This window comes from Stegostoma tigrinum, chromosome 13, assembly GCF_030684315.1.
Source record: "Stegostoma tigrinum isolate sSteTig4 chromosome 13, sSteTig4.hap1, whole genome shotgun sequence".
Taxonomy (NCBI): Eukaryota; Metazoa; Chordata; class Chondrichthyes; order Orectolobiformes; family Stegostomatidae; genus Stegostoma; species Stegostoma tigrinum.
In genome coordinates, this window is record NC_081366.1 from 46,627,447 (window position 1) to 46,699,535 (window position 72,089).

The window sequence follows — 72,089 nt, forward strand, 5'->3', positions numbered from 1 at the left end:
AAATACTGGCCAGCCAGTGAGACCCACATTCCATAAACAAATAAAGAAAATGGAGGCCTGCCCTCTTCTGCCCCCACTGCTAAGGAGACAAGACTGTAGGCTCTTAATAAATAAAAGTGGCTTAATCAGGGATGAAGATGAGGAAAACAGATTCCTACCCCTAAAGAATAAGAATATGGTTTTTTAAACTTGCTTGGGATTGCTCTCCCTGACCCAGAGACCAGAAGGCACTCTGTACCCCATTATTTTGTGGCTGATTGTTGCAGCAGGCACAAATGACATGGCCATGGACATGTGACAGCAGCACCTATTCAAATTAAACATCGTCCTATTGACTTCACAAACTCTGCAAAGGACTCATGCTGATGGGCATGTAACAAGTAAAATTATAAAGTATCAGATGAAACCACACACCACTAATTCCTGAGTTTGAAAGATTGATTAGCAGAATTGTGTTCACAGGACATTTAGTTGAAAATCCTTTTCGCATTTAATATTTTTAAAAAATATTATAGTGGGAAACAACCAATTCGACGGATGCTGTGATTCTAGTGGGCATCATTGATAATCAATGACTCACAAAGTCCCCTCTTTCCATTCTTTGCAGGGACAGAAAATAATTTCCCTGTTGTTTGCTACAAACTAACTTTGCGCTATGTACAGACTTGTATGGTTAATATCTATATTAACACGTAGTTAATTATTTCCACAAATTCTTTAATTGCTCCAATGATAAACTATTGTGGAGGATAAAATGTTGGGCTTGTTGAGATGTTAAAAAGTGTATTATAAGTATTGGCTTGCCAGGAATACTTTTTTTCTAATTTTTACATCACCAATTCTTTATGCTGAATTTTGTCATATAAATCCATATCAATATGCAATAGACAATATGCCTTGTATGGAAACCATGCAGAATTCAGACACAAACATTTAGAGCTGCACTTTTTCAGTTCTATATGTTCAGTTGAAACATAAAAACTGCCTACCAAGGAGTTTGCTGAGAAATAATTGTTAATTGACTTGCAGAAAATCCTACAAACCTGCATATGATTTTTCCATGTTGATAGGGGCTGAGGAGCAAACATGGTACCCACTGCATGATACAAGAGACATATGTAAGTAGCCACACATGAACAAAAGTGGAAACTTGAATTCTATTAAATATGTTGTTTATAGTTTTATAGTACTTTTGGGAAGCCCTAAAATTCAAACCTGTACGGAATTCAAAATAAAGATGTGTTACTGTATTAGAAGCAAAATATTGCAGATATCTGAAGTCTGAAATAAATACAGAAAATGTTGACTAAACACCACAAGGTTAAGCAAGGTTTGCTGAAACAGGAACAAAATCAGTTTAATGGCCTTTCATCAGAACTGCTCAGAACTAATATAAAAGGATTGACAGGCATATTTGCAAAGCTGCAGGGTGGTGAAGTAACTGACAAAGTTTATGTAGAAATCTCCATTACCAGAACTGATGAATAAACTATCACTCTGTTTAATCCTTTCCTTGGCACCTTGTTTGAAAACTTTGGAACTTGCACCTTATGATTATTGTTTTGTACATAATTGGGCCAATAATTTGCTCAGCAGCATTGACAACTGAATATACTGGATTAATGTCTCTGTAAATAGGTTTATTTGACTGAATATTGAATGTGCAATATAGATTAATACAATTTGAAAAGAAAATGTTCACAATGACAATTTAAAAGTAAAATATTAAATTAACTAATAACTATAACTAATTACTATGATAATAAAATGTGAGGCTGGATGAACACAGCAGGCCAAGCAGCATCTCAGGAGCACAAAAGCTGACGTTTCGGGCCTAGACCCTTCATCAGAGAGGGGGATGGGGAGAGGGAACTGGAATAAATAGGGAGAGAGGGGGAGGCGGACCGAAGATGGAGAGTAAAGAAGATAGGTGGAGAGAGTGTAGGTGGGGAGGTAGGGAGGGGATAGGTCAGTCCAGGGAAGACGGACAGGTCAAGAAGGTGGGATGAGGTTAGTAGGTAGCTGGGGGTGCGGCTTGGGGTGGGAGGAAGGGATGGGTGAGAGGAAGAACCGGTTAGGGAGGCAGAGACAAGTTCGACTGGTTTTGGGATGCAGTGGGTGGGGGGGAAGAGCTGGGCTGGTTGTGTGGTGCAGTGGGGGGAGGGGACGAACTGGGCTGGTTTAGGGATGCAGTAGGGGAAGGGGAGATTTTGAAACTGGTGAAGTCCACATTGTTACCATATGGCTGCAGGGTTCCCAGGCGGAATATGAGTTGCTGTTCCTGCAACCTTCGGGTGGCATCATTGTGGCACTGCAGGAGGCCCATGATGGACATGTCATCAAGAGAATGGGAGGGGGAGTGGAAATGGTTTGCGACTGGGAGGTGCAGTTGTTTGTTGCGAACTGAGCGGAGGTGTTCTGCAAAGCGGTCCCCAAGCCTCCGCTTGGTTTCCCCAGTGTAGAGGAAGCTGCACCGGGTACAGTGGATGCAGTATACCACATTGGCAGATGTGCAGGTGAACCTCTGCTTAATGTGGAATGTCATCTTGGGGCCTGGGATGGGGGTGAGGGAGGAGGTGTGGGGACAAGTGTAGCATTTCCTGCGGTTGCAGGGGAAGGTGCCGGGTGTGGTGGGGTTGGAGGGCAGTGTGGAGCGAACAAGGGAGTCACGGAGAGAGTGGTCTCTCCGGAAAGCTGACAGGTGAGGGGATGGAAAAATGTCTTGGGTGGTGGGGTCGGATTGTAAATGGCGGAAGTGTCGGAGGATAATGCGTTGTATCCGGAGGTTGGTAGGGTGGTGTGTGAGAACGAGGGGGATCCTCTTGGGGCGGTTGTGGCGGGGGCGGGGTGTGAGGGATGTGTTGCGGGAAATACGGGATACGCGGTCAAGGGTGTTCTCGATCACTGTGGGGGGAAAGTTGCGGTCCTTAAAGAGCTTGGACATCTGGGATGTGCGGGAGTGGAATGTCTTATCGTGGGAGCAGACGCGGCGGAGGCGGAGGATTTGGGAATAGGGGATGGAATTTTTGCAGGAGGGTGGGTGGGAGGAGGTGTATTCTAGGTAGCTGTGGGAGTCGGTGGGCTTGAAATGGACATCAGTTACAAGCTGGTTGCCTGAGATGGAGACTGAGAGGTCCAGGAAGGTGAGGGATGTGCTGGAGATGGCCCAGGTGAACTGAAGGTTGGGGTGGAAGGTGTTGGTGAAGTGGATGAACTGTTCGAGCTCCTCTGGGGAGCAAGAGGCGGCGCCGTTACAGTCATCAATGTACCGGAGGAAGAGGTGGGGTTTGGGGCCTGTGTAGGTGCGGAGGAGGGACTGTTCCACGTAACCTACAAAGAGGCAGGCATAGCTGGGGCCCATGCGGGTGCCCATGGCCACCCCCTTAGTCTGTAGGAAGTGGGAGGAGTCAAAAGAGAAGTTGTTGAGTGTGAGGACGAGTTCAGCTAGGCGGATGAGAGTGTCGGTGGAGGGGGACTGGTCGGGCCTGCGGGACAGGAAGAAGCGGAGGGCCTTGAGGCCATCTCCATGCGGAATGCAGGTGTACAGGGACTGGACGTCCATGGCAGAGGTTCACCTGCACATCTGCCAATGTGGTATACTGCATCCACTGTACCCGGTGCGGCTTCCTCTACATTGGGGAAACCAAGCGGAGGCTAGGGGACCGCTTTGCAGAACACCTCCGCTCAGTTCGCAACAAACAACTGCACCTCCCAGTCGCAAACCATTTCCACTCCCCCTCCCATTCTCTAGATGACATGTCCATCATGGGCCTCCTGCAGTGCCACAATGATGCCACCCGAAGGTTGCAGGAACAGCAACTCATATTCCGCCTGGGAACCCTGCAGCCATATGGTATCAATGTGGACTTCACCAGTTTCAAAATCTCCCCTTCCCCTACTGCATCCCTAAACCAGCCCAGTTCGTCCCCTCCCCCCACTGCACCACACAACCAGCCCAGCTCTTCCCCCCCACCCACTGCATCCCAAAACCAGTCAAACCTGTCTCTGCCTCCCTAACCGGTTCTTCCTCTCACCCATCCCTTCCTCCCACCCCAAGCCGCACCCCCAGCTACCTACTAACCTCATCCCACCTCCTTGACCTGTCCGTCTTCCCTGGACTGACCTATCCCCTCCCTACCTCCCCACCTACACTCTCTCCACCTATCTTCTTTACTCTCCATCTTCGGTCCGCCTCCCCCTCTCTCCCTATTTATACCAGTTCCCTCTTCCCATCCCCCTCTCTGATGAAGGGTCTAGGCCCGAAACGTCAGCTTTTGTGCTCCTGAGATGCTGCTTGGCCTGCTGTGTTCATCCAGCCTCACATTTTATTATCTTGGAATTCTCCAGCATCTGCAGTTCCCATTATCTCTGATACTAATTACTATGATGTTTTTTTTTCAAAGTATGTTGAGATGAATGACATAATTTGAATGAATATTTCAGAACTCTGAATACTATCAATGCTAAAAGATCTTCACTATGAAATTGGGCTCCATAGGGGTGTTGGTACCAATCAAATTAAAGCCTCAAAGGTTTACAATCCATGTTGGTAAAGCTAATAGTACAGTTGTGACATGCACTAGAATCATCACAAGAGGAACTTATGTAGAGTCACAGCCATTCTGACTGATCTGACATTGTTAACAAACATGATCTGTATAAGTGTATTCAATAACAGTCTTATTCAGTCTCAACTGAACATGTCGTCAGTAGCACAAGTAACCCACTGAAACAGTAGTTAAATTTGCAGGTGAAGTGCTTGTGATGTGCTTCTCCCCAGACAAAGTTAGTGTGAATTTTACTGTATTGTTTTGAGTACTGCTGCATAAAATGAGGTGGACAAGAGGATTTTATGCTAAGAAATGTGAATGTCAATAAAGTGAAGGCTACAGTAACAGAAGATATGTGAAAGAAGATAATAGGAGGAAAAGACTCCACTTGTCAAGAGCTTTTGAAGGCCACTTCTTATACTTCCACCTGACCTAGAGCAGGAGTTGAGATGACTTAGGATTTGCAAAGAGGTGATCACAGAACTCAACATGAAGTCTTGACCCATGGGCAAAGAAGACATTACCTGTGGTCATAAAGCATGTGTTTTTATGTGTGTGGACCTTTCCAAAAGAGAACAAACAACATTTCAAACGTAGAAGAATATCAAGAAGCAATCTTCAGTGAGTAAGGAGGCCATTCAGCTGACCATATCCATACTTGTTGACAAGGGGCCACCCAGTTCAACATCTCTAACTCTAGATCTATATCCTTATAAGTTACAGAACTTCGAGTGTGGGCCAAAGTACTTTCTGAAGTGACTATTAGATTTTCTGCCTCCATCAAATTTTCAGGCAATGCAGTCCAGATTTCTTCATGCTCTGAATGGAATGTTTTGCCTTGAGTCCACTCTAAATCTCCCACCTTTCCTAATCTATGCATCCTTGATATAGACTTCTCATATAAAGGGAAAATACTATTTCTGCTGTCTTGACCTCACATAAATTAACATATTTCAATTAGTCTCCTCTGTTTTAAATAAAACAATTCCAGCCTGTCCAAACTTCCCTTATATCCAAAATGTTCCAGTCTGGCTCACATCATTGTAAATCTTTTCCATGCTTTCTCAAGTGCAAATTGAAATCTAAGTGATGTGGAGATAGCAGGTCCAGATTGATGGTAACACCTTGGCATTTATGGCAGCAGCACTGCTGGCTGGTTGACAACCCACGAGGGTAGCTGACGAGAACAGCTTGGTCATCCTGAAGGTGGACAGGAAATTCATGCTCGATGAAACCACTGCAATTGTGATAGGGCAGAAACTCAGCTAGGCAAATCCCCTACTGAAGCACAGCTCAAACTGGACTGCTGTGAAAATCTCTATGTACTTTTGATAACTGCAGCTATGGTTTCAGCAGCTTGACTCTGCATTGAAGCAAGGATCTCTCTCCATCTGAGCTTCTGTTGTGGCACTGAAACAGTGATTGGATCCAGAATTAGACGGAAGCTGTATTGAGGTCAGAGCTGCGTGGTCCTGGCAGAATATAATCTAGGAGTCATTGAACAGATTGTTGCTGAGTAAGAGCTGCTTGATAACACTACTGACAACACCTTATCACTTTGCTGATGATTGGGAGGTTGATGGGCTGGACTATATTTGTCCTGTGTTTTTAGGACAAAGCGTGTCTGGGAATATTTCCACATTGTTGGATATGTGCCAATGTTGCAGCTGTATTGGAATCATTTTTCTTGGGTCAAGGAGCATACGTCTTTAGTTCTATTGCCACAATGCTGTCAGCATTCATAGTTATAGCAGTATGCAGTGCTTTCAACAATCTCTTGATGTTATCTGCAGCAAACTGATTTGGCTGAAGACTGCCATTTGTTATGGACCAGACCAGGCCTTCTCAAAATATTTTAAGAAAGTAGTCTAGACCCTACCTTTTTCTTACTTTAAAGGCAAATGCAAAATTCTGTGTTCCAGATGCAATGCAACTGGCCAAACTACTCATATTAAGCAAAACAAAATGTATTTAAGCACTGTAGTTAAAATACAGCCAAATAAAGAGGATTTTAGAATAAGATAATGAAATGTGAGGCTGGATGAACACAGCAGGCCCAGCAGCATCTCAGGAGCACAGATGCTGCTGGGCCTGCTGTGTTCATCCAGCCTCACATTTCATTATCTTGGATTCTCCAGCATCTGTAGTTCCCATTATCACTGATAGGATTTTAGAATAACTTAACTCTAACTTAATAGAATAATAGATATAGTAACTATCACCAATTAACTGGTCCAATATAGTGGCATCACATAAACAGAAGTCTTGGCAAAGAGAAACATTCAGAAAAGTAAATTTGTCTCAAGGTAACCCACTCACAGAGATAAACCCCAGCTTCTAGCTGTAACCGAGAGAGGGAAAAGATAGCTTCTACTTCTTCAAGCCTTAATAGTAACTGCATAAAGCTAAACCTAAGAATTGAGAAAAAAGCTAGAAAGCCTGATCAGTGAGAACTGGCCACACTCAGCCTGGCTTCATTTAAAATAAAACCTAAGGTCTCATAAGCTATTTAGTTACTTCCAGATGGCTCGGTACCTCTCATTCTTCCTTGTCTAAATGACAACAAAATAACCTCCTAAAGCCACAGCATCATCACACAACGGTGATGCTGGCAACCTGAGCAGGATGCTGAAATGAATAATTCTTCTGGCACTTTTGGCTGAAGATGGTGCTTTAGCCTAGTCCTTTGTGTTTCTGTAGTGGGCTCTGCCATCATATAAAATGCGGATGTTTGTGGAGTCTCCTTTGATTAGTCATCCAATTTGCCACCTTCATTCATGAGGACTTATCAAGGAGTTTGGGTGTCTCCTATGGCTATGCCCCTATAAGCCAGAAGGACCGCTTTGGATGAGCAGAATGGCCTCTCAGGAATGTAGCAACAACCAAATTTGTTGCACCTTGATTGGCTCTGCTGCATGCAGGAGGAGTAAAAATTGTGTGAATGGAACAGTTATAGAGGATTCAATTGTAACAGATTAGGTAGGCATTTCTGATACCAGGCTGGTGCGTTGCTTCCTTGGTGCTAAGGTCAAGTATGTCTCAGAGCAGCCCCAGGACATTCTGGAGGGGGACAGTAGCCCATTGGTACAAATGCCATAGGTAAAAAATAATGAGATCCTAAATGAGAATATAGGCTGTAAGGAAGTATGTTGAAAAGTTGGACATCAAAGCTATTGGTCTCAGGATCACTACCAGTGCCACATGCTAGTCAGAGTAGAAATAGGAGGATATTCAGATGAATACATGGCTGAAGAGATGATTTAAGGGAGAGGGTTGAAGATTCCTGGGGGGTGGACCAGGAATCTGGATGGATTACACTGGGATGGATTGCCTAGTGGGAAATACTTTCTAGTGTGATTGGGAAGGTTTTAAACTAAAATGGCAGGGAGATGAGAACCTATGCAAAAGTCAGAAGAGATGGAATGAATGACCAAGTACATATGACAGAAGAAAGTAGAATAATAGAAGGGATAGGGAGAGAAGTCAAGGATCAGGATCAAACAGGGATACTGAAAAAGATCAGGAGACTGCAATAAATACAAACAGGAGATGGTCCTTCAGCTTCTTGAGCCTACTTTTCCATTCATACACATCATGGTTGATCCGACATTCATCGCCTCCACTTTCCTGCATTTTCTCCCACAGCTGTTGATTCCCCTAATCATCAAGCATCTATCTTTCTCAACTTTAAATACACTTAAGGAGTCTAAAAGTTCCAAAGGCTCATAACCCTCTGAGAGAAGAAATTCCTTCCCATCTCAGCTTTAAAATGGCATCCTTTTATTCTGAGACTATGCCCTCTAGTCCAATACTCTCCATCAGGAGAAACATCCTTTCAGCATTTACCCTGTCCAAGCCTCTAAGTATCCTATATGTTTCAATGAGATCACCTCTCATTCTTCTCAACTCCAATGAATCGAGTCCCAACCTGTTTAACCTTTGCTCATAAGGCAATTTCTTCACACTGGGGATCATCCTAGTTAACCTTCTTTGAACTGTTTCCAATGAGTTGGAATATACCAATACCTTTCCTCAAATAAAGGGACCAAAACTGCTCACAGTACTCCAGATGTGGTCTCACGAGCATCTTGTACAGATGCACCAAGACTTCCCTATTCTTAAACTTCAAACAAAAATAATGGTATCAGAACAATTTATATTAATAAGACAATAAACCATGAGGCTTTTTGCCTCAATAAGTAGAGCATAAAGTTGTTGAATTAATTGTTGAAACAAATATAAGCAGGTATATATGTATTCAGGATTATGCTGACTTAGCTGTGAGGTGACCAGGGATGGGAACTGAGCATCGAGGGGTACTCAGTATTTAGGAAGGGCATACAAAAAGGAAATGGTGGTGGAGTAGCATTGCTGGTTAAAGAGTAAATTAACACAATAATGAGAAAGGATATTAGCTCCGATGATGTGGAATCTGTATGGGTAGAACTGAATAACTCAAAGGGGTAAAAAACATTAATGGGTGCGTATAGAGACATCCAGACTGTAGCGTGGATGCTGGACATGACATTAAACAGGAAGTCAGAAAATCAATCAATAAAGGAACATCTGTAATTATGGATGACTTTAATCGTCATATAGATTGGGCAAATCAAATAAGTAACAATTCTGTAGAGGAGGAGTTTATGGTGTGTGTGCGTTATGGTTTTCTGAAGCAATACCTTGGGGAACCAACTACAGAACAGGCCATTCTAGACTGGGTATTGTGTAAAGAGATAAGAATAATTGGCAATCGAGTTGTACAAAGTGTCTTGGGAATAATAATAAGATGAAATTCTTCATCAACGTGATGAGTGACGTAGTTGATTCTGTGACTGGGATCCTGAATGTATCTAGTGGAATATTACAATGATATGAGGCGCAAGTTGGCTTGGGGGATGTCACTTAAAGGGATAATGGTGGAAAGGCAATAGCAAACATTCAAAGAGTACGTGAGTTAACTGACACAATTGTTTATTTATATCTGGCACAAAAGTGGAAAAACCATCGTTTACAGGGGAACTATGAGGAGGATGCAGAGATGCCTCAGTATGATTCGGACAAGTTCAGTGAGAGGTTAACTGCATAGAAGATGCTGTGTAAAGTGAATAAATATTAGGTCTTTTTTTATTGTGGTGGCAAAAACAGGGAGACAGATTATTGTCTGAATGGCTGTAAATTGAGAGGGGGAAATGTTCATCAAGACCTGGATGCCCTCATACATCAGTTGCTGAAAATAAGCATGCAGCTGCAGTAGACAGTGAAGAAGGCAATCAGTATGCTGGCCTTCATTGTGAGAAGATTCGAGTACAGGAGCAGGGTGTCTTGCTGCAATTATACAGGGTCTTGGTTAGATTACACCTGTAACATTGTGTGCAGGTTTGGCTTCCTTATCTGAGAATGGATGTTCTTGTGCCTGAGGGAGTGCAGCAAAGGATTTTATTTTATTCATTTGTGGGATGTGGGCATTGCTGGCTGGCCAGCATTTCTTGCCCATCCCTAGTTGCCTGTGAGAAGGTGGTGATGAGCTGCCTTGTTGAACCGATGCAGTCCACCTGCTGTGAGTTGACCTACAATGCTATTAGGGAGGGAATTCTAAGATTTTGACCCAGCGACAGTGAAGGAACAGTGATATATTTCTAAGTCAGGATGGTGAGTGGCTTGGAGGAGAATCTAAAGGTAGTCCTGTTCCCATATATCTTCTGCTCCTGTTCTTCTAGATGAAAGTGGCCATGGGTTTGGATGGTACTGTCTGTGGATATTGGTTCACTTCTGCATCTTGGAGATAGTACCCACTGCTGCTACTGAGCATCGGTGGTGAAGGGAATGGATACTTGTGGATGTAGTGCCAATCAAGCGGGCTTCTTTGTCCTGGATGGTGTCAAGCTTCTTGAGTGTCCTGGGGGCTGCACTCATCCAGGCAAGTGGACAGTATTCCATCACATTCCTGACTTGTGCCTTGTAGACAGTGGACAGGCTTTGAGGAGTCAGGAGGTGAGTTCCCACTGCAGTATTCTGAGCTTCTGACCAGCTCTTGTGGCCACTCTGTTGTTGTGATGAGTTCAGTTGAGTTTCTGGTCAACGGTAACCCATAAGGTGTTGATAGTGGGAGATTCAGTGACGGTAACACCATTGAATGTCAAGGGATGGTGGTTAGCTTGTCTCCTATTGGTGATGATCATAGCCTGGCATTTGTGTGACACAAATGTCACTTGCCATTTGTCAGTTCAAGCCTGTATATTGTCCAGATCTTGTTGTATTTGAACATAGACTGTTTTTAGTATCTGAGGACTCACGAATGGTGCTGAACATTGTGAAATCTATGGTGAACATCACATTTATCAGCTTATGATGGAAGGAAGGTCATTGATGAAGCAGTTGAAGATGGTTGGTACGAAGACACTACCTTGAGGAACTCCTACAGAGATGTCCTGGAGCTGAGATGATTGACCTGCAACAACCACGACCATCTTCCTATGTGTCAGGTATGACTCCAACCACTGGAGAGACTGCCTCCAATATCCATTGATTCCAATTTTGCTAGGGCTCCTTGATGCCACACTCGGTCGAATGCACCCTTTTTGTCAAGGACTGGCATTATCACCTCATCTCTGGAATTCAGCTCTTTTATCCGTGTTTGAACCAAAGCTGAAACGAGGTCAGGAGCTGAGTGGCCCTGGAAAAAGCCAAACTGGGCGTCACTGAGCAGGTTATTACTGAACAGGTGCTGCTTGTTAGCACTGTTGGTGACACCTTCCATCACTTTACTGATGATTCGACAAGGCTGATGGGGCAGTAATTGGGTGGGTTAGATATGTACTGCTTTTTGCGTACATGACATTTTTGTGCAATTTTTCACACTGTCAGGTAGATGCCAGTGTTGTAACTGTACTGGATCACTTGGCTAGAAGAGCAGCAAGTTGTGGAGGACAAGTCTTCAGCACTAGAATTATTCCTGGGATGGTTGGATTGACATGAAAAGAGGTCAAATGGTTTCTAACTGGACCAGATGGAGTAGATGCAGGTAGAATGTTCCTAATGGCAGGAGACTCTAGAGACAGAGAGGGGTCAAAAGACAATAACGCCATAAGACATTGGAGCAGAAAGTAGTCCATTCAGCCGATTAGGTCTGCTCCACGTTTTAATCATGGCTGATAAGTTCCTCAACCCCATTCTCCCACTTTGTTCCCGTAATCCTTGATCCCCTTGATAATCAAGAGCCTATCTATCTCAGCCTTAAATGTACTCAATGACCTGGCCTCCATAGACTTCTGTGGCAGTGAATTCCGTTGATTCACCACGCTGGCTGAAGAAGTTTCTCCTTATTTCTGTTCTTAAAAGTCTTCCCTGTACTCTAAGGCAGTGCCTTTGGGTCCTAGCCTCTCCTACCAATGGAAGCATCTTCCCAACATCCACTCTGTCCAGGTCAAAGTCTGCAGATACTGGGTTAACCATTTAGAACTGAGATGAAGAGAAATTTCTTCACCCAGAGAATGGAATTCACTACCACCGAAAGTAGCTGAAATCAAATATTGAACAATTTCAAGAAAATGCTGGATTTCCATTTTGGGTTGAAGGGATCAAAGAAGGTGGAGAAAAAATGGAAATAAGCTATTGATTTGGATGATCAGCCATGATGAAAATGAATGGTAGAACAGGATTGAAGGGCCGAGTGGCTTACTCCTGCCTCTATTTTCAATGTTTCCATGAAAGAATACCTGATTTTGTGCTTATTACAACTCTTAACAGAAATATGTATGCAAGATAGGAGAAGATAAAATTGATTATTGACTTCAATCTCTACCACAATCAAGTATCAGTCAGAATTCAGTTGCAGAAATGAGCCATGTTTGTCTAAGCCTTTTCTAGTTTCAATGATTAGATGTGATGGAACTACTAATTCTTGATTTGATCTGTTGGTTATGGGATCATAGTTTTGTTTATTATATACATTTTTTTTCTGTCTTACATGTATATGTAGTCCGGTATTAAAGTTTCACGGAGGTGGAGCTTCACTTCTAGTAATGCTTATTTCTGCTGCTGACATGTTGTCCTGCAATCTAATGGAACCGGAGTTAATTCCCCAACCCACCGTCCCTCCCCACCCAATCTCCTCCCTACCACATGCTACTTTATGGGAATGGTAGAGTGCGAACATTGCTACAATGGGATTACAAATTGTGGTTTCATGTAATTCTATTGCTATTGATGGCCCAAGCACATCATCATTTTGCTATGCTTGATCCATCTTGACTCTATTTAGCAAAATGCTAGTGTTGTGCAAGACAGTCAAGGGTACAATCAGAGTGAAGATGTGATTTCATCTTCACAAGCACTGTGCAGTACTTTATTTCTATCAGTCCTGCAATGGACAGAACTAGCTGCAGTAGGTAGATTAGTTTGGGTGAGAATGACGTCAAGTAGGAATTTTCCTCATATTTAGTCTCCTACTATCTGATGAAGGTTCAGACAGTCAGAAATGTGCTTCAGGGTTTGGCCAGCCCAGTTGATAGTGGTGCTTTCAAGCTGTTTTGGAGGAGGGTAATAATTTGTGATAGGATGTCTCCTTGTTCCTGTTTAACCTGATGGCATGAAGTTTCATGGATTCTAGAATTGATGTGGACTTCCAGGCCTCTGCTTCTTGACTGTATACCACCGTGCTTCATGCTCTGGCAAATATGTCCTGTCAATGGAGCAGGACAACATTTAGGGTTGATTATGGAAGAGTTGGACCTTTGCTGAAAGGTGTAATTCTTTGAATATGTCTACATCAGTGTTGATTCAACTGTGGCACAAATTGTTCAATTATAACATTAGCTTTTGTCTTGGATCACAAAGTGTATCCAAGAGGTTCTTTGGATTTTGTTAAATGTAGTTAAGAGAAGACATCACAGCAATTTTCTTAAATATGGGCCTTAATAAAAAATAGGAAAAGGAAGCTTAAAAAGCAATAAGTCTCACACTGGGGACCCCTTGATTGATGGCCAGTCTGGAGGCTTAGGTTCACTCCTGGCACCATTTACAATCCTGATCTGAGGTGAAATGCAATGACTCAGAACAAAATTCTCTCTCATACAGTGTAACAAAGAGAAAGTACAAAAAAACAAGTTATGCCGTCCTTGGTACATACTGGAATGTTCACAGAGCTCATTCAATGTCATGCAGCTATTGAATATCATCATCAATTTTAGCCCATCCCTTACAATTGACCCCTGCTAATATCTTGCATGTTACGATGGCAAATGCAGATGCAAATCTGTGATAGCCACATGAGAATTCATAATAATAGTATGTAACCTGCATCAGAAAATGAAACCTACGATGAAAATAACCATCATCAACACAACTAATATAACAATAGGTTGTATTATCAAATTAATGACTGGAGTGGCCTTTGGGAGCCAGCCCAGAAATATATGCCACCAATGAAATATGGTCAAGGTCATGATGGAATCAATAACTTGTGTCAACTGCCCATCATCAAATGATATGGCAACTTTCATTCAATGCATATTTCATATCCTTGTCACTAATTCATGACTCACTCAGGCATTTCCATGGAGAAATTGTTCAAACCAAGTCAGATCGACAAGTGGTGGGAAGTTCTCTGCCCCCAAGGCAGTAAGGCAATGCTGTACATTCTCCCATTTCCATAATTGATATGATCTGTCTACTTGGGAACTATAAATAGTGTATATATCCTTATAACAATGTTGAACTGGAGGATTCTTGTAAGATACCATCTAAATAAATGGTGTGTGAACTGGTAATTCAGGCCTGATTTTGACCTGTCTCATGAATAACTGTGTCATTATATGGAACTAATTGCCATGTTCACCATCGTAGGATATCAATTGTTCTAGGCCCTTAACAATGTTACTCTGATTTGCTTTGCTTGTTGGGAAAGCTAACATTAGCTCAGACTAAGTCCCCACCATAGTTAACAGATTTGTTGTTGTAACGGTAATGGGCCAACATATTTAATCTGACAGATTTGAGGAGGCTGATCTCCTTGTTTGATTTGTGCAATTGGCTTTTTTGGCAGCTATATGTGTTTTACTTTTTGACATATTTCACATCTGCCAATGACTTCATTCACCAGGTCAGTGGGTAGGTACAAACCTTGATCTCTTGCCCATTATACAGTGCCATGATACCCAAATCTCCTGATTTTTCATAAGCCCATTTTTCAGCATGATGCAGCTCTTCAGATGCATCATCAACTGTCTGGCTTTTACTATTCTGTCGACAGTATTATTGTGATCAGCAGATTCTGAACCATCCCTCAATGGGCATCAACATGGAACATGGTAATTTTCATGTGCTGTGCCTCTGCCCATATTTGTTTCTTCTGGTATGCCTTCCCATTTTCAACATCACCTTCCCAACTCTTCTGGGAAGGGTGCTTGTTTCTTAATGCCAGTATCAATGCATCGCACAATGATCCAGTTTGATGTATGTTTCTAAAAACGCCATTCACATGTGGATCAACACTTAGTGCTCCCAGATTCCCTCGCTGTGGCACTCAGCATGATATGGGCAGCACTCTGGCCCCATGACCATGTCAGCTGAGAGGCCAACAGTTCACCCAATTTCTGCTTAAAACGCAACTCCAAATCCTGTAATTCGGACATAGAGTAATCTCTCACTAATGTTGAATTTTGTTGGTTTTGCCCTCCTGTTTGTTTTGCCATATTTGTTATTAAAGGTTGTACTATTAGTCCCTTTTCTGAGGATGGCTCCAGAGATGGAACTATCCCTTCCCTCTCCGTCTGTGAATCAGACGAATGGTCGGGGTACCGTTGTGAGGTTAATACATGTGCACTTTTCAATTGTGCTGTTTTGCTCTCTTTTATGGTTGTACCATTGCCAGATGGCATATTATCTGGTCCTGCTCTCCTCCATCTTCTCGGCTATCCCCTGTGCAGTCTTATCTGCCTCTGTTAAAGTGATGTTCCACTCTTCTACCCGCCATCAATGAGGCCTCAAGCAGCTTGTTTTTGGCATGGCATTCTTCTAATTGTCTACACATAGAACACAAAGCTGTTAAAAATATCCATCCTATTTGCAATACACTGTCTTTCTTACGAGGAAGCCTGCTTCCTGCAAGCACTTGTGTATGGCAGCCCATATGAATAACTTGCCTTTCTCTATTTTTCCGGTTATAGTTGTCTTTCATTCTTGTGGGGATCCAAATTGGGCTAAAAAATTAGCTACAGATCTGAATCTGCACCTGCTGAATTCCCTCCTGGAATACAGAAGGTCTCCAGGGCATCAGGTTGCATTTCCCTGCTCTTAAACATATTTCTGAATTCCATCCTCATCACCAAAAACGTATTGGATCACAAAATGTATCCAAGAGCTTCTTTAGATTTGGTTAAATGTAATTAAGAGAAGACTCAATGACAACAATTTACATAAATATGAATGGTTAATAAGTAATAATAAACAAAAATGGAAAAGAAAGGCAGAAAAAGCAATAAGTCTCACATTCTTCTGCCCATCAGGGACCCCTTGACTGACAGCTTGGTCTGGAAGCTTGGATCATTCCTGGCAGTGTTCATGATCCTGATCTGAGGTGAAGTCCAATGACTCGGAAAAAAAACTCTCTCTCTTACACAGTGTAACAAACAACAAGTACAGAAAATCAAGTTGTGCCATTTTCGGCATGTATAGGAACTTTCACAGGACCCATTCACAGGACCAAGGTCATGCAACTGCCGAATACCATCATCAATTTTATCCCTTCCTATACAGCCTTCAGGTGTCAGTGAAGGGGATTTTGCAGGGTTGACTGATGCCTATATCGAGGCCAAGCAGCCAATCTGACTTTACTCTTTTTCAACTATTCTGCAGCTATTTGTGACATATAAAAGTTATTTGCAAGGTCATTTCAGAGGAGAGATAAGAGTCAACCACATTACTGTCATTCTATAGAAATTTCTAGGCTGGGCCAGATAATGGCAGCAGATTTCCTTCTATAAGGGAGATTAGTAGTGGTGGTGAGAAAAGGAAGACGTTAAAGGCCATACCTCTTGCAGCTTGCCACATCACAACAACTAGTAGGATCTGAATGAAGAGGGAGATGAGAAGAGACATAAGATGAGAATTGACATACCATTAACATGAATGAGTTCTGTGATGCCAGATTGTTATGGGCTTTATTGCAGCCAGCCCTTTGATGCTGAACACCTTCTTTTCCATCAAGCTCAAAGGAAAATGTCACACTTGACCAGTCTAATTTTAACCTTTTTAAATAAATCAACAATGTGTCATTATAATCTGTTCCATTTTTAGCCTGGCATAATCCTTGGCTATGTAGAACTGCTGCTGTATGGCATGCAAAAGAAAAGGGAGAAAAAAATTCATCCTACTGTTGATTCTTTTCTGGATCACAACAAAACCCTGCTCACCCATCTAATATGATATTCACTCATAACATTCTTTACAAAACATAAAATCAGGAGACAGCTATTTGTCTGTCTGGATAAATTCTCCACTGTGCCTGTAGGGTTCAATAATAGCTGAAATTTCAGTTAAACTGAGCATAGGATGTGCTGATAAACTCAGAAATATATCATGTAAACTGCAAACTGAAATGAAACGCACAGACACTCAGCAGGGGCTAGTGCACACATCTTGATTCTGAATGCAACAAAAATGGAAAAAATGAAACTGTTTATTCAAATTTGGAGACTTATCTGTTATGAAGGCCTGACATGAATTGAATCAGAACAGGATTCCATATCCTAGAATTTGCATTTATAATCATGCAACCCATAATGCATAAATTAAAAAGCACATAAATATTGTTTGATGAGTGAGATAGCATTATAAATGTAATTTGTAATGAGCAGTGTAGAGATATCTAAAATAGGAAAACAACAATTTTAAACCTTTTGCAGAACACTTCTGTTGCAACCATATGTGCTTATATATAAAATACCAATTTATATGAAAATTGCCTACAAAATTGTTGCTGACAAATCCATGACCTACATATAATGGAAGTCAAGTTGAGACATGATGGTAAATCCACATAAACCCATTGGACACAGCTAAAATAGAGGAGAATAATTTCAAATATGTCATTATACACCCCCACCAACACACGCACACCTATGTTCATTTCACACAACATGCAGAAACATACACGCATACATATATACACACTCTCTCTCCAGTTCCAAGTAAACTAAGGCCCTGTGCAACAATGGGTACTGGATAAATCCACCATAATGGGCAACAACAGCTAGATCAAAATATTCTAACTTTTCCAATGGCAGCAGAGCAGCTATAACACAGGGTAGATGATGGCCTAGTGGTGTTATTGCTCCACTATTAATCAAAAAACTCAACAAGCGTTCTGTGGACACATGTTTGAATCCTGCCACAGCAGATGGTGGAATTGAAATGCAAGTAAAAAAAAACCTGGAATCAAGAATCCACTGATCACCGTGAAATCATTGTCAGAAAACCCCATCTGGTTCACTAATGCCCTTCAAGGGAGGAAATCTACCACCCTCATCTGGTCTGGCCTACATGTGACTCTAGACCCACAGCAATGTGGTTGACCCTCACTTGCCCTCTGAAATGGCCGAGCAAGCCACTCAGTTGTGCCAATAACTAAAACGTCTCAAAGAAATGAAGCAGGATGGATCGCCTGGCATCAACCTAGGCACTGGAAAAGACAACGGTAAAAATAGCCTGTTGACCCTGCAATGCCCTTCTCACTGACACCTGGGGGTTATGGCCAAAGTTGAGAGAGCTCTCTTACAGACTCGTTAAGCAGCAGCCTAACATAGTCATACTCACAGAATCATACCTTACAGACAATGTCCCAGACACCACCATCACTATCCCTGGATATGTCGTGTCTCACTGGCAGGACAGACCCAGCAGAGGTGGGGACATAGTGATATATAGTTGGGGGGCAGTTGCTCTGGGAGTCCTCAACATTGACTCCTGACCTGATGAAGTCGGATGCTAAAGGACATAGCTGCTAAACTGGGTCTGCAGCAGGTGGTGAGGGACCCAACAGGAGTGAAAAATATATTTGACCTCATCCTTACCAAACTGCCAGCTACAGTTGCGTCTGTCCATGACAGTATCAGTAAGCGTGACCATCACACAGTCCTGGCGGAGATGAAGTCCTACCTTCACAATATGAATAGCTTCCATTGTGTTCTGTGGCACTAGCACCGTGCTAAATGGGACAGACTTTGTACAGATCTAGCAACTCAGTGCTGGGCATCCATGAGGTGCTATGGGCCATCAACAGCAGCAGAATTAAACTCCAGCACAATCTGTAACCTCATGGCCTGGCATATCCCCCCTCAACCGTTATCATCGAGCCAGGGGATTGACCCTGGTTTGATGGAGAGTGCAGGAGGGTATGCCAGGAGCAGCACTGAGTGTACCGGAAGATGTGGTGTCAACCTGGTGAGGCCACCAAACAGGACTACTTGCACGTCAAACAGTGAAAGTAGCAAGTGACAGACAGAGCTAAACAATCCTACGATGGATGTATCAGATCTAAGCTCTGCAGTCCTGCCACACCCATGATGGTGGACTATTAAACAACTCATTGGAGGAGGAGGCTCCACAAATATCCCCATCTTCAATGATGGAAGAGCCCAGCACATCAGCCCAAAAGACAAGGCTGAAGCTTTTGTGGCAATCTCCAGCCAGAAGTGCCAAGTGGATGATCCTCCTTCAATGGTTCCTAGCATTAAAGATACCTCTCTTCAGCCAATTCGATTCACTCCACATGATATCAAAAAGCGGTTGGAGTCACTGGATACTGCAAAGGCTACGGGCCTTGACAACATTCTGGCAATAGTACTGAAGACTTGTGCCCCACAACTTGCTGCTCCCCTAGCCAAGCTATTCCAGAACAGTTACAAAACTGGTATCTACCTGACAATGTAGAAAATAGCACAGGTATGTCCTGTATACAAAAAGCAGGACAAATCCAATCCAGCCAATTACTGCCCCATCAGCCTCCTCTTGATCATCAGTAAAGTGATGGAAGGTGCCATCAACAGTGTTATCAAGCGGCACCTGTTCAGTAATAACCTGCTCAGTGACGCCCAGTTTGGGTTCCGCCAGGGCCACTCAGCTCCTGACCTCATTACAGCTTTGGTTCAAACATGTACAAAAGAGCTGAGGTGCATAGTGACAGCCCTTGACATCAAGGCTGCATTAGCCCAAGAGTGGCATCAAGGAGCTGTAGCAAAATTGGAGTCAATGCGTAATAGGGAACAAATGTTTTGGTGGTTGGAGTCATGCTTTACATGTAGGGACATGACTGTGGTTGTTGGAGGTCAATCATCTCAGCTCCAGGACATCTCTGCAGGAGTTCCTCCAGGTAGTGTCCTTGGCCCATTTCCAGCTGCTTCATCAATGGTCATCCCTCCATCAAAGGGACAGAAGTGGCGATGTTCGCTAATTATTACACAATGTTCACCACCTTTGATGACTTCTCAGGTTCTGACACAGTCCGTGCCCAGATGCAACAAGATCTGGACAATATCCAGGCTTAGGCTGACAAGAGGCAAGTGACATTCGCACCACACAGATGACAGGCTATGACCATCACCAGTAAGAGACAATCTTAACATCATCCTTTGGCATTCAATGGTGTCACCGCCACTGAAACCCCATCTTGGGGGTTACCATTGGCCAGAGACTCAACAGGACTCACCACATTAACACAGTGGCTACAAGGTCAGGCAAGATGCTCGGAATATTGCGGTGAGTAACTCACCTCCTGACTCCACAAAGCCTGTCCATCATCTACAAGGCGCAAGTCAGGAGTGTGATGAAATACTTCCCACTTGCCTGGATGAGTGCAGCCCCAAGAACACACAAGAAGCTTGATGTCATCCAGGCCAAAGCAGCCCACTTGACTGGCACTACATCCACAAGCACCCACTTCCTCCACCGCCAATGCTCAGTAGCAGGGATGTGTACTATCTACAAGATAGTAGAAATAGCCGCAGAAATTCACCATAGTTACTCAGACAGCATGTTCCAAATCCACGACCACTTCCATCTAGAAGGACAAGGGCAGAAGATATATGGGAACAACACCACCTTCAATTTCCCTTCCAGGCCACTCACCATCCTGACATGGAAATATATTGCCTTTCTTCACTGTAACTGTGTCAAAATACTAGCACTCCCACCCCCACCCCCAATGGCATTGTGGGTCCACCGAAAGCAGGCGGAGTGTGGCAGTTCAAGAAGGCAGCTCACCAACACCTTCTTAAGGGCAACTAGGGATGGGCAATAAATGCTGGCCAGCCAGCAATGCCCATGTCCCACGAATGAATAAGAAGGAAAAAACAGATTAGGTACGATATAAATAGTTCATGTGCAAGATTGGTGATTGGTGGATGGTTAGGGCATGGTGTAGCTGTTGCTAAGGACAAGTCCTTTTCCCTTTACCTTTAGGTGTCTTCAACAGGCTAACTCATAAACTCAAAAATTATGTTCCTAAATCCTTCCAATTGTTCTCTGCGTTCTCCTTCTTTAAGACTTTCCTTAGAAATCACCTTTGGCTGATTTTGGAGTCACTCCCTTTTTCTCTTTCTACAGCTTGGCATCTACTTTTCATTCCCTGTGAAGTGTTTGAATTTTTTTTACATCGAGGGAGCTATATCAGTGCAAGTTTTAAATGAGGTGAGCAAGAACCAAACTGCAACCAACAGATAGCAAAATTGAAATATGGCTGAGATCTTTACCATTTGATTAATTTTTTCATAGCTTTATTTCTGGTTCTACGTTGGCTTCTAGTTGGTATCTATTTCAGAGCCACTCAAATAAAGCCAAAGATCTTTAGACTTGAGTCTGGATTTCTGCTTCTAGAATTGCAACGTTCATTATTAATGACAAATGAAACTCTGATTTATTCTTTCAGTAGATGATTTTGTTGCATATTATTTATTCTCTGGTAAAATTACATCAGCAATCAACACTGTATCTTTAAGTGATTGGAGAGTGTCTGCTGCATATTTGAGAGATGGATACCGTAAAAAGTTATGGAATAGCATTCTTAATCACGTTGAAAATTACAGTTAACTTTCTTGCTTGATTTGATTTTAATTAATTGTGGCCCTATTGACCTTTCATTTTTTTTAAGCTTGTCAATCTGAATGTGTCAACAAATTTCCCATAGAAGCACACGAAAATATAACTATTTTGACCAGCAAGAAATATCAGCACGTATGTCAAGTGATATGAGCATGTAAGTCCAAACAGTCGTTGCTCAGCTCATAAAAGAAGAGGTACTAGTCACCCAGCAGAAATTGCAATCTAATGCAATATTTAAACTTTTTTTTCAGTCAGATGAATAGACAAACTAAAAATAATGTACATTTTTACTTTGGAATTCTTGTATATTCATAATCCTGAATTGTTTTTCAAGCTTTTTTTTCTCTTTGATAAACTGATAATTTCAGATAAGTTGATTTTCAAGTAGTGCATTATCACCTATAGATGATGAATAAACAATATTTAAGTTATTTTCAAATGGAAAAGAAATGACAAAAGGAATGCAAAAAGAGCAATTCAAAGTAACAAAATTTAATCTTGCATTCGACCTCCAACATGAAGGACTCAAGAAAAAATTGCTCAGTCAAATTCTAGTTTTCATGCACAGAAATTTCATTGCTTCCAAGATTCCAACTGCTTCTTTAGGGCAAATATAAGATAATTGATATTAATGAGGACAATAATAGAAATATGTCATAGACTAATGAACCTGCCATTTGTTGATTGTGATTCAGCATTAATAAACATGCAAATACATTAAAAGACCATAAAGCAGGAAATACTATTTTGGAAACAATAATATCAAAATGAGTAATAAGTACAAAGTTCTACGGATGCTGGAAATCTAAAACAAACACCAAAAATGCTGGAGAAACTCAGCAGATCTGATATTATCTGTGGGGAGAGAAAAGGAGTTAATGTTTCAAGTTCAATATGGCTCTGTGTTGGAACACAGAACTTCAGTGTTCTGAAGAAGTCATACTCCGAAGAAGTCAGACTCAAAATGTTAATTCTGTTTCTCTCTCCACTGGTGCTGTCAGACCTGCTGAGTTTCTTCAATAATCAAAATGCTAAATGCATGGCAGCAAGTTAATGCAACTTTAGTCGGAGAACAAAATCATAAACTGTTTGAGGCTAACTCAAGGAATAACACTTCAAAATTTGGGTCCATAATTAAAAGTTGATTCAGCAGGCATCAGGGAACAATCTTCTCACATTCCCAGACAAACATAGCTAACCTCTATACCTCCACTAGAGGGCAAATCGTCTCTTCCCGAAAGAAAGGGCCTTTCTTAAAAGTGTACTCATACTTACCATATCAGCATGAACAGCAGAAAGATATTCTGAGTAGCACCGAAGCTAACTTTTTGTCCATGCAATTTCTGGTTATAACCTTTAATCCTGTGATCGCTATCCTTTTCAAATATCTAATTAGCCATATCTAGCATACCAGCAATCAGTATGCAATCAATTTATAAGCCTTGTCTAAGGGTGCAAATCAAAGTACACACTAACTTTCTTCCTTCATTACCTCTCCTACTCAAATCCTGCGGCGAATGAAAATGATTCTGATCATTGTCTCATGTCTGTAGAAATTCTTCTTCAGGCAAGGCCATGCCTACAGTTACTTCAAGGAGAAGCAGAAATTAGTTGTAATGTTTCCTTCTTTGTTGTATGCAGCCTGCACTGTATTGTGTGGTGCACTACCAATTGCTGTATGCCTGGGCACCAATGCAGCTTAGAGAGAAGATGACACACTTGCTATGTGAACTGAAGTGGAACACTGTTGCAGTGTCTCCAGAAAAATGAATCTGAATTGTGATAAATATATATAATTTGTCATCATTTGTGAATTTGGATTTATGAAATAGAGGCAGAAGGGTTTTGGTCTCTGCTCTGAAGGTGGCTACTCTTTTGAAAAGAAAAGAAGTCAGAAAGTAATTTGGACTAGGCATTTGTTAAGTCACCCAGTTTCTAAGAAATTGATATCTGTGATGTAATTTGATGAAGTATTTACGCTGCTAAGTTGATGGAAGATAGATAAACAAATGATCAGCAGCCACTGGTGGTTTTAGCTTGAGTTCTATTCAGAAAACAGATTTTCAGTTTCATCTTAGCAGAAAAATAAAATGCAGTTCAGAAGAATGGTTTTCATCCCAGCAGCAGGCAGTTTAAGTTTGGGAACTCTCCAAGCTGTAAAGCTCTTTATTATGAAAGTTTTCAAACTATCAGAACTATCAGAGGTATAAATAGGGTGGACAGCCAGAGACTTTTACCTAGGGTGGAGGTAGCTTTTATGAGGGGACATAGTTTTAAAGTGGTTGGAGGTAGATATAGGGGAGATGTCAGAGGTAGGTTCTTTTCTCACAGTGTGGCCGGGGCATGGAAAGGATTGCCAGAGAGGATAGTTGAGTTGGTGACATTAGTGGCATTTAAGCAGCTATTAGATAGCCATACAGATGATAGTATAAGGTAGGGGTGGAGGTTAGATGGACTTCAGGATCAGGGTAAAAGTTCGGCACAACATCGTGGGCCGAAGGGCCTGTACTGTGCTGTACTGTTCTATGTTCTATGTTCTAACTGAAAAGAGGGCTTCGACCATTAGATTTCGAAAGAAATACTAAAGCTTTTTCAATAATCTAAGAAGGACAACTGGAAGGAATTTGTAAATTGTTTTAACAGTGAAGCAGAAATATTGGAAAAGGTCAGTTAAGCAAGAAATTAAAGAGTTAAGATAGGAATGCTGTTTTTCTGGGATTGAATTTCTGAAAACAATACTGGGAAAACGGTTGGCTCAATAATCTTGCTATTTATCTGTTCAAAGAGACTTACGTACCCGTATAGATATGCCTTTACATGAGGCTGTGAGATCCAGTCCAAGGATGCTGAGTCCAAATTTCTTCAAAATGAATCAACTCTCTGAGCCTGCTTTTGAAACTAAGAAACTCAAGTTCATGTAAAATTCAGTATCCATCAGCAGATGTAGATAGTAAAACTCAGCACAATGCTTCAAACACAGACACACCATACTCTTGTGTATCCATGTATAATGCTCTTATTTATTTATATGTTACTGACCTAGCAATACACCAAAGAATCCTATTTTCTTTTGGTAAAACTACCTTCATTTCTTGTGACCCTTAAGTCTTAAATATTCACAAGTTTTGTCCCTACTGTCAGAAAACGGAAAATGCTGGGAAAACTTAGTTGACCTGATTTTAGCAGTGATTTTAAGGTCTGAACACATTCTCCTATGTCCTTACCCTAACCCCAAGATCTAGGCCTTGACATCACATGGGCTGTTTCCATTACTATCTCATTGCCAGCTACTAATTAGCAGCCATTGATTCCCCCAAGTTGACCTTAACCCATTCCTTTGGCTGTCCAACTGTTGTTTTCTCTCTCGAGGCTCCACCTCCACTTATTGTTTACTCCTCCCCCTTCCCATTCCATATGCAGCATATATACCAAATGTTTCCCAGCTACAGTGATAATGGGAACTGCAGATGCTGGAGAATCCAAGATAACAAAGTGTGGAGCTGGATGAACACAGCTGGCCAAGCAGCATCTCAGGAGCACAAAAGCTGACGTTTCGGGCCCAGACCCTTCATCAGAGACGGGGATGGGGAGAGGGAACTGGAATAAATAGGGAGAGAGGGGGAGGCGGACCGAAGATGGAGAGAAAACAAGATAGGTAGAGAGGAGAGTATAGGTGAGGAGGTAGGGAAGGGATAGGTCAGTGCAGGGAAGATGGACAGGTCAAGGAGGCGGGATGAGGTAGTAGGTAGGAAATGGAGGTGCGGCTTGAGGTGGGAGGAAGGGATGGGTGAGAGGAAGAACAGGTTAGGGAAGCAGAGACAGGCTGGGCTGGTTTTGGAATGCAATGGGGGGAGGGGAAGTATTGGGCTGGTTTTGGGATGCAGTGGGGGAAGGGGAGATTTTGAAGCTGGTGAAGTCCACATTGATACCATTGGGCTGCAGGGTTCCCAAGCGGAATATGAGTTGCTGTTCTTGCAACCTTCGGGTGGCATCATTGTGGTACTGCAGGAGGCCCATGATGGACATGTCGTCTGAGGAATGGGAGGGGTACTAAAATGGTTCGCGATTGGGAGGTGCAGTTGTTTGTACCGAACCGAGCGGAGGTGTTCTGCAAAGCGGTCCCCAAGCCTCCGCTTGGTTCCCCCAATATAGAGGAAGCCACACCGGGTGCAATGGATACAATATACCACATTGGCAGATGTGCAGGTGAACATCTGCTTGATATGGAAGATCATCTTGGGGCCTGGGATAGGGGTGAGGGAGGAGGTGTGGGGGCAAGTGTAGCACTTCCTGCAGTTGCAGGAGAAGGTGCCGGGTGTGGTGGGGTTGGAGGGGATTGTGGAGCGGACAAGGGAGTCGCGGAGAGAGTGGTCTCTCCGGAAGGCAGACAAGGGTGGCGATGGAAAAATGTCTTGGGTGGTGGGGTCGGATTGTAGATGGTGGAAGTGTCAGAGGACGATACGTTGTATCCGGAAGTTGGTGGGGTGGTATGTGAGAACGAGGGGGATCCTCTGGGGGTGGTTGTTGCGGGGGCGGGGTGTGAGGGATGTGTGGTGGGAAATGTGGGAGACACAGTCAAGGGCGTTCTTGACCACTGCGGGGGGAAAGTTGCAGTCCTTGAAGAACGTGGACATCTGGGATGTGCAGGAGTGGAACGCCTCATCCTGGGAGCAGATGTGGTGGAGGTGGAGGAATTGGGAATAGGGGATGGAATTTTTGCAGGAGGCTGGGTGGGAGGACTACATTGGGGAAACCAAGCGGAGGCTTGGGGACCGCTTTGCAGAACACCTCCGCTACAAACAACTGCACCTCCCAGTCGCGAACCATTTCAACTCCCCCTCCCATTCCTCAGATGACATGTCCATCGTGGGCCTCCTGCAGTGCCACAATGATGCCACCCGAAGGTTGCAGGAGCAGCAACTCATATTCCGCTTGGGAACCCTGCAGCCCAATGGTATCAATGTTGTCTTCACAAGCTTCAAAATCTCCCCTTCCCCCACTGCATCACAAAACCAGCCCAGTTCTTCCCCTCCACCCACTGCATCCCAAAACCAGCCCAGCCTGTCTCTGCTTCCCTAACCTGTTCTTCCTCTCACCCATCCCTTCCTCCCACCTCAAGCCGCACCTCCGTTTCCTACCTGCCACCTCATCCCGCCTCCTTGACCTGTCCACCTTTCCTGGACTGACCTATCCCCTCCCTACCTCCCCACCTATACTCTCCTCTCTACCTATCTTGTTTTCTCTCCACCTTTGGTCCGCCTCCCCTTCTCTCCCTATTTATTCCAGTTCCCTCTCCCCATCCCCCTCTCTGATGAAGGGTCTAGGCCCGAAACGTCAGCTTTTGTGCTCCTGAGATGCTGCTTGGCCTGCTGTGTTCAACCAGCTCCACACTTTGTTACCTTGGTTTCTCAGCTACAATCAGTTTTGTAGAAGGGTCACTTGGCTTGAAACATTGAATCTGGCTTTCTGTCCACAGATGCTGCCAGGCGTGCTGAGGTATCCCATGCAATTTCTGTTTTTGTTTCTGATCTGCAGCATCCACAGTTCTTTGCTTTTTCTGCTCCTATCCTGTTAATTTTAATCAGCATTCTTGCGTCAAATGTATTTTGACTTGTTTGTCCTCATGGGTATTGCTTCACATAAAATGTTGTCAGTTCGATCCTATTAACTTTACATATCAAATCAGCTTTCAAATTACTTACATCATTCTTATTGAAACATTTGTAAATATTTTTATATTATTTTATAGTTAACAATTATATGATTGATGCAAGCCTCAGGATTATTATGAAAAATAATGAACAATAACAGTCCAGCATAGATTTCTGGAAAACTGGACTCTTTCTCACGAGTCAATCTGAATACTTTCTATATTTAGAACTAATCTTTTTATAAGTACGCTCAAGTTCTACTTCATTCAGCTCTTTCTCTAATAATATTACAATACCTTTTTTGCTCATTAATTGATTGGTCAGAATTTTTTTTTATTTATAGAGGGTGGCCATTATAGGTGGTCATTGTAGAAGAAAACCCAAGTCAGCCTATTAAGCAAAGTAGAAATATTCAAGTTAAGACACAAGGCAACTCATTGCATTGATTTTAATGCAAGGAGCCTGACTAGTAATTCAGATGAGTTGACAATGGTGATTAAAATTGTGGGATATGATATCATTACTATCACAGTGACATGGTTGAGGAAGGGCCAGGACTGGCAGCTCAATATTCTGGGCTTTAGAACCTTGAGGTGAGATTGAGGTGTTACAATATTCACTAAGGAGTCAGTCACTGAAATAAAGCAGGATGGTATCTTTAAAGATTTGCTCCAATTGAGGCCACATAGTGGAATTTATAAACAAAATGGAGGCATTCACATTATTGGTGGTGTTCTGTACGCCACTAAACAGTCAACGAGAGATAGAGGGCAGATATGTAGGCAAATTTCATAGATGTGTCAAAAATGTTAGGGCAATAGTAGGGGTTTAAATTTTCCCAGTAATAACCATGATTGACAGAGTGTGAAAAACTTAGAGGGGGTTGAATTCTTAAAGTTTATCCAGAGAACCTTTTTAATGATGTCCTGTTGGATATCCTACTTGAGATAGGGCAATGCTGGGCCTAATTTTTGGGAAGTGTTGGAAGTGTCAGTGGGAGAGCATTTGGTCAAAGTGACCATAACTCAGTAAGATTTAAGGCAGTCATCCAAAGGATAATGATGTACCAGGAGTAAGGGTTTTGACCTGGGAAAAGGTCAACTTTAATAACGATAAGAGAGGCGCTGGCCAAAATGGACTGAGAGAAGCTATTTATAGGAAAACTCACATTAGAGCAATGGGAGTCTTTCAAAATGGAAACACTGACAGCTTTATTTTGACAGGGCCACCATGTTCTTGTAAAGATGAAGAGTGGGGCCTAAAATTCCAGAGAATCCCTGGATATCAAGGAATGAACAGGGTTTGAAAATGGAAAAAATTAAAGAAACTTAGGGTAGATACCAAGGCCTCAGAATGCCTATCAACTGGCAAACTGCTTATCAATTAGGCTAATATGTGAATTGAACTACATCTCCCTTGATCCCAAACACACACACATGACTCTGTAGAGCTACTATAAATAGGGAAAAAGTGGCCAAATCGGAAAGGAATACAACATTCCCTCGCAGTCAAGAGGAAATTCCAGACAATAATTGATTGATTTCTCACAGTTCCTCTGAATACCTGTCAAGGAGATCCAATGGTGACACTGACAAAAGATCTCACTGCCGTAGACCAGCAAACATAAGAACAGAAATCAAACTTGCAAATTATATTTGCCCTTTTAATTGAATTCTAAGACTAAATATTTCTACATAGGATGGACAGCTGACTTCTGCTCCAATGTCTTGTTATCTCATTAAATAATAAAACTTAGAGGAATCCATTTAAACTTTTTATAACAATTAACTTCAATGCGACAGAAGTGGTAATGGAAATGAAACCATACTACCCTGTTAGTTCTGATGATGTAGCAAAGTGCACTTTGAAATTGCCCTGGTACTGGCTTGCCTTTTTTTCTCCATTAGGATGCATTTGCCTACAGTCGGCATCATATCAAGTGATGATGCCCCTTCATTAGAGATGTGTTCTTTATCTCACAATTCATCATAAGCCTCTATTGACTGGCCAGGTGCAGTTCTTGAGCATTTAATAGCACAAATGCTAAATGAGAGGGTTGGGAAGTGAAGACAACCTGAAGGGAAAGCAAGAAGTCAAAGGTCACAATAGCTGCTATTTGCATTTCATGCCAGAGAGCAGGACAAAGATTAAATGGAATTTCAGGAGGTGCTCCAGAAACTTTCGACCAGTTTGGACATTTTCAGAGATATCGTCAGTTACTACTGGCTCAATACATCTCCTTTAAAGACTCAATAGGTGTAGTTGTGCCCATTCCCAAGCAATATATATTATGCATCACATTGCCCAATATTCAGAGGGAAAATTGTCAATGATTGTATGTGGGTGACATGTCTGCTTTAGCTGAATAGCTAGAGATATATGAAAGCAGGAAGAGGTGAGTAGGAGGCTGGAGGCATTGATAAGTCTTTGAGGATCTTATGGATTCTCTGACGTTAGGCCTGGATTCTAATTGTTGATGGGTGAGAAATGGGGTGAGGTGCATGGAGCAGTGTGAGAAGTCAATGCTGTAATTGGAAAGAAGATGATTTCACTGACTTTGATCACCAAGGTGAGGTTACTGAACATTTTCTAGTGTTACTACAGAACCCCAAGGCTAGCCTCAGGGAAGTGACCTCCTTGGCCATTTACTCCTATTCTGCTTGTGAAGATTAAGCTTGAGAGTCCCTTGCCTTTGCAGACATATTGTTTCTCTTTTCCTTTCTGGCTCCTGTCCGAATACACCCACTATACATCAAAAACCGGGAAAACTTCCTTTGTTTGAGTGATTCATTTGATGTACCTCACCTGTAACTACTTTCTCCACAATCAGCAGTAGATTTTTTATAACAAATGCAGCTTCTGTTTAAGATGTACAGACTAATGAAAATACATGTTAGTCACAAATATACTGCATAGACCCCTGCAGAAGCACAGTCAGCAGCATGTTCATAAGGTCTGCATGCCACTCTCAGTCAACTAAGGCAGTAGCATGATATTTGTGTGGGTTAATCGAGAATCGTGATTTCCTTGTTTGAGTGGGAGCAATCAAATTTTCCTCCGATAATGACCCATAACAAAACTGCAAAACATATCTGGTCAATTCAACATTAATCTTTGGATTTAATATATTTTCAAATCTCATCTGTCTGCAATCATATTTCTAAAGTGGAACAAAGCCCCCTTTTTCAAAATAATGTATATCAGGAAGCGTCATATTAACATTTATATTGCAGAGTGAATCATTTTAGTGCACAACGAAGACAGTTCTATAGCAGTCCAATGTCAGAAATGTATTCTGCTATTGTATAAAATGGATTATGCTTCAGGGAGTTTCTCACAGACATTGCACAAAATGCACATTTTATTTTTTCTACCCTTTGAGAAAATACTAAGCATTTAACTTTAACTTAAAATGCACAACTTCAAACAGAGTGCAAATCTTGGAGAGGAGGGGGTCACTTAAGTCAATCTTTTTTGTGGTTATTCCCTCTTTTAAGTTAATTATAGACACACCTCGATGTCCACTAATATATGGTCAAAATATGTAAAGAAAACAAGGAATAAAAGAAAATATAGCTTTTAGATGTTTGAAAGGACTGATTAAAAAGTCCAAATCCCAAAATCAGTATGCCAACATGATTGAATATATAAATGACGAATTCACTGTGTTGATATAGGTTTTTTTTGCATACAACTGAAAATGCAGTTCGCTCCTATTTACACAGTTACTCAATTTTAGAACCTAGTGAGGGATGTTTACCCACTAGGCTACCAGATGGATGGATATTTTTGGATAAGTTTGGTAGTAAGTCCACATGTTTGAAGCAAAAAATGAGACATGTCATTGAGTCATCATTGTCTACTGATGTAGTACCAGAGGACTGGAGGATTGCAAATGTTGTGCCCTTGTTCAAGAAGGGCAGTAGAGATGACCTAGGTAATTATAGACCAGTGAGCCTTACTTCTTTTGGAGGAAAAGTTTTGGAAAAGATTATAAGAGATAGGATTTATAATCATCTTACAAGCAACAATTTAGTTGGAGACAGTCAACAGGGATTCGCCAAGGGCAGGTCATGTCTCACAAACCTCATTGAGTTTTGAGAAGGTAACCAAGCATGTGGATGAAGGTAGGGCAGTTGAGGTAGTGTTCATGGACTTCAGTAAAGCCTTTGATAAGGTTCCACATGGCCATTGGAGAATATGCAGAGGCATGGGATTGAGGGAGATTTAGCAGTTTGGATTAGAAATTGGCTTTCTGTAAGAAGGCAACAAATAGTGGTTGATGGAAAATATTCAGCCTGGAGTCAGGTCACTAGTGGTGTGCCTCAAGCATCTGTTTTGGGACCACTGCTGTTTATCATTTTTATAAATGACTTGGACACAGGCATAGGTGGATGGGTTAGTAAGTTTGCCCATGACACTAAAGTCGGTGGAGTGGTGGACAGTGTGGAAGAATGTTGCAGGTTGCAGGGAGACTTGGATAAACTACAAAATTGGGCTGAAAGGTGGCAAATGGGGTTCAATGCAGATAAATACAAGGTGATTCACTTTGGGAAGAATAAGAGGAAGGCAGAATACTGGGTCAATGGAAAGATTCTTGGTTGCATGGATGTGCAGAGGGATCTTGGTGTCCATGTACATAGATCCCTGAAAGTTGCCACCCAGGTTGATAGTGCTGTTAAGAAGGCATATGGTGTGTTAGGTTTTATTCGTAGAGGGATTGAGTTCCGGAACCGTGATGTCATGCTGCAACTGTACAAAACGCTCGTGCGGCCTCACTTGGAATATTGCATACAGTTCTGGTCGCCCTATCACAGGAAAGATGTGGAAGCATTGGAAAAGTTGCAGAAGAGATTTACCAGGATGTTGCCTGGTCTGGAGTGAAGGTCTTATGAGGAAAGACTGAGGGACTTGGGTCTGTTCTCATTGGAGAGAAGAAGGCTAAGAGAGGATTTAATAGAGACATACAAGATGATCAGAGGATTAGATAGGGTGGACAGTGGGAGTCATTTTTTCCTAGGATGATGATGTCAGCTTGTACAAGGGGGCATAGTTGAAAATTGAGGGGTGATAGATTTAAGACAGATGTCAGAGGCAGGTTCTTTACTCAGAGAGTGGTAAGGACATGCAATGCCCTGCCTGCTAATGTAGTTAACACAGCCACATTCGGGGCATTTAAACAGTCCTTGGATAAACATATGAATGATGATGGGATAGTGTAGGGGGAAGGGCTTAGATTAGTTCACAGGTCGGTGCAACATCAAGGGTCAAAGGGCCTGTTCTGCGCTGTAATGTTCTACGTTCTATGTGATATTTCACTGATCGTTCACAGTTTAAACATTAACTTGGAGAAAAACTTGTGAGAATCAAAAACTAAACAATGCAGAGGAAATCAAGTAATTAAAGCTAAAAATAGAACAATGGTTTTTTTTGGGTATAGAAGTTGCAATAGACTGTTACACCGTGTCTGGTTGCGGTAACCTTGTAGACTCGCTACTATCTGGCTGCACACTCAGTGGGAGGGCTCCAAGACTATGATAATTAGCTGGTCTATAGTTCTTCAATAATTGTTTCTATTCAACCTGTTCACAGATGTTATTACATGCAAGGGTTACTTGAACTCAGTTCTGCTGTTTCAGGGGCGTGGACGTTACCATTGCACCACAAGAACTCCCTGCACTTAAAAGGAACATGCATTAAGCTGAAACAGCTGGTGGAATAATAAGAGTATCAGCAGAGAATGAGATCCCAAATTTTTTGATGCAATGCTGCAGGAGTGGGAGTAGGACCTGGAAAGGAGGAGAGAGGAAGGTCATTTCCCTACAGGGAATAGAATACCCTCTCAGTGAAAGGTGCCAGAGCAGGCAGCCACAGAAGTTGGTTCAGGCAGCAGTCCCCAGTTGCAGAGCAACAAAAAACATCCTTAAACAAATAATCCATATTAGTGAATGCATCTTGAAGTAACATCTCATACCATTCTTACACACTACTCAATGCACCATTTCAGGCTGCTTTCAAGTTTATTGGGTCAGTTCCATTGGGTGGGTGAGCCATCAGGCCCTCAGCAAACACTGTTGAACTGTTTATAAATCTGAATATGCGAGAAATCTATTGGCCCCATAACACAGAGCGGGGAGAAAGGTCACAGTGTTGCCTGTAGGGCCTAGATGAACGTTCTTTCAAGGACAAACAATGTAATTTATCTCAGAAATCTATTGCAATATGTTTGAAGGCAGTAGCACATCAAGTGTGTGAGATGTTGTAAACCGTGAGAGGTAAGCAAGTAAAATTTATTACTGTCATTTCAAACCTGAGATATACCGCAGCCCTGAAACATGTTCAAAACCGTTATCCTTTCAATACATAAATCTGTCATTGTACTAATAGCTTCCTACTCCTGAGTTTACTTCAGACAGATATTCTCTGCTGGTCCAGACTGAAGGTAAAGCTGACAATGAACTTTGTACAGTTACCTCTGCAGTTATCATTGTAGCTGATTTGTGTTCCACAGGAAATGATGCAAGTGAATTTTCCATTCACTACCCAAACACAGCATTTACAGAAGGGGGTGAATTAACTGAATTTTATCGTTCTTCCAATGGTGAGTAAAGTTACTGCTCTTTAATATTTTATAAATTATAGGAACATTTCTGCTCCAAAACAGAGGTATAAGCTTATTTAAAGAATAAGACCAATGGGATGGTCTTATGCTGTTTTACAAGGCTGTTTTGTAATAACAACAGATAAATTGGCTTCTCTCGATGTTTTCTCACAGAATCCATGAATGCGATAGAAGTTGGAGTCAGAAACAGAAACCTTTATATTGCTATGCAGGAAAAAAACTTCAGTTATAAACATTCTATATATATTTCTATCAGGCAATTCTTTATTCATGAATACTGAGTTAATAATTAATAATCAAGATGCATATATTACACTTAACACCGAGACGCTCTTTCTTTGTGTTCACTGCAATAACCACTTTCAGTGAAGAATGGACTTAATAACGTGTATATTTGTAGGGTTTATAAAAACATCTATATGACCTAAAAGGCACAAATCAGGAGTGTGATGGAATACTTTCTGCCTGCCTGGATGGATTGAGCTCCAATAATAAAGATGCTTAACACTATCAATTGTAAAACAAATCATTTGATTGGACAGCATTCAATCACTGAAACATCTATTTTCTTCACCATTGGTGTACTGTAGCTGCGGTGTTTTCTGTGTACCATCTACACTAAATATTTAGAAAACCAGTAGTTTTCAACAAGTTTCAGCAAGTATGATACCTTTTGAAACCAATTTACTCAAGACCTTATACCTATGTGACCTCTATATATCCACTCAACGTCAAATCACCAAGGAATATGGACAGACTTCCCTATCCTTGACACCTTGTTTGCTGATATGTTGTATTTCCCTACGCCCACACAGGATTTCCACTCCACACAGGTGACTGCCCTGCTACGTATTCCCTATCAACCTAAACATGACCAAATAAGTATTGTGGACAAAACTATTTGATTACACATTAACGTACACTGGAAACTAATCTTGGAACACCCATGCCAACCTTGTGCAATGCGATGTTTTTACATTTTTAGTTTTTTAATATTAACTGCTGCAACACTGACATCAGCAGCTGAGGTGGAGGCATTGGACTATGAGCAATATCCTGTGGCTTTTTAAGAACACCATTGATGAGATGAGAGTGCTACTGGATAGGCCAGCATTTATTGCCCATGCCTAATGGTCATGAGAACTGTTAAGAGTCGAGCATATTGCTATGGGTCTGGAGTCACATGTAGACCAGTCCAGGAAAGGAAGGCAGTTTCCTTCACCAGTGGACATCAGTGAGGCTCATGGGATTTTCCTGACAATTGACAATGGATTTATGATCATCACTAGACACCAGATTTTTTTAGATTGAATTCAAATTCCAACATCTGCTGTGGTGGGACTCAAACTTAATTCCCCAGAACATTCCTGGGTCTCTAGATTAACAGTCCAGTGATAACACCAGCAGGCAATCACCTCCTCATCAAAACATGGACCAAGGAGTCTAACACATGCAGGAGCCAAAGGACGGTTAAGAAACCCCATGGCACAATAAAGGTGAAGGTCATCAGGGGCTGACAGAGGTGGGATTCTGCTGCCCCCCCCAGCTGGGGCACCACCAGCCCATATCAGCCACACCACTGTGGATGTGCAGCATGAATATATGCATGTGTTAGGACCTGAAAGATGGTGGCCTATGACAACTTTGGCAACCATCATGACTGCCTAAGGCCTGGAGGCACTGGCATGCCGGTGGGCTCCTGCATTATGTAGGTGCATCATCTGTGATGATTGCAACCGCAGGCAGTCAGGGCTCATTGACAAATTAAGCTTGTTGAAAATAAGCGACTCAAGGGCGTCCCTCATATATCTTACTTTGAGCATGGCATCTAATGCTAAAACTGCAACATGCAGGCTTTCCTGCACTGATACATCCTCCTCATGAACCTTGTCTAGTAAGGAATGAGTTGGAGCAAGGCCACCACGCTCTGCTGGACAAGGTTAACATGGAGACCTCTGAGTCTCATATTGGAGAGATTTGCTTAGAATGTATAGGTAGTAGAACCATATTTTTAGTATTCCATGGTCTGCTCTATAACACTCATTGTTGAACTATGGGGTTCATTGACTGGAGATTAACAGTTTCTGACTAGTGGCATCAGCAAGGTATGGAGGGACAAGACACTTTTATCCAGAATCCATCTCCTTAGACAAGTACAGCTTTAAATTATGGAGCACCGTGAGCCAGCAAAGAATGTATGAATCATTAGAGCTCCTGGGAATTGAACATATACCACACATTCATTGAGTAGAACACACTTCTCTTGATAAAAGTTGCAGGTTATTTCAGGGGAGCTCTGACCGCCACATGTGTGGAGTCGATATATCCTTGCATTTATGGGAAACCAACAAAACCACACTGATCTTTTGGGGTGGCAGTTTGAATCTAGACTGATACCCATTAACTTGCAGCCCTTTCGAATGACACATTCTCAAATTCTGCAAAGTGTCTTTATATGTGAAATGGCTTGCGCGTTCCCTGTGAAATTCCAGCAGGAGCTATTTGTATTCTTTGCAGCTGTGAACTCTAAAGCCACTGGCAATGGGTTTCTTTCCAGTTCCAGGGGTCTACAAGCTTTCTGCAGAGGAGGACTCAGCCTGGTGATTGCTTCTCAAGGCATTAGAATGGCCATTGTTGGCCTTGGCTCTTAGACATCTATGATGCAGGTTCGGAGTTCTGAGGAAGGATCAGCGGACCAGAACCATTGCCTCTGATTTTCCTTCACAGATGCTGCCAGACCTGCTGAGCTTTTCTAGCAACTTTGTTTTTGTGTCTGATTTACAGCACCCACAGTTCTTTTGGTTTTTATTTAAGTGTCAGGTTTGTTTTGTAGATGCTAAGATGCATCATTTCTTGTTGTTGGGCTTGCAGCTGATTTCTTCCTTCCTCAATGGCCTCAGCATTTGGTACAGCCTATTGTTGGCTTTCTGACTGCTGTTGTACAGGATCCTATACCATTTCCCCCTAGTGCTGCTGCTCTACCTCTCAGGACCATGCGCAAGGCTCATTCTGCTGGCCAGAAATTGAACAGACAGCAGAGCTTAGGCAAAGGTGTGTTGTCAATTAGTCACCTGCCACCAACTGAAAATTTGAGCTAATGGATAAATAGTTTGGGTTTTTTGGACCATGTACTCAGTGACTCTTAATCTGTCCCATGATGCTTCTTCAATCCTGTCCACCTTCCAGTGAACTCAAGTTATAAATACAAGCATCTCTAACATGCTCAGCTTCTATCTGAAAGACTGCCTTACCTGTACCATGCAACCTTTAGCTGTTTGTGAAACACAGGACCTGTGTTTTGATACGTGCCCAATCTTTGGTTGGCTCAGTGCTTAGCACTGCTGCATCACAAAGCCAGGGACATGGGTTCGATTCCACCCTCGAGTGACTGCGTGGAGTTTGCACTTTCTCCCCGTGTCTGTGTGGGTTTTCTTTGGGTGCTCCGGTTTTCACCCACCGTCCAAAGATATGCAGGTTCGGTGGATTGGCCATACCTAAGTTGCCTGTAGTTTCCAGGGGTGTATAGATTAGGTGAATTAGCCACAGAAAATGTAGGGATGGGATGAGTCTGGGTGGGATGGTCATCAGAGGGTCTGTGTAGATTTGATGGGCCAAATAACCTGCTCCCAGACCTTAGGGGATTGTATAATTATGCAGGAACCTAATTACAAAACCTTGTGCTTAATGAGTAATCGTTGAAATTAAACCCATTGCAATTACTTTGCTGCCATTTGCCCTCAACCCTGCTCTTCCACTGCCGGGAGAATTTGACAAATCTTCCCAACGATGGATCTTGAAACACCATTCCTCACTTCATTCAGTGCCCCCACCCGCCTGTTCTATCTATAAACCCAGCTTAACTTTGCGGAATAGTTTAAACATGCCAAAATGCAAACTGAAAATATAAAACAAAATATTGGAAGCTGATATACAAAGTATTCATTTACAGTTAATGAAAACAACATGAAACCTCCAGCTTTGTATTCAGTGGAGCTGATTGTAAATCATTTGCTTGACAGATTGCATCTAATTCCTCGTGACTCTTTGAAAGGGGAAGCCTTTTAGCAATTGTTGTCAGAATACTTAAGGCACCATTCACCTGGCCACGTGATCCCACATTTTCATTTAAGTGTCTCCTACACGTTTTCCTTAGTGTTTACTCAACGTCATTCAACTGCAAAGGTACGTGATTAGAATACATTCCTAATACAAAACCAATTTGTATTACAGCCAATTCATTTATTCCCAGCATTGAGGTATTGTCAAAAGATGCTGCAAAAAGGAAAGAAATTTTTAAATATTGAAGTACATCATGTGCAGGATCTCTATAGTGATGAATAGATTTCAGCAAATATTGTGCAGTTTTTTTCTGTTATTTATTTCAACTAATTTTGAAAACATTTGTTTTCAAGCATTTTGCTCAAAGCAATTCTATCTTATAAGAAAGCCTGAGCTCTTTGGGAATATGCCATGTAAAGAAACAAAAGATAGTTTAGAGAAGCTATAAAAGGCAGGATAATTGCTAGTCCTTGATTTCCAAACAATGGGAGTAGTGTTATAAGGTGAAATTGTTGAACTCAATGCAGAATCCGGAGCGTATGAATTGTCTGTTTGAAAGATGTCATTGTGCACAACTTCTGTTATTCTTTAGGCATTTTTATGATTTGACTTCTTCCCATGAGACTATTTCTGCCATGCAAACAGCTCTTATTGTAGTAATCGCTGCCTTCCATCTTAATAATGACCTTCCTATTTGTTCTTCCCTACCTCAACCCTCTGATTCCTCGATTAACACCTATTAAATCTCTAACTGTTTCCAGTTTTGACAAAAGGTCACAGACCTGACATCCTGGCCTGGGGAGGGAGGGCAGTGGCAGTAGAAATTATTCTGTCCTTTACAGCTTCTCTAGAGCATCTTTAGTTTCTCCAGCCTCAGGAAATGTGGCAGCTGAAGGGAAGTGAGGGCAGCATAACTGGAAAGATAAAAACCAAACGAACTGTAGATGCTGTAAATCAGGAACAAAAACAAAGTTGCTGGAAAAGCTCACCATCCCTGGCTGCACCTGTGAAGGAGAAAACAGAGTTAACCAGAAAGATAGGTGCCTTTACAGCACTCCTTATGAGTTAGAAAAGCATCAGTGTTACCTTCAGCTGCCTTATCAACCTAAGCTTACCGCATCCCACTCAATGACTGGGCATCCCTGCAAGAATGACTTCCTTCCATTCTAAAAATTGTGAATTTCCTGAATTCACACTAGTCCATCCACAGGTTTCTTACATTTTCTTGGGCAGCAGTCTCTTCTGGAGGTTTTCGCCCCTACAGAAGGCAATTGATACACATTTTGAGTGATGAGCCTACTAAATAAACAAAGCACAGAGGCTGAAGGCAAATGTCCATAATGTGTAGAGACCTGGCTGACAACCCCAGTCACATCCAAAAGCTGGGGCTTCTGTGGTAAATAACTCAACTCTTGATTCCTCCATGTCTGTCTACCATCTATAAGCCACAAGTCAGAAGTGTGACGAGTACAGCGTCATCAACACTGAAGAAGGTCAACACCATTCAGAATAAATCAGCTCACTTAATTGAATCCCCATCCAATACTGTCACCATTCCTTCCCTCCACCACTGACACACGCAAAACTGTGCACCATCTATATGATGCTCTGCAATAATTCACTAAGTTTACTGTGACAACACCTTTTGAACATCTACCAGCTAGAAGGACAGAGGGAGCAGATATATGAAAATATATCAAATTCCATCCCAGGAAATATTGCTGGTTTTAGTTTGCTTCCCTCTCTGTATAAATGCTGTATGATGTGAAGTACTTCTATCAACTTCCATTAGGAATCATAGCTTGGAACAGCAAGTTGAGATTACTTTGGCTGTTTGGTTTGCAGCTGCAATGCTGACCTCTCTATTATTTTTATCCCTTTATCACCAACTGTGGAAGAGGCTGTTTTCATTAGAGAAAAGGTGGTTGAGAGGTGACTTAATTGAAACATATAAAATAATCAGAGGGTTAGATAGGGTGGATAGGGAGAGCCTTTTTCCTAGGATGGTGATGGCGAGCACGAGGTGGCATAGCTTTAAACTGAGGTGTGAAAGATATAGGACAGATGTCAGAGGTAGTTTCTTTACTCAGAGAGTAGTAAGGGAATGGAACGCTTTGCCTGCAACAGTAGTAGATTCACCAACTTTAGGTACATTTAAGTGGTCATTGGGCAAGCATATGGACGTACATGGAATAGTGTAGGTTAGATGGGCTTGAGATCGGTATGACAGGTCGGCACAACATCGAGGGCCGAAGGGCCTGTACTGTGCGGTAATGTTCTATGTTCTATGTAGTCGCCTTTACTGAGACTTCTAAGGTTCTAGCTAAATGTTGAAATAACTCCACAGAGGCTGGTATCCTGTCACCAAGTGACCCTTTATTCACATGTGGAGAGCCCTTGGCACTGATCCAGCTTCCTCAGAGGCATCTGTCAGAGTGAACAGAACCTCTGACACTCTTGTTTGTATCTGTCAGCCAGGGTTCCCTGATTGGACCAGGTTAACAGCCTCAATCACGGAACTCACAATCTGTGAGGTCCACCTGGCTGACTTCATTACATTCATTACAGATGCAACTTCAAAGATTATAGGCACCCAGCTTTATTTTCAAAAACCTCAGAAATGTATTGATTTCAATATACCAAGCTGATAAATTCCTGTACAGTTCCCTACAGAACTGTGAGCTAAATAAGTGATGTTTTACATCAAAAACTGTCTATCAAACAAATAACCAAACAAGACAGCCATAATTGTGCATCAATTTGTGGCATTTAACTTTTCTTTCAGGTAACTGTCCCCAATTGACTAATTATCACTACAATCTATTTAAGTCAGGAAGCAATTTCTATGAATGAAGTTAATTTGCCTCCCTTTGCTTTGCATACTGTAATTCAATAACTCAATACCAAGTTAAATGTACACAAAATGTTTATTTTTTGACCTTTTATGCATTGTAGAATATGTTATAGACACTCCTGTGATGTTTTGCATGATGCGCTGGGGTTGGGGTTGGGCATTGGTTGGTGGGTGGTGGTTTTCATGGGCCGAAGTTTCAGATGTGAGCAGTCTGTGAAATGAATCACTTATTCCAAAAATTAAAGATTGCTTTTATTCAGCAGCTGCCTCTTTGCCCACCTTTCCATTGTATAACTTGACAGTAACTTTTCATTAAGGAGATCTACGGTGATTTCGGTGTCTGAAGACCCACATTTAGAGAAGACCATATTATTATGCACCACTATGTCTAAAAATATGAGTGCCTGACATAAATTTATCAGCCATATAAAGTTATTCTTTGTCATTTTCTTTAATTTTCATAGATATAATACTGATACTTTTTACAGATCTTGGTGTTTTCATTTCTTTTTTCTATTCATTTTGTGGGATATGTTTCTTGTCCATCCTGGTTGCTCAAAAGAAGGTGGTGATGAGCTGCCTTCTTGAACTGTTGCAGTCCTCCTGCTGTGAGTTGACCCACAATGCTAGTAGGGAGGGATTTCCAGGATTTCCAGTAGCAGTGAAGGAATGGCGATGTATTTCCAAGTCAGGATGGTGTGTGACTTTGAGGGTAACTTGGAGGTGGTGGTGTTCCCATGTATCTGCTGCCCTTGTCCTTCTAGATGGAAGTGGTCATTGGTTTGCAAGGTTTTGTCTGAGAATCTTTGGTGAATTTCTTCTGTGTGCCTTGTATATAGTATACATTGCTATTACTGAGTGTTGGAGTGCTACTGAGTGGTGGAGGGAATGGATGCTTGTAGATGCAGTGCCAATCAAGCGGGCTGCTTTGTCCTGGATGGCGTCAAGCTTCTTGAGTGCTCTTGGGGCTGCACTCATCCAGGCAAGTGGGGAGTATTCCATCACACTCCTGACTTGTGCCTTGTAGATGGTGGACAGGTTTGAGAAGTCAGCAGGTGAGTTACTTGTCACAGTATTCCCAGCGTCTGGTCTGCTGTTGTAGCCATTCTGTTAATGTGGTGAGTCCTGTTGAGTTTCTGGTCAATGGTAACCCCCAGGATGTTGATAGTGGGGGTTTCAGTGATGGTAACCCCGTTGAATGTCAAGGGATGGTGGTTAGATTGTCTCTTATTGGTGATGGTCATAGCTTGGCATTTTTGTGGTATGAATGTCTCTTGCCCAAACCTAGATATTGTCCAGATCTTGTTGCATAAGAACGTGGACTGCTTCAGTACTGAGGAGCCATGAATGGTGCTGAACATTGTATAATCATTGTCAAACATCCCCACTTCTGAACTTATGATGGAGTGAAGGTTATTGATGAAGCAGCTGAATATGGTTGGGCCTAGGACACTATGCTGAGGAACACCTACAGAGATGTTCTGGAGTTGAGATGAGTGACGTCCTGCGAACCCCTACCATCTTCCTTTGTGTCAGGAATGACTCCAACTACTGGCGAGTTTGCCCCCTGATACCCACCGTTGATGACACCTTCCATGACTTTACTGATGATTGAGAGTGGACTGATGGGGTAGTAATTGACCGGGTTGGATTTGTCTTGCTTTTTGTATACAGGACATACTTGGGACAATTTTCCAGATTGTCCATAGATACCAGTGTTGTTCTGGAGCACAAGTCTTCAGTATTATTGCCGGAATGTTGTAAGGGCCTGTAGCCTTTGCAGTATCTCGTGTCTCTAAGCGTTTCCTGATATCATGTGGAGTGAATCATTTCAGCTGAAGACTGGTATCTGTAATGTTGGGGACCACTGGAGGAGGCCGAGATGGATCCTGCACTCAGCACTACTGGCAGAAGATTTAGGATGTAGGGACCAGTGAAGCTGAAATTCCAAGAAATACCCTTTTCAGATGTCCAGATCCACTAAATTCAAACAGGCCATAGAAGTGATAAAGCAAAAAAAAACCACAAAAGCACCTTTCAATTAGTGACAAACAGTGCATAGTCTATTAAGAAGTTATGTATTCATTTAATATGAGTGAAGAACATCTTGAGTGGAGGGGAGTCTTACCTAAAGTCCCAAGGTTCAGCATAGAACTTCAGCTAATGACTTAAATTTGGAAATTAAGTTTTCCTTGTCCAATTTCGCTTTCATCCCCTGCTCAATTAAGTAGAAAACAAATTGAGCAAGTAAATATAGATGCCAAAAGTGTTAACTCAAATATGCCTTAATTTTCTAATGTAGAGCTATCCTGGTTGCAAGTTAAGGAATTAGGACCACTCAATTTCATTTACCTGAATTTCCATGCAGATTACTTCACCTTTGAATACACAATTTCTCAAAGAACTGGCATCTTTAACTAATGATTCTTAAAACAAAAGTGTTGTTCATATTTAACTGTGTATTACTATAGTGGGCACTTTAATAATGATGGGGTGCATTTGGCGCTCTTCCCTATGTGCTTTAACTCTTTTCTGAAACCTATCAGGAATTTGTACATTTGTTGTTAAAGTATCGCATAACTTTACTGTGGCCACATTTGTGTGTGGCTTCATCAAGTTGTGCATAGACCCTTGATACACAACCACTAAGTGACACTACATACTGAGGTTCTACCTGTCCCTGGTGTTGTGAAGGATGGGACTGGCCTTGTTGTCATGGAATGCTCTAAATAGTTGGACTATTTAGTGTCCCTTGTGGAGAAATTTGCAAAGTAAAGCACCTTTGACCATAAGCCCATTGGGAGGTGGTCAGCCTGTAACTTGAAACTTTGAGGGAAAATGAGAGGATGGATCCCACTGGGTCGTTCGCTGAGCAGACTGGCAAAGTCATTTGGCAGAATGCCTCATCACCAGAGCTTTCCAGCAAGCACCAAGACGTTGCTTGGTGGGTGGCAAGAACGGCCCTACCTGTGTGATTCTTCATGTCTGCCTGGCAGCAATTTATCCCTTCTTAGCTTGAATTTTCAAGGGTCAGTGGAGAGGCAGACAGATTGGAGATGGAGGGTCTGGCAACTCTGCAGTTCCCTAAGTGGAAAGAAAAGGGACCGGTGTGTGGCTATTCCTCAATCTGGATGCCTCATCCCATCATCCTATCTCCTTGTGAGGATGGGGCAGCTGGACTGGGGTCATCACCTCCCCCTGCTGTTGCCATGCTTTCGGTCCTGAGGAGCAATGGGTGGAGCAATCAAGTGTAGGGTGTGTGCCTTTCCTGCAGCCCCTGGGGATGCTGGGATTTGCTTTCCATGGCAGTACTGCAGCTTCTGTGCAATGAGGGCCACTCCATGCAGATGCTGCTGTTCCATCCTGTGCATTTGGTTTACATCCCTGATTGACAAAATGACAGGTTTACCTCCTTCCTGGGGCAGAGGTATTCAGCCTTTGGCAAACCCCTGTGTGATGCAGCCAGCTGTAGACCTTTCGCAGTAAGATGCTTATGAGATCGTGAGCCCCCAGTGTCTCTGTCTATGGTTCTCAACATGGTGAGAACCTGGGCCAGTGGGCAGTACAGGAAGCAACCTTACCAATGCTTTATCTGTGCTTTCCATGGAATTTTCCTCACAGCATGGGAGATTCAGTGGTGCTTGGTGTTTCACTGCACAGGCTGAGGGAAGGCCATTGGAGCCTGCTAGATACATGAAAGAAGAGGTATCATGGCCAACAGTTAGATGTGGTTTGCAATGTTTGGGAGTGACAACAGGATTAATGTGAAGGTTGTAATAATGTGAAGAATGGGCCATGCTCGAACGTGGGTACTTCTGCATCCCCACAAGAATAGTCACAGTTTTTTCCTGCAAGGGATTAGATTCTCTCCTCATAGTGGATGGGATGCCTTATAGCAGGCTGTTTTTCACCTGTATGGGTTTTCTGCTCTGTATGGACTGTCTTCTCCTTTAATAAGCCAAGGATGTGATTGGATGGGGCGATGCATGAGATTATAATGAGTAGCACAGATTTTGGTGATGGCGCATTTTGGAGAAAGATGATAAGGTGTACTGAGGAAATGAGGAGATAGCACAGAGGCCATGCAGGATTATTGGTACAGGAAGTTGTGGGAGTCATGGAGGTGGGAGTCATTGAGTGTCTTGGGAGAAGTTTTAGAGAGTTTCAGTGAGAATGGCAGAGCTTGAGTCTTGGTGAGAAATGGGTTTGGTCCTGGAGATAGAGAGAGAAGAGAGTGGCACTTACCCTGGGGTGTACAGGAGGTCATTAAATTTCTTTCTGCATTGCTGGCTATTCCATCAGACCCTGGAGATGGCACTGGCCTGGGTGGTAACCTCAGACTGTCTTGCAATTGTGGCCTCCTTTGCCTGTACTCTTCTTTGCCCCAGCCTGTCCAACAGGACCTCCAGGTTCTTGTTGGAGGAACACAGTGTCATCTTCCCCTTCTCTGAGACATCCCAATTCTGTCCAGGGCAACTTCAAAATGATCTTGCTCATTCAGATGAACAATGGGCTTTTAAAGAAGGTGTGAGCACAAGGAATGCTGCACATTGAGTGGGTATCATTGAATGGCAACCTGTTCTGGTAACGGTGCGTGGTAAGATAGGGCATAAATCAGTTGTGAGACACACCATCATGGCAGGATAGATAATGAAATACAACAAGTTTGGTAAGATAGGGCAAGAGATCTCACTCGGCCTCGCAGCAAAATAACCCTGCCAAAAACTTACCACAGCCTCAATCTTAGTCAAAAAGCAGAAGATTTGCCCTCCAGAATTATCCTTGCATCACTATATTTGACAATACAAGACTTTCTGGCACCATTTTCTTCAGGACCTTCAGTATTTCTTTTAGGCAGAGAACATTTGTGTCTCCAGTGAAGCCAACTCATTGGACACATCTTCAACCATGTTCCCTCTATTTGACAATGCAATTATTTAATAAACGAGCAATATGAGAGCAGTTAATGGAAGAAGAGGTTATTACTATTCTTATAAAATCTCTCAGTGAAAGACTGTTTAGTTAATGTCTCAAGGCCTTAATGGCTTCAGTCCCAGAATTCATGAAATAAACTTGTTTTGCACTTGCTCCATGCATGCGCCCCTAAGGAGATAACAAGAAGTGTTCTGCTTCTGGTTGAAGGCATTGTTGAGCCTGGCATTAGTCCCTTACTGATGTTATATGCTATTTTCATGGGCTAGGTTGCGCCCAGACCAAACATTGTTGCACTTTTGTCAGCTCTTGTTTCATGAAATAAGCACTAAGCACTATTCAATTGCTGGGATTTTAGAAAAGTACTGTAAGGGTTAAAAAAAAGGTCCATCAGCATAACAACATAACAACAAAAGAAGGAAATCTAACTGAGTGGAGGAAACAAACACCAAACCTATCCCTTAGCTGTAGAAGATTGCATTGGGTTTGGGACACAGAAACATTCCAGGGGCTGTGAGCTGACCTAGCAGTGGACCAGTGTATTGGTGTTGTATCAGGACAGCATTCCTGACACTGCAAAGCAAGAAAGAAAAGGTTTTATTATGAAGCAGGCATCTGTACTCATCTCAAATTCTGTTTGTTGAGCTTCATATTACTTGCTACAACTAACAGAGGGCCCTCAATTGCCTTGGGTAGCTCACTTTAAAAATTGGCTGTAAGCTGAATAATTTCCTGTAGGAATTTTAGAAATAGTTGTAGATATAAACTAAATTAAAAGGAAGAGACGAGTTTAAACAGAGTATTTCAGTGAAATGAAATTCCCATTAATGTTGAAACATATCCTAGCTCTTAGCAAACTATCTATTTTCACTTCGAATTTTCAGCCTTGTAGACCCATGATTTTACAGCTCCCGCTTAATTGTCATGTACCAAACAGTGGGTCCATAGAGGGCTCTGTAGATTGCAACTTGGGTGGGGTCCAATATAGCTGCATGCATTAAGAGGAATCATGACTTTCTCAAGATTCAACTTTTCTCGATCAATCTCCAAGAACACGCATGGTGCTCTTCGGTGAATGTTCAGCATTAGCTGTTGGGCTGAGACTCTGATATTTGTTGGCAGTGTAGCTGAACCCTGGAGACATAGGCCATGTCTCTACAGGCAGACAAAAAGTATAATGATGAGTGTCACTGTATACTTTATAACATTCCTAAAATGAGAGACTAGTAAATACTTCTAAATTATGCAACATCAAGAATTTGAGCAAGAAGAATAGTTGTTATGGTTGAAAATTGATGTTAAATCCATACAGAAACCTGCAATACCCTTGAACACATATTGGGCTAGTATGTCCTTCCTGAGGTGTGGGGCATATTGTACTTTATACTTTTTCCACTTGCTTATAGACATATGGACCCATGGATGTAATCTTACTTCTTCTTTGTGGATTCAAAATACAAAAATGAACTGCTTGTGCGTGCCTACTCCATAAGACCATAAGACATAGGAGTGGAAATAAGGCCATTCGGCCCATCAGGTCCACTCCGCCACTTAAATCATGGCTGATGGGCATTTCAACTCCACTTCCCTGCACTCTCCCCGTAGCCCTTGATTCCTTCTGAGATCAAGAATTTGTCGATCTCTGCCTTGAAGGCATCCAACGTCCCGGCCTCCACTGCACTCCGTGGTAATGAATTCCACATGCCCACCACTCTCTGGCTGAAGAAATGTCGTCTCATTTCAGTTTTAAATTTACCCCCTCTAATTTTAAGGTGTGCCCACGGGTCCTAGTCTCCCCGCCTAACGGAAACAACTTCCCAGCGTCCACCCCTTCTAAATCATACATTATCTTGAAAGTTTCTATTAGATCTCCCCTCAACCTTCTAAACTCTAACGAGTATAATCCCAGGACCCTTAGCCGTTCATCATATGTTAAACCTACCATTCCAGGGATCATCCGTGTGAATCTCTGCTGGACACGCTCTAGTGCTAGTATGTCCTTCCTGAGGTGTGGGGCATACTGTACTTTATACTTTTTCCACTTGCTTATCGACATATGGACCCATGGATGTAATCTTACTTCTTCTTTGTGGATTCAAAATACAACAAATGAACTGCTTGTGCATGCCTCCTCCATAAGACCATAAGACCTTAAGACATAGGAGTGGAATTAAGGCCATTTGGCCCATCAAGTCCACTCTGCCATTAAAATGGCAGTAATAAGAACTGTTTGGGAGTCTCATATTTATGTGTAGTCCCCAATCTCAGAATAGTTCCAGTTATGGATATGATTTTTGTATTTGGTGATTATCATGGTTGGTTTAATGCCTTCTTTTAAACAAACTCATTGAATGTCATCTATATCACATCCTGAGATTGTGTTATGCTTCATTATATTTTAGCTATATTTTCAAATTTTTTTGAAGATGAATTTTCTAATTAAGACATCCAGAGTTCTTTTGCTTAAAACAGTGACCCATTAAGGTGTGAAATCTGATGTCCTGTTAATTAAGTGCATTAATTCTTTGAATTATTGAATTCAGAGGCTTTACCATTTTGAATATTTTGCTTCCATATCTGATTATAACATAACAGAAGCCACAGGCAAATTAAATTGAAGTCTGAAAACTTTGAAGAACACTTGAAATACATTGACTGAAACAGCTTTTTGTTCGAGGCGTCAGACAGTGACTTCACATTAAGAGTTCATAGGAGTCATGCAACAACTGTGGAATAGAGATTGATCTTTGTTGTCTAGACTTGTTTTTAAGTGAATAAATGCTTCAGCTTTTGTTATTGTGCAAAAGTGGTGACTATTATTATCTGCGATACAATAAACTCAACTACAGGAGGAAAACATCAGAATTTTTCAATTTCCTCTTCTAAGATTAAAAATGCGTGACAATTAGTACATCAATCTAATAGGTCAATCACTAGAATCACTGTTGCGTGGACTTATTTTGAGTGACTTGATAAGTGTTTAAAAAATGTCAGCATCATTTTGCAATTGATCTTCAAAGGGAGCAGTTCAAATCACTGCTAAGTCTTTCAGAGGGTTCCAGCTCTTGAATTATTTTATGCATTTGGTATGCTTTCATACTAAGCCTCCTAAGTAAAATGCTGTAGATTTAAAAATTGCAGCTCTATTAAGTTGATAAGAAACAAATAATTGTCATTTAACCTTTAAAGCCTTTTATCATCATAAAATGTTCCATGAGATTAATCTGAAATTTGAACAAAACATGATGATATCAACACTATTCAGATTCTTCCACCCATCTATAACCACTGCCCCTAATCAACACACTAAAGACTTTGCATATCCAGAAATGCATGAGGTAGATAAAACACATACTCATGTATGTTTTCCAAAGCATGTGTTTCTTCAACAGGTCATGAGCCTGAAGGTGTAGCTTGAGGGTTTCCATTCTGCAAGATGCTGACTACAAGTCTCCTCCACTATCACCATCTCTCAGATGTGTTTTAGAAGGATTTTCAGGTTGATAATCAACTTGTTTGGCCATGTTATGAATGAACTTCTGTGATCATCAAGTTCCTAAATGGGACCCTGGAGCTCCTGGCTCAGAGGTACATATATTACCCACTGTGCCAAATGGCTTCACAAATGCATTGAATGATGGCATGTTAAAAATGTTGAAATATCTGTGCTTTATACAAAATAATTACTTATACACTAGGTAATTTAAATAAAGCTAATTAATAAAGTGTAAAAGATTTAATTGACTTCTTCCCAATTGAAAAAAAGGAAATGATGTGATTATTCTAAGTGTAATTAAAATGCATTTACCTTATTTCATAGCAAGTATTTTACGTAGCAGTAAGAGACAGAAATTCATCCACTTGCTGCCTGAAAACAGAACCAAAGCTGGATATCACTGAGTCTTCACTAGTTATGCCATCTAACTAGCTTTCATTTATTTTAAACATTTTCATGGAAGCAACATCCCTATTTTATTCTTGTCCCACCCACCACATTAACACCATATTCTTGTGCAATAAATTTGCTAAATGAAGTTTCTAAAAGCAATAAAGGTCTTTTATTGGAACATATGTTGAACAGCCCTATATCCTCCTCACTCTTTCTGACAAAACAGGCAAGAGGAGAAGTTAAGAAGAGCATCTTTATGCCTGTGTACTTGTGTTTTCTTTGTGGGTCAGGGGATAAATGTAACCCCAAAATATGGATATGCTTAAGATCATTAAAAGTAGAAGTTATAAAAATTTGAAAAACATTCCCAACTTGCCAGCTTCTAGTTTTGAAGGAGGCTATCCAGGAATCAGACCATCAGTCCACACTCAGGGAGCAGGTCCAGTGATCAAGGAAAGATCAAAACAAATTGCTGGAGTAACTCAGCAAGCCTGGCAACATCTGTGGAGAGATTAGCAGAATTCACATTTTGAGTCCTCTGATCCTTCTGTTCTGAATAAGCTTCACCAGACTCAAAGCATTAGTTAGAACATAGAACATAGAACATAGAACAGTACAGCACAGAACAGGCACTTCAGCCCACAATGTTGTGCCGACCATTGATCCTCATGTATGCACCCTCAAATTTCTGTGACCATATACATGCCCAGCAGTCTCTTAAATGACCCCAATGACCTTGCTTCCACAACTGCTGCTGGCAACGCATTCCTTGCTCTCACAACTCTCTGCGTAAAGAACCTGCCTCTGACATCCCCTCTATACTTTCCACCAACCAGCTTAAAACTATGACCCCTCGTGCTAGCCATTTCTGCCCTGGGAAATAGTCTCTGGCTATCAACTCTATCTATGCCTCTCATTATCTTGTATACCACAATTAGGTCCCCTCTCCTCCTCCTTTTCTCCAATGAAAAGAGACCGAGCTCAGTCAACCTCTCTTCATAAGAATAGCCCTCCAGTCCAGGCAGCATCCTGGTAAACCTCCTCAGAACCCTCTCCAAAGCATCCACATCTTTCCTCTAATAGGGCGCCCAGAACTGGACGCAGTATTCCAAGTGCGGTCTAACCAAAGTTTTATAGAGCTGCAACAAGATCTCACGACTCTTAAACTCAATCCCCCTGTTAATGAAAGCCAAAACACTATATGCTTTCTTAACAACCCTGTCCACTTGGGTGGCCATTTTAAGGGACCTATGTATCTGCACACCAAGATCCCTCTGTTCCTCCACGCTGCCAAGAATCCTATCCTTAATCCTGTGCTCAGCTTTCAAATTCGACCTTCCAAAATGCATCAGCGCGCATTTATCCAGGTTGAACTCCATCTGCCACCTCTCAGCCCATCTCTGCATCCTGTCAATGTCCCGCTGCAGCCTACAACAGCCCTCTACACTGTCAACGACACCTCCGACCTTTGTGTTGTCTGCAAACTTGCTGACCCATCCTTCAATCCCCTCATCCAAGTCATTAATAAAAATTACAAACAGTAGAGGCCCAAGGACAGAGCCCTGTGGAACCCCACTCACCACTGACTTCCAGGCAGAATATTTTCCTTCTACTACCACTCGCTGTCTTCTGTTGGCCAGCCAATTCTGTATCCAAGCAGCTAAGTTCCCCTGTATCCCATTCCTCCTGACCTTCTGAATGAGCCTACCATGGGGAACCTTATCAAATGCCTTACTGAAGTCCATATACACCACATCCACAGCTCGACCCTCATCAACTTTTCTAGTCACATCCTCAAAAAACTCGATAAGGTTTGTAAGGCATGACCTACCCCTCACAAAGCCGTGTTGACTGTATTTGATCAAGCCATGCTCTTCCAGATGGTCATAAATCTTATCCCTCAAAATCCTTTCTAACACCTTGCAGACGACAGACGTGAGACTTACCGGTCTATAATTGCCGGGGATTTCCCTATTTCCTTTCTTGAAGAGAGGAATTACATTTGCCTCTCTCCAGTCCTCAGGTACGACTCCAGTGGAGAGCGAGGATGCAAAGATCTTCGCAAGTGGCGAAGCAATTGCATTTCTCGCTTCCCAAAGCAGCCGAGGACAAATCTGGTCCGGGCCTGGCGACTTGTCAATCTTAATGTTTGACAAAATTTTCAGCACATCAGCTTCGTCTATCTCTATCCATTCCAGCATGCACACCTGCTCTTCAAAGGTTTCATTCACTACTATGTTCTGTGTTCTCTTAACAGATGCTGCCTAGCCTGCTGAATTTCTGCAGTTGTTTGTTTCAGATTGTCAACATTCACAGCTCTTTGTTTTGATTTTGGCTGGTTGGTACTATTGTTTAAATAAATCACATCATTTCATTTCTATAGTGCTTTTTAAAAACTTATTTCAACTGTTTATCATAGTTATCCAGAAACCTGGTAGGTAAAATGAAGTGTAAGGACCTTATGCTTATCAAACTTCACTTTCCTTTTCCAAACAGATTTCCTGCATTCAGGTGTCCAGCCTTCCATTCCATTGCTCCAATGTCAGCTCTGATTTTCATTCTATCATGACCCTGTTGGGAAGAGCATTGTAGATCAAGCTTCTCTCTCTAGCAAAGCATCACAATTTAGATTTGAGGATATTTAACTTTCCTGACCGTGACCATTATCTAAAATAAAAGAAGTTTACTTCAGGTTTCTTCGTGAATAAGAAAACATCGTTTTGTTTTCTATAATAAACTCACTAAAGTGGCAAAACCAATCAATACCGTTGTGCAAAGTTAATCTATGATCTCTCTGAAAACTAAACATTTGTTCAACACGTCAGACAAGACAGCTTTGCAGAAATATTGTGATGGAAAATACAGGCAAAAGCAATAAATTCTGTAGATTGGGATTCAATATCACATGTATGGAACGAAGGGACTTTCTTACAATTTTTGTGGTTTTGATGATTATGTCATGTTATGATGATGATAGTGGCCCTTAATGTGTTAGCTGATCAGTTTGACCTAAAGTGCTTGCTTTACGGGTCTTTATGTGCTGATTTCTATCCACACGGAAGAAGTGGGGAGTGGAGCAAGAGAGAGATGGGGGTTAGAGAGAGACATGGCTTACTTGCTGGCTTTTGAAAGTCTCAGTGATTCTACTGTCTTCTCAGTTCTGTGACAAAGCTGATATTTAGAACAAATCATACACTTTTTCTGGCAGCTTCTCTCTATCTCACAAAAGAATCAAATTAATTTCCCCCAAAGATCACATGTTCCTGTGCAAAACACAGTTCCAGTTTTGCTTTGAGTTATAAAAAAACAGTTCGGGCTCCGCAAGTTTCATTTTCCAGTTTCTGAATTCAAAATACCTGTAGTTCGCATGACTTTCCCACATCTAACATAAATGTTACCCTCTCCCCTGAGCACCATCTTGTCCTCCATTGACTACTATCTCACACTCTGAACATAATCTCCCTCCCCCCACTCACTACGCTTATCTCCTTACAACAATAAGTCCATGCATAATCAAAATTGTCCCCTCCCTGTGATATCTGCCTCCTCCATTTCTGATTCTCTTCTCTATTAATGTGGCCTGCATGCAGATATTTCTATAATTGGCCAATTAGCCCATTACTCAAAGTGGCTGTCCAAAAAGAAATATTGTGAAAAAAAACGTAAAAGAAATCAATGCTAATTTCAGTAGATCATTCAGGAAAACAAAATGGATTTTTGCTTTCAGAAAACTTTTCCTCGTCCCTTCCTGATGTTCTGCAAGTATCAGGCTTCTAACCTTTTAACAAGTTGATCGCTTATTGAGATGGAGTAAATGCTATAATCTGTCTAAAAGTTCTAGGTATCTTCAGATTTTTGGCTATATTTCAAGTTTGTGAAGTTAACACCAATATCACCAACAAATTTCCTGATATGCTGAATAGACCCTTCAATAGGCTAACTGTATCCAGTTGCTGAATTTTATTTTCAGGCAAACAAAAAGATTTTTTGTAAATTTGATTTAAATAGAGTTTTGCAGCATTTCAAACAGTCAGTAAATTAATTAACTAAATTTAGTGGTGGAATCAGATGATGTAAATGACATGAAAACCAGAAATCCTATGTAGTAACATACTCTTCTTGCATTTGGGACAAGGAAGTGAAATAAAAACCATTTAGTCCTGAAAGTTAAGGGTAGAAAATTGCCATAAAAGGGTAGGCATGGTAGGGTGGAGGCAAAAATCTGTCACCTTGCCTGTTATATACTGACAAACCACGTATATGTCAACTAAATTAGAATTGAAAAAGTGTTAGACAGTAGTTCTGTCATGAGCTATTGCTTCATTTTAAAAGTAAGGCAATTGCACATTCAAATTATAAGTTTACAAAAGCAAATGGATCTCATTGCCCCCAAGCCAGTATTCCTCAGTATATCACCTCAACTGCAGTGAAAGGAATTTCTTTTTGATAGTCCAGGCATGTTTATGCTCGAAATGAAATTCAATGGACAGATGCCTTGAAGCTTTTGTAAAAAAACCTGAACCTTGAAACTTGATTAAAATCAAATTCCCACTCCCTTGAACAATACTATTCCTCTTCAACACTATTTCAATTCACTTCTGAATGGGATGATTATCTGGATTCATAATATGTTATTAGTGTAAGCTGCTAGTATTAGCTTTTTGTTGCTTTCTTGCTTGTATAAGCTATTACTAGCAATGGGCACATTGTTTGCGTTGATTGGTTTCTTAGCTTTATTTTCATTTTATTTTCTTTCACAGGATGTTGACATCACAGGCTAGGTCACCATAAATTGCCCATCTATAATTACCCTTGAAAAAGTGGAGGCAAGTTGCCTCCTTCTTAAGTCACTGCAGTAGTGGCATTGACAGATACAAAGAGCTATTAGGAAGGGGATTCAGGATTTTGACTAAGATGTAGTGAAGGAACAGCGATATATGGTGCAACCTTCCCAGGCAGTGAGCAACATGGACTATGGTGTGAAATTTAGAAAATTATCAAAATGTCCAGCGAGATCCTTCCTAACATTGGGACCAAAATGTTGCAGTTTCCAACCAAATGTTGGGATGTTGAGATGAGATTGTTGCGAATGAGCAGTGAGAGAAGTAGTAAAATGAATTATTGTTCACGATTGCCCTCTTTAATACATAATCCACACAGGCAGTTTGAGCACTCGTGTAATTTGCATTGACTTGACTGCTCATAGCATCACAGCCTTGCCTGGCCCTCATTGCCTCTTTATGCTTTGGCCTCCCAACCAGTCCTAAAATTGCTCACTGTAATTCTGTTCTTAGCACAGACTAATGTCAGTCAGCATGCCAGTCAAAGGTGTGGACGTGTTATCGACTGACACAATGCCACATAAATGTCACACCTGCATCCTCGATTAGCCATGTATACACTGAAGACACTGCATGTCTTTCGACCAAATGTTCAAGTCTTAAAGTTTAAGGAAAGTGGTCCTCAGTCAGTTCCAGGCTGACATTGTTCAAACACACGGTCCTGGTCCAGTAAGTCAAGGACAACTTCTGAATTAAATTCTTTTTTAATGGGATGTGGGTATCACTGGCTGGACCAACACTTATTGCTCATCCCTAGTTGCTCTTGAGAAGATGGTCATGAGCTGCCTGCATGAACCGCTGCAGGCCATGTGCTGTAGGTAGGTCTACAATGCCCTTAGGGAGGCACTTCTAGGATATTGACTCAGCAACAGTGAGGGAATGATGATATATTTCCAAGTCTGGACGATGAGTGGCTTGGAAGGGAGCATGAAGCTGATGGTGTTCCATTGAATCTGCTGCCTTTAACATTCTAGATGGACATGGTCATGGGCTTTCACACTGCAGTCTAAAGAAATCTGGTGAAGTTCTACAGGGCTTCTTGTAGATACACTACTACTACTGACTGTTGATGATGGAGGAAGTTGATGTTTGCGGATATGGATCGTCACTTATTAAAGATGATCTTTGTCTAGCATTTTTGAGGTGTGAATGTTACTTGTCACTTTTTAGCGCAAACTTGGGTATTGTCCAGATTTTGTTGCATTTGACAAAGGCCTGTTTCAGTATCTGAGGAGTCATGAATGATGCTGAACATTGTGCAATCATTAACAAACATTCCAACTTCTGACCTTCTAATGGAGGGAAAATCATTGATGAAGCAGCTGGAGATGGTTGGGCCAAGGACACTCCTGAGGAACTCCTGCAGGGATGTCCTGGAGCTGAGAAGACTGGCCTCTAACAACCACAACTATCTTCCTATGTACCAGGTATGACTGTAACTAGCAGAGAGTTACCCTGACACCCATTGAATCTGGTTTTGCTAGCGTTCCTTAATGCCACACAGAGTCAAATATGGCCTTGATGTTGTTCTCACCTCACCTCTGGGTTTCAGCTTTTTCATCTATATTTGAACTCAAACAGTAATGGGGCTCCGGAGCTAAGTGGATCTGGCAGACACCCAAGTTGCACATCAGTGATTGTCTGGGTATTTCCTGTGCACAAGAAGCAAGATAGATTCAACCCAGCCAATTACTGCCCTATTAGTCTACTCTCGATAATTGGTAAAGTGATAGAAGGTGCAGAACCTGCTCAGCAATAACCTGCTCACTGAGTCTCAGTTTGGGCTCCACCATGGCCGCATTTAACCATAACATTTAATCATATACAGTGAATCATGCAAGTCAATGTTTGGTATTCTAGCAGCAATCAAGATGCCTTCACCTATAGCAGTGCACTACACTGGCTGCATTTGAGACATTGCTATAAACCAGAGGGATGCTCCTGGGTGAAAAGAGTTGTCTATTGATAACATGACTAATAACTTTACTGTGAAACACATGCCGAGATCATTGTGTTCCAAAACTACTTGCACCCCAAGCCAAGTTGTTTCAGTAGAGGTACGACACTGGCATTTACCTAACAACTCTTTCCCCCTCGTATACAATTGTGCGAGCACTTCTGCTTGGCTTGTCCTGCCATTAGAATAGGACAGATCCAAGGTTAGTGAACGCTGGTATCTGAGACGTCATAATGAGTCCGAAAGTATGAACCTGCCAAGCTATATTGCTTGTCTAGTCTGTGAGACAGCTCATAGTTTTAACGCTGGTCCTCAGATGTCAGTAAGGAGGACTTTTCAGGTTTGTTTTTGCCATTGTCAGTTCCAGTGCCTAGGTCAATACCAGGCCATACATCTGGTTTCATTTCGTTTTGAGAGTTTCCAGCAACTGTAACAATTGAAGTCTTGCTGAGCCATTTCAGAGGGTAGTTAAGAGTCAACCACATTGATGTCGATCCAAAGTTGTAATTCTGCTCCAGATAACACCGTGTGGAGCTGAAGGAACATTCTGCTCTGATTAGGCACAGATTGCAGTTGCTATGCGACCTTCGTGATCAAAACTTGGGTATTACTTTAACAAAGAAATTAACAAGAATCTTTTGTGGCTAGGATTCAATAAGAACATAGAAGACACGATTAAACTGCATAAAGCACATCAAGCAGTCAAAAGAAACCACCATTGTGTCTTTGCAATATGGAAATGGCCAGCTAGAGTGTGGCAGAGACTGCACATAGATTTTTCTGAATTTAAAGGTGGCAGCTATATATATAAGTAACTATTTGGAGTGGGCTAAAGGGCTTTCAATGAATTGGGCAGCAAAACTCTTAATACTTTCCAGAAGAAATTGTGTCTGATAGTGAACCTCAATTTTGTTCATAAGAATGTGTAGAATTTAGAAGAAAAACAGGGCCACAGGCTGCACAGTACAAATTGTTAAGCATGTTCTTGTTACAAAAGTACTAGATACAAATCAGAAGAAACATTAGATGTAATTGAATCACAAGCTGGTGACTTTTGTTTATTTACCCTAACACACCTCACATTACTATTGGCAGAACACCAGCTGAATTGTTTCTTAGGCAGCCTTTAATGTGATTTCATTGCTGAAGCCACATTTAGCACAGTCATTAAAAGACAAGAAAACCAGTCAGAAATGGGGGCAGATAAGGAAAGATGCTTGAAGTGGAACCAGAAAGTTACAGAACAACATCATGAGGCTCATTTGATGAATCATTGTTAAATGAAGTGATCTTTGTATGTATTTAGTCAAGATGTCAGGTCATGAAAATGTTAGTTTTTGAAAATATAGATCACACTTTACTTTCAGAGATTCAAAAAGAAGAAGGAAACAGGAAACAATCAATGGAGTTTGATGAATTGGGAAGTTGTTATATTAGTAGCTACTCTAACACAAATTGTCCACTACCACATTATTGAAACTCATCTATTTGGCAATTTCAGCTTAAAGTAGTAGTGTGATGTGTATTAAATTACTCCTTTTACATACTTGTTATTGATAAGTACGGCAGGCTTCAGATTATTTCAGAATCCCTGAAACTTCTAAAGAAAAGTAGTGTTCATATTATAGCTGTAAGAAATACACTTCTGTAGAGCCAGGTAAAGCAGGGAAGTTTCTTTATAATGCTTGAGTCACAATTGTTTCCGCTAACCATAGCTCACTCTTCCCATTTCCAATACTTAAGAGGAGATGTGAAACTTGGGGGAGAAAGAAGCCAGGTGACCATTAGGGAGCAAGATCAAAAGGCTGTGGTCAAATGACTGCTCACAACTTTTCTGATGACAATTATGAATGGGCAATAAATGCTGGCCTAATTAACGATGTCACATCCCATAAATTAATATAAAACATCTGATTGGATATTAAGTTGACGCTGTATTCAATGCTTTGGGGTTTTTCTTTATGTATTCAATCCTAGGCAGCATTTACTTACCGGAATTTCTGAAGAATGGTCCCAACATGGAACATTAGCTTTCCTCCTCCTCTGATGCTGCCTGACTTGCTGTGTTCCTCCAGCTCCACACTGTGTTATCTCTGACTCCAGCATTGGCAGTACTTACTAACATTTAGTTACCAATTGATTTGCTTAAACATTTTGAAAAAAAATGTTGTTGTAGACTCTTTGACCCTCTCCCCATTCCAAGGGTTGGACCATGAGCTTCCATTAGATTGGCTCACAATTCTGAGGCAAACAATTGCAATAGCTTTACAAATGCCTTTTACAGGAGGGGCGAACAGGACATTCTCCCAATGTTACTGCTTGCCAGCATACACATTGGAAGGATGCACAGGCTGACAATCCTTCTGCATGGCCAGGTAGCAAATGTATCTTCCACAACCAGTGCATCCTGGCATAGCTATTGAAATGGGGCTTCAAGCTCAAATGCAGGAACGCTACCACTGTGCACAAGACCTCTGCTACTGTAGTCATTGATTTGATGAAAGATAACTTGCATGATGATTAGCAAATAGATCAGAAGTGCTAAGAAATATTGTTATTCCTGTGGCAAGTTATAAATTGGACTGCACTGTTTGAAAGGTTGCCTCTTTGAAAAACAAGAGACTGACCTGATGTCAGAAACATTGCCAATTCCTGTGCAGGTGAAAAGGTTTGGTTGGATTTGGTTATTATTGATTTTAATGGAAATGAATATTGAAAGTGGTATATGATATGAGGCAGCTTCAGCGTCTGGTTTTCCAGCTGTGCTAATCATTGCAGTTATTCCTGTATTAACATGTAATCTTACGATACCTTGCAGGCCTAAAGGTATTGCAAGATTACAGCTATGGTCATGGCCCACTACTCAATAGCATCAAAATCAAACTGAAAAATAAATTGAGACTGTCTATATAGTTCAGTTAAACCTTAAAATAACAAAGAACTGAGAATGTTGGAGATCTGAAATGAAAACAGTAATTGCTGGAGAAACTCAGCAGGTCGGTCAGGATCTGTGGGAAGAAAGCAGAGTTAACTTTTTGAGTTTGGTGACTCTTCATCAGAACAATTATGTGTTTGTAAATTCTTTAAAAACCGAAAGAACTGTGGATTCTGTAAATCAGAAACAAAAACAGAAATTGCTGGAAAAGCTCAGCATTTGGCAGCATCTGTGGAGCAAAACCAAAATTAATGTTTCAGATCTAGTGCCACTTCCTCAGAACAATTTGTAAATTGTTTGGTAGTTTTGGATGTGAAAGCCCGAGGAAGATAGTAGTATTATTTTGAGACAAGAAGAGCTCAGAAAATTCTCAGGAAGGTTGACAGTGCAGCAGAAAGCAAAATGTGCTCCAAGTGTGTTGTTGGTTGCTGCAAGTCATTTTTGTCCATTAGGTCTTTCAACGTTCAATCAGCAATAACAACTTGCAAGACCTCCAGAAAAAAATGTGTGTTCGTATAAAAAGCGCAAACCTTCCAGGAAGAAATCACAAATGCTCAAAGTAAACCAAGTGAGCATTATAAACAGTATGATTGCTTTGGATTCCTTTGAATGAAATATACAGAACTTCTTTCTCTCATTTACGCCTGATTTGTAGATGTACAGTTTATTTTTCTGTTGCCAAAAACACAGAATTAATTCTTGCCGACAAGAATTAATGGTGAACTTTTAACTGATACTTACTCATTAACAGGTAGTGAAAGAAACTCTGCCAAGAGCAATTATGCATTATCTGCTCTGTGCATAAAGATTATTGAAGTCCTGAATACAAAGATATTTCTGTTTCCATTATAACTTCCTTTTACCTTCATTGCCTATCACTACACAACCTTCAACAGCTACTGAATGCCACATGACATAAAGGTGAAAGACTCCAGGCAGTCAACAGCAAAGTAATTCTGTGCATTAAGCGAAACTTTTGTATTTTTATCTGTTTTTGAATGTAACAGTTCTGTCAGGAGATTAGGAACCTGGAACAAACCTGCAATGATATCAATGAGCTGCACATGGTTGAGTACAGAGTACAGTGAACAAATTATCTAAACTATTTACAAACCAAATAAACCCCTTCTAACTACGAACTATTCCTTATTAAATCTAAATTCTAATGGTATACTGTTTCAATAGATATAAGCCCCACGTACATAAAAATAAAATAAATAATTTAGTCTCTCAAAATTACATTCCACTTATGTGTCTTTTGGAATGTTCTATGCCTTCTCTGTAGATTTTTCTGTCAGGAATATTAAATAGTTGTGTTGCAGGTACCTTTGATTTAGATGGTGATTTTGCTAAAATTTAGAGAAGACTGTGAGAGCCACCGATTCTCTCTTGAGAACCTGAGAGCTGTTAACTCTGACAGATGGCAGTTAACTCCCTTGATTTTGTCCACTGCCCTCTTCTTTTATGCCCTTGATGACATATCAATTTCTTACACTAGAACTAGTCCCATGTTGTCAAAGCCATCAGCTTTAAATTTAATTGGTTTTTAGTATCTAAGTGCCTAAGACTTGTTCTCTTGATAACAAAACAAAACTGTTGTTTGGCCTACTAACTGTATGGCGTTTTGATAGAAATGTTTCAATTTGAGTGCACCTGCAAACCCACAAGCTGCTGCCCACAGACAACCTTTTTGAATCTCTAAACATAGGAAAAGCACGGCATCATTTAAAGGGGCCATGCACCGCTTTCCCCTTAACATTTTATAAACACCAAATTCTAAAGTCCTGCCTTCCAAATCATAAGTACTCTTCTCAACTTCACAACAAAAGGTAGATTACAGTTTTCATTTTGAATCGCTATGTCGTGTTTATCTCCTGCTACTTATGCTGTTTGATGTGGAATTAATGGTGTTTTATGGCTTCATCACGTTGACACCTCATTTTTATGTATGCCTGATAGTACTCCCTGGCATGTCCTCCTGCACACTTCAATGAACCTAATGATCCTTTGGCTTGATGGTAATGGTAGAGTGGGGATATGCCAAGTCATGAGTTTGCAGATTATGTTGAAGAAACTTGGGAAGTGCAAAGGAATAGCAACTGGCACCATTTGTAAGGTCCCTCATGTGGCAGGAGGAAAGTGCATGAAGATTTTCCCACTAGGATAACAGAGTCCTGTACCTGCAGTGAAATTGGCAATTTTAATTTGGCATGTTGGGTCAAAACATTGTTATCCGCAGAGGGAGAAACCCTGAGAAAGGAGCAACATTCAAGGGTATGAAGAACTGTATAGCAGAGAAGCCCAGTAGTGAAGTCAAGCAATTAAAAGGCAATGATTGGAGTGCTAAAATAAAGATAAATGCACACCTAACTAATTCTAAATTTGACACCGGAGTAGATGGCCTAGTACTTTCTGATCAGTCGACATGCTGAATCTAGGAATATTACAAATATCAATAATTCATTTTCAAGAAGCAGCAGAGTTCAAATTAAATGCAAAAGGGCCGTTCATCACAAGACTGCAGTAAAACGATAAGGAACTCTTTGAAACTATTTATATTATCCAGCACCAAGTGTATGTGACCTAGCAAAAAGCCATGAATGGATCTGAAGTTTATTTTCAAAGTTGATGAAATCAACACCACGGAATAAAGAGATAGTTTAGCCCTGAATTTCTGAATGTTCAGAAGCTTGAGGCAGCTCATGCCAGAAGCAGGTTCTAAATCTTTTGCCTGTTTATACCTGGGATATTTTGCATCTACTGTTTGAAAAAGTGAGAATTGTGATAGAGGCAATGCTTCATCAAGTACTCATTGTCCCCATAACCAGTCTGATAAAACAGTGGTCCAGCAAATTAGCATTTCCAAAGCCCCTTAGTCCTGTAATAATTTGTGTAAACCTTATACAGCCAAACAAGGCCATGGAACAAGAAATATATACTGTGGCATCAATGAATAAAAGCTTCTTTCTTGATGGAAATGGTAGGTACTGGCCGTTAACTTTGGGTGAGAATTCAAAATGTTCAGCAACATTCATTATACCAATTATATATCACTGATTTAACTATCCACTCTTTGGTACCACTTTTGGACCAGAATTGCTCCAGAGGAAAATGACAAGCATCTTGTGGGGGTGGGGTGTGGGTAGGTGGTGGCAGGCTAGAAGGTACTTTTTGTTTTCTGTGGATGATATCTTGATCCATGATTCAATGAATTCAGAGGATGAGTAGAGAGTAAGGGTAGTGCTACAAACTCTACAGGAAGCAGGATTGACTCATAACAAGAACTGTGAGCCTTTGAAGCATGTAATAACTCCTATCTCTCCAACCATTAGAAAATTGTCTAAAGTTCCCTTTGATTCCAGTTTTCTTCAATGCCATGTTCAGTCAAATGCTGCCAGAATGTCAAATAACTGTCATATCACCTCTGGAGTTCAGCTCCTCTATGTTTGAATCAAGGTTATAATGAAGCCAGGAGTTGAGTGGTCCTGGCAAAACCCAATCTGAGCATCAGTGAGTAGGTTATTATGCAAGTGCCATTTGATAACACTGCCAATGACCCCTTCCATCTCTTTGATGATTGATTTCAGACTGATGTGGCAGTAACTGACCAGGTTTGGGTTTTTTTTTGTGGACAGGATATATCTGAGCAATGTTCCACATTGTTGTGTAGATGCTACTGTGGTACTAGAAAAGCTTATCTAGGGTTTTGACAACCTCTGAGCACAAATCTTCAGTATTACTGAATGTTGTCAGAGTTGCTAGCCTTTGCAGAATCCAATGTGCTCAGCTATTTCTTGATAACAAATGGGGTGAATCGAATACTTAGTTTGACATCAGTAAAAACTTAATTTGGAAAATCCTCAGATTCGGGACATCTTTCATCGAATAGTAAGCCCTGTATATCCTGTAAGATTCCACACAGTCACAGAGTGTCCTTGAATGGTTCCTAAACTTGGGAAATTCCCCACATAGACAAAGATGTTACCAACTGAGCCACATTGGACTCTATGAGGAAAAATACTAAGGATATCCCAGAGATTAAAAAAATTAAATTCCCAAACTCAGATGGCCTACTTCTTTGTTTTCTGCAAGGAGTACCGTAGAGAATGACACACAAGCTTAGAATTTCCAAAATTCTTTAGATTCTAGAACGGTCTCAGCAGATTGGAAATTAACATTGTGCTATTTAAGAAAGAAAGGAAAGAGAAAACAAGAAACTACAAACAAGTTAACCCAGCATCAGTTGCCAAGAACATGCTGAAATCTATTATTAAGGAAGTCTTAACAACAGACTGAAGTCTTAAATTAAATCATAATATGATCAGAAAATACCATTGTGGTTTTACAAAAGGGAAATTATGTAGAATAGTTGTAGTGTACTTTGATTTCTAAAGAACATCAATAAGGTGCCATAGAAGATGAGTAGCTAAGGAATGAACACATAGAATTGAAGGTAATAAGTTAGCCTGGTTAAAGGTTTAATTAACAGACAAGAGGCAGATGTTAGGGATGAAGAAGATATTTTCAAGTTAGCTAGCTGGCGATAATCAGTTGAGTGCTATAAGGATTTTAGCTTAGCTGTTTACATGCTATATTGGTGACTGAAAGTAACATTCACCTCTCCAATACAGCTACTCCACTAATGCCCTTGTTCAATTTCAGTCAAATATTATGATTCCTACTTTTAAACCTTAAATTTGAACTTCTAGTTATTAACTTTCAATTAATAGCTGAAATATGGGTAGGAGGAGATTTCAAGTTTTAATATGTTTACAGTAACAAGCAAACTAAAATCTCTGTAAACTACTTTTTTAAGGCAACACACATTTTAAGCTATGGGTCAGAACTTTAACACAGCCAGAAAACCTAGAATTAGGTATACAATGCACTGAGTTTTAAGCAGATATTGAATTCTACTGGAATCTGTCCAAATAATTTTTAGCTCCTGAATATTTATTTCTGATCATTTTCTTTCCCAACCTGGAGGCTTTCAACTCTAGAATTATCATTTGCACAGTGAGTTTACCTCACGAATTGTTCGACTCACTAAAGCTAGGCCCATCTTTGAACTTTGCTTCAATTCTTTATGGATTTGGTATTTGCAATCTGAGCACTGCAGAGTTGACCATAGAATCCACCTGCCCCTTGTTGTTCTCTCCCAAATTCTGGCAGGCTGCTTGTGCCATTAAGTTTTCAGGAATGTCTTGGAAATCCACTCCTCTGAAAGCACAATAACAAGAATCACGTGGACCACGTAGCGAGGTAGAAATCATTGGCGTGCAATTCTTCACACCCCAATTCATTTTTATCATAGATGGACTGTCTAAAGCATAAATGTTTAGAACATAAGCATTCTCAACCTTTTTCTGGGATTCTGGAGATTTATGGTGTATCTACATACAGGCTCCTGCAATTATCTCTAAATGTAAACACCTTGCACTTTCTTCTCAGTAGAAGCATCTGTGTTTATTTAATCTTTGGCAATAAAACCATCCAGGCTGTCAGACACACTGCAGGACTGTCACAAGGTCAATTTACCACATAGCGGTAGTCCTGAAACATAATGACCTTATACATCCCATAATTGTAAACCAGACAGCTGACATCCATGCTGAAGTTGCATCTTCTGTTGCCGGAAATGCTTGATGTCATTATTCCTGATTATTTTTATTCTCCTCCATTAAAAGTCAGCAATTTTCCACTGGCTGTAATGCATCCACTGAGATAGTACCACAGTAGGCAGGCCTAAGGCACAAAGAAGACAGGCTATACAGGAATGCACAAGAGTAATTACTTGACCATTCAGTGCAAAATGGTGTGCTTTGGAATTGCATATTGTGTTTATTGACTTTTATGTTCATATTTACGCAAAGTGGACATTGTGATGGCCAATGTTAGAGAGATGAGAAGCTGTGGGACTGTTGGTGAATGGGAAATTGGGTTCACATTTACTCATATTATATTAGAATGATCAACTATCAGAGAAAGCAGTGAGAATGCTGTTATGTTCCTTATTCCCTTCCTCCTCTGTGTCAGGCCATTGTTATACAGTTACTGTTAAGGACTAATCCATCATAGTAGTGAAGTGTAGCAACATGCAATAAACCACTGCAAATCTTGACTTACACTCTGTTGAATATTACAGAGCTCCTCCTGTGCAGTCCAGGCAATGAAAACACAAATGGTCTGTTCTACTAATTTTCAATGTCAGAAGTCACATGACACTAGGTTGTAGTCCAACAGGTTTATTTAAAATTATAAGCTTACAGAGCACTTCTTCTTCATCAGACGAAGTGAAAGGAATCACACAGGCACAGAATTTATCAGCAGAAAGATCAAAAGATTGTACAAATGGTGTGAGTGGAGTGCCAACTGCTGAATAGCAAGGGAAGGGATGATCTATGATTTGATTAATTGAGGCAGAGAGATAATAACAAAAAATTAAAAATAAGATGATGCTGGAGACATACCAAATTGCTGGAATAATATGATAAATATAAAAGTCACATGTAAAAGTCTAACCAAATAACAATTAATCCTAAACTGTACAAACTAATTAAGATAGAGAGATCATAACAAGTTATCAAGGTGATGGTGGCAAAACACAACAGTAAGGAAAATTTCACAAATATAGAACAGTATCGTGGGGTTACATGTAGTGCAACATGAACCCAAGATCAAAGTTGAAGCTGCCTTCATCGTATGAAACAAGGCTATCAGTTTCTGTTGTGTCTTTCGAAAGCTTCCCTGGAGGACACTCACCTGACGATCAGCAGTTGAATGTCCTTGACCAGTGAAGTATTCCCTGACTGAGAGGGAACATTGTTGTCTGGTAACTGTTGCACGGTATCCATTCACCTGTTGTCATAACATCTACATGGTCTCACCAACATTTTATGCCTTGGGGTATCCTTGCCTGCAACATATGAGGTAGACAACATTAGCTAAGTCACATGAGTCCTTCCATGTATGTGGTGGGTGGTGTTCTCACATGGGAGTATGGCAGGTACTCATCTCTTCACTCACTATTCAGCTGTTGACAATTTACTCACACTATCTGACACTTTTGATCACCTGCAGACACTTCACCACTGTTGACCCTCCACTCACACCAACTGTACTATATTTTGATCTCTCTGCCTATAAATTCTGTGCCTGTGTGCTTCCCTACACTTCACCTGAAGAAGGAGCAGTACTCTGAAAACTTTTGATTTCAAATAAACCTATTGGACCACAACCTGGTGTACTGTGGTTTCTGACCTTGTCTCGCCCAGTCCAACACTGGCACGACTTTTGTTTTATTTGCACTTCACACACATGTGTGTGATATGACACTGGATTCACAAGCTATTTTATTAAAGCATAACCATGCTTGTCATCCAGTAGACACCAACAGTTCGATATGACAAGTGAAATGCAGATAGCTCAGCAGATCACCACAGATTGAAGGAATATGATCCCTGGTTAGAGCATTGGGCAGTCAGCACATCAATGTCTATAATAACTGACCAACTGGTTATTCAAGGAATTCAAACCCTTCCTTCCTTTGATGGTACATCTTATGGTGAAATCTATGGGTGAAAACATATAGGGGTGTAAGTGAAAAAGGCTATGGCGAAATGTGTGACAGAATTGAGTGACAAGTACATTGTCGCCCATCTCAATGCTGAGATCATCTCATTCCATCTTTTTATGCTTTTCTCAAGCTTTGTGGTGAGATTCTTGGTAGCAGCAGTAAGATGCCAATTGGCAGGAATTAGCCATTATTAAATGCTATGTTAATGTCACAACTCATGTTATTAATGTTTACACTCCCATCGAACCAAACTCGTCAAACAAGCTATTCATTGGGAAAACTCAGCAAGGTAACCAAACTAAGCACCTGGCAGATCCAGCTCACTGCTTTCCCTGAGCGAGATCAATATTGGCCACTGAGTACCAGCATTTCATGGCATGCTCCATGGGCACCAGTCACATGCATTCTGCATCTCTAGGCTTTGGTATTTGACATATGCCAGTCTCTAAGAAGCCTCATGGGACATGTTTGATCCACATATAGGATGGTACCACACTTCGGTGCTGTACTTCAGGCTGCACCAGCAACCATCATTGTATCATTGTAACATTGCAGGAAGGATGTTGTGTGCTCAGTGACAGTCACCCATCTCATGAACTGGAACAGATTACATCTCTGGGCTCTTCATTTGCTGTTATAGCGCTTAATTACTTTGCCCTGTCTGGATGCTTACAGCATGTCTTATATTGCCTCAGCGATAGTAGGAAATGCCAATGCTGGACCCTGAGATAACCAGGTGTAGACCTGGATGAACACAACAGGCCAGGCAGCCGCAGAGGAGCAGGAAAGCTGACGTTTCAGGTCTGGACCTTTCTTCAGAAAATGAAGAGAGCCCACACCCAAAATGTCAGATTTCCTGCTCCTCTGATGCTGCCTGGCCTGATGTGTTCATCCAGGTCTACATCTTTTTAACGTACAGCTCCTTATCTTTTTGGGATTTGGTCTGCAGACAGAGACACCAGGCTCATACTACTGATGCCTTGACATGCTGTTTAAAACAGACACAAAACCACCAAGTTTGTCATAGTTGTTAGCATGCTTCAGTGCAGTGAAGGGAGATAGACTTTGCTCAGGGGGTCCCAGTATAATAAGACAAAGGCTGCCTCTGATATCTGTCCAGACCCAGCTCAGGACAGCCAGAGTCAGGATCTTCTCCTCATTAGGGGGGAGTGACAGGGTGCACACCACCATCATCTATTCCGGTCCTATTGTAGGTTGTAATCCTCATGGCATGACAGGGAGCCAGGTATTGCAGGAGGTGAAATTGGCTGCCACAGATATAACTGTCGGTGCTTGTGGACAGGTGTCCCAAGTGAATGAGTATGCGATGCAGGATGCATGCAGGTGTCATGTGATGACTGAGTGAGAGCAATTGGGAACATGTTACAGGCAATAGTGAGAGTGGTGGAGCATGAGCCTTGCTGGTAGGTGGGTCCAGTGGTAGTGTTGGAATGAGCATGCAATATCAAAGAAAAACGGGGGTATTTATATTGGCGAGTCGAGAAGGACATTGAGCTTCTTCCTATTGTGTTTGGCATTCCTCCAGACAATTGAGACTATTTTAACTTGGGCAATAACCACAGACCAGAGTGGCATAGTCTGGTGTCGTAGCCTCAATTTGTTGATCTTAGGGAAACAGAAAGTCCCCTATGGCATTAGTGCCACCCAGCAGGACATCCCAGTCCTGCACACAAAGCTGGGCACCAATTTCCCAAGCTGCCAACTGGGTTAAATGCCAGCAACATACTGGACAACTCCAGATGGTTGGGGCTTCTCTGGGTTCACAATGGGCTTGTAGAGATGGTATGGGTGGCTAACGATTTCTGAGATATCTTATGAGTGTCAATTTGATCCAGGAATTGTGTGTGATAAGATGGGGCAGACATGGGATGTGAGCGAATCCATAGGGATAAGGTAGGTAATTAATTAAGTGGTTTTGGTAAGATAAGAAGATAGAGCTGGTTAGGTCTTGAGGTGTGCAAACCGTCCAAAAACCTTGATGCAACTGAAATTTAGGTAAACGCAGTAATGCTTAGCCCTACAAATCTCTTCTAAATTCTAAACACTTTACGAACTTAAAGAAGCTTTGTGAGATAAGCTTGTTTTACTTAGGTATTTGGGAAGTAAAGGAGGGATTTAATACATATTAGTATAAGAATTTAAGTAAACCCTTAACAAAAATGATTTATTGCAACTAAACCAGTTATATTGTGCTTAACTAACTGAGAAAAGTTTCCAGTGTGTTTGCAAAGCAGATCATTTATCTTCTTACAAATTAATGATTTAGCAAATGTAAACAACAATCTTGTGGAAACTTGCTCAAATGCCCATGATCCTCAGATGAAAAATGTTTATTTCTGGTTTATGTGATGTTCAGGAAATTCTTGTTGAATTGATCTAATGAATAAATTTAATATCACATTTGAAATAACAATACCAGTATGATCTTCCCAAGCAGAGAAATTAAATGCTTCAAATAACCACATCATGATGGGAACTATTACTGCTGCTGTTTAACTTCCTTGACTGCATTGTACAGATTTGTTTATGGGCATTTTAATGGCCCAAAAGAGTACAAATAAAACATTTTATCAACAATGTGGATATAATTTGTAGTAAACTGACCTAGTCTGCCACCAAACTAGTCTGCTGCCATCAACTCTAAGACTTATATCACATGGTAACAGTGAAGAAAATTTTAGTTCATTAAGGGGTAGAATTGTTTAACAAATATAACAGAAGGAAAGACTTACGGCAGCTAAATGTGAAATAACAGTGTGAAGTACTTGACCAAGTAAAAATCTGGTTAAGATCCTTGTGTTAATTAACCTGTGGACTTAAGAGACTGCCAGACAGTGTCACATGATTTATTAATGAAAATATTTGAGAGACAATGATCCCAAGCCTTGATTCAGCTGGAACTGTGCTAGGAAAAAGATTATAAATGGTCAAATTGGAATCTACACATGACCTAGATAATAAGAATAGCCTTTCCCACAGTTTTATTTTAATTATTGTTTATGCTAGTCGAAAATAAATGTGGCTAGTGAAAGATAATTGCAATGCAAAGGGTCTTAACTTTAAATTTAACTCATTTACTTGTTTGCATTCCTGGCACTGCAGTGTTGCCACTACGTCAGTACCAGCAGCTTCAAATAATATTTGAATGAATGGATAACCCTATTGTAAGTGTAACACATTTAATAAGTGAAATCTCAAAAAATGTAGACTTTGTAAAGTGGTGTCAACAGGAAGCAACCATTTAAGTTCTGAAACACATCTGTTTCCTATCTTTTTGATCTCTCCATTCACAACAAAGGAAGACTTTTGCCGTAAGAAGGTTCATGTGACTTATGAACCAAAATCTATGACCTTATGGATGACAAGAGTGGATTAGTGCTCCACAGGGCTAATAACTAGAGTTTTATTCACAGAATTTCAAACCAGAGACCATTGCCATCTATCACACTCTTCTATCTATTCTGCAAGATGCTAAATATTACAGTGTTGAAATATAACATGCTGGCCAGACTATCACAGATATTTTTATTGAAAGTAATTAATTACAGGGAAGCAGTGACACACTGCAAGAAAAAAAGTAGTGCTGCACCAATCTATGACATGCATTAACTATTTGAAAAGCAGCAGGGAGCAAAACTGGTCTCTGCAAGAGTGTACTACCCGCAGTCCAATCAATGGGGACTGGTTAATCGTGTAATGCAAGTTTTATGCCATTTTCAGACTTTATCCAATTTACCTCCCAAAGAGTGCTGAGCTGTGAAAGGATTTCTCAGCTTTGTACGACTGGTGTGAATGTAAATGTAAAGGGATTCAACAACTTAAATTTTTGGTCACGAGTGAAGACAAACAAGTTGATAACATTTATTAAATCTGTTAATATTTTACATGGATATTTGATCTCTTGGAAGGGCTGTTTGCATAATATAAATGATTGGAAGATTGTAATGGCTATGAAATTCAACTCCATGAAGCAGTATTTGAAAAGCACTGATGCAATTTTTCCTCCAAAATTTTTGCATTCCAGTGCACTAGTGCATACTTCTGATGTGATTCACACTGGAAGGTATCGCAATGAGAACAATGAGGGTAGAAACACAGATTAGATACAGCTAGAAATGTGTCCTGACTAGGAGGATTTGATATAAAACTTACTTACCCCAGACATGACTGCAAAAATACACATGCGGTCCTTGGACTACAGAATGTTAGGACAAGTGACGAATCAAGGGGAGACAAAGTAGCATTATCACTAGACTGCTAATGCAGAAACCCAGATAATGTTTGGGGACCGAGGTTTGAATCATGACATTGCAGATGGTGGAATTTGAAGTTTATAAAAATCTGGAATTAAGAGTTTAAACGATGATCACAAACACATGTTCAATTATTGGAAAAGTCCACCTGGTTCACTAATTCTGTTTCGGGAAGAAAACTGCTATCCTTACCTTGCCTGGTTTACATGTGACTCCAGACCCACAGCAATGTGACTGCCACCTGGGAAATTAGGTATGGGCAATAGATGCTGGCCCAGCTAGTGATGTCCTTATCCTGTGAATGAATTAAGGTGAATGAATGAGGTGGTCAAACTGCTGAGTATAGATAAAGGGAAAAAACAGAGAAGGTCTGAGATAACAAGGTGTAGAGCTGTGTGAACACAGCACGCCAAGCAGCATCAGAGGAGCAGGAAGGCTGATGTTTTGGGCCTAGATCCTTCTTCCGAAGAAGGGTTTAGGCTCGAAACGTCAGCCTTCCTGCTCCTCTGATGCTGCTTGGCCTGCTGTGTCATTCCAGCTCTACACTTTGTTATCTCAGATTCTCCAGCATCTGCAGTTCCTACTATATCAGAGAAGAGCTGTTAGCTTATTCAATTAGGTTGTTCAGCAAGCAATCTCCTACCTCAACCTGTGTTGAATGGATTTTGGATGTAAAAACTGAAAGAACTGCTTGAAATCAGAAGCAAAACCAGAAATTGCTGCAAAAGCTCAGCAGGTCTGGCAGCATTAGTGGAGAGAAATCAGAGTTAACATTTTCAGTCCACAGATGCCGCCAGCAATTTCTGTCTTTGTTTCATTTAGGATGTCCTCATTGAAATAGTTCCTCAGGGTGGT